The 71,245-nt window shown below is 53.9% G+C and overlaps 1 protein-coding gene across 1 annotated transcript; it reads right to left on the bottom strand.

Annotated features, from left to right (window-relative positions):
• Positions 1 to 4,663: 4,663 nt before the first annotated feature.
• FARSA (phenylalanyl-tRNA synthetase subunit alpha) lies at positions 4,664 to 34,287 on the bottom strand. Its single transcript, XM_075343121.1, has 13 exons — positions 34,114 to 34,287; positions 31,803 to 31,940; positions 31,214 to 31,312; positions 30,083 to 30,201; positions 21,127 to 21,219; positions 20,895 to 21,023; positions 20,703 to 20,818; positions 19,444 to 19,528; positions 19,152 to 19,251; positions 18,858 to 19,026; positions 16,927 to 17,004; positions 5,868 to 5,982; positions 4,664 to 5,545 (listed from the first exon to the last, which is right to left on the bottom strand). Exons 1-13 carry the CDS (start codon positions 34,285 to 34,287, stop codon positions 5,440 to 5,442), a joined length of 1,521 nt encoding a protein of 506 aa, XP_075199236.1. The 3' UTR covers positions 4,664 to 5,439.
• Between the last annotated feature and the right edge of the window lie 36,958 nt (positions 34,288 to 71,245).

The raw sequence follows: 71,245 nt of genomic DNA on the forward strand, positions 1-71,245 counted from the left end.
CGATTGAGGTTGCCGTACATATAATTACAATATGGCGTCTTCTCTTCTACAGATTGCATCCTGGGTCCGCAGACGGACAGCAAGGCTTACCCCGCACACGACCTGCCTCCCATGAAGAAGTGTCTCCTGCCTTTATCTACTGATGAACTGAGTATATACTGCCTTCCGGAGCAGCCGGCCGTGTGTATACCTATAGGCACAAGCCCCGAGGCTCCCACTAGCCTCTCGTACCTGCCATCATCATGCGGGCAGAGGAAGGCTTCCCTGCAGAGCGTATGACTGCAGATGAGCGGAGGCGCCCGCTCTGGTCACATCGGGTGAGGTCCACGTTACCCACCAGCTCTTGTGCCCTGCGGACAGTGTGTGCGGGCACCGGGGCCTACGTCGTAGTCCACACCTGACTCTGAGGTGCAGTGAGTGAATGAGGCCTTATTAGCAGATGACGTCATGATACCGAGCCATATATTTGTCCTAAGGTTCCTAGTGACAAAGTAACTAGAAGAAAACTTTTGCCCCAACAAGTATACGTCAGACTCTTTCCCATACGAGCAGTTGTCTATGGAGCCATTAGAATGAATGGGGCCTAACTGGAGTGAGGTGCAACTCCCATAATGGTCCCAGTCCTTACTGTGCCTCCCTGCACCAATCACAAGCTGAAGGGGAAGTAATTACTGCTAACACCCTGGACGTCTCCTCTAGGAAATGCTCCCCCCATATATTTTAGAATGGGCATGTACTAAAGATAGCCCTACACAGTATGTATGATATAAGTGGCACCTTCACTAATTGGATAATAGTAAACTGGATTGTTATTTGCACTTCAGCATAGTCTAGATTGTGACACCCTACAGTGGCAGGAGCAGACTCCATGTCACATGGCTCCTCCCTCCTTATCAACACCCACCATGTCACATGGCTCCTCCCTCCTGACCGTCACCCACCATGTCACATGGCTCCTCCCTCCTGACATCTCCCTTCCTGTCACATGGCTCCTCCCTCCTATCTCCCTTCCTGTCACATGGCTCCTCCCTCCTGACATCTCCCTTCTTGTCACATGGCTCCTCCCTCCTGACATCTCCCTTAATGTCACTTGGCTCCTCCCTCCTTAACACACACCATGTCACATGGCTCCACCCTCCTGACCATCTCCCTCGCTGTCACATGGCTCCTCCCTCCTGACCATCTCCCTTCTTGTCACATGGCTCCTCCCTCCTGACATCTCCCTTCCTGTCACATGGCTCCTCCCTCCTGACATCTCCCTTCCTGTCACATGGCTCCTCCCTCCTGACATCTCCCTTCGTCACATGGCTCCTCCCTCCTGACATCTCCCTTCCTGTCACATGGCTCCTCCCTCCTGACATCTCCCTTCCTGTCACATGGCTCCTCCCTCCTGATCTCCCTGTCACTTGGCTCCTCCCCCTGACATCTCCGTCACATGGCTCCTCCCCCCTGACATCTCCCTGTCACTTGGCTTCTCCCTCCTGACATCTGTCACTTGGCTCCTCCCCCCTGACATCTCCCTGTCACTTGGCTCCTCCCCCGACATCTCCCTGTCACTTGGCTCCTCCCTCCTGACATCTCCCTGTCACATGGCTCCTCCCCCCTGACATCTCCGTCACTTGGCTCCTCCCTCCTGACATTTCCCTTCCTGTCACATGGCTCCTCCCTCCTGACCATCTCCCTTCCTGTCACATGGCTCCTCCCTCCTGACATCTCCCTTCCTGTCACATGGCTCCTCCCTCCTGACATCTCCCTTCCTGTCACATGGCTCCTCCCTCCTGACATCTCCCTTCCTGTCACATGGCTCCTCCCTCCTGACATCTCCCTTCCTGTCACATGGCTCCTCCCTCCTGACATCTCCCTTCCTGTCACTTGGCTCCTCCCTCCTGACATCTCCCTGTCACATGGCTCCTCCCCCCTGACATCTCCCTGTCACATGGCTCCTCCCCCCTGACATCTCCGTCACTTGGCTCCACCCTCCTGACATCTCCCTTCCTGTCACATGGCTCCACCCTCCTGACCATCTCCCTTCCTGTCACATGGCTCCTCCCTCCTGACATCTCCCTTACTGTCACATGGCTCCTCCCTCCTGACATCTCCCTTCCTGTCACATGGCTCCTCCCTCCTGACATCTCCCTTCCTGTCACATGGCTCCTCCCTCCTGACATCTCCCTTCCTGTCACATGGCTCCTCCCTCCTGACATCTCCGTCACATGGCTCCTCCCCCCTGACATCTCCCTGTAACTTGGCTTCTCCCTCCTGACATCTGTCACTTGGCTCCTCCCCCCTGACATCTCCCTTCCTGTCACTTGGCTCCTCCCCCGACATCTCCCTGTCACTTGGCTACTCCCTCCTGACATCTCCCTGACATCTCCGTCACTTGGCTCCTCTCTCCTGACATCTCCCTTCCTGTCACATGGCTCATCCCTCCTGACCATCTCCCTTCCTGTCACATGGCTCCTCCGTTCTGACCATCTCCCTTCCTGTCACTTGGCTCCTCCCCCCTGACATCTCCCTTCATGTCACATAACTCCTCCTTTATGACGGTCACCCTGTGATTAGAGGTGCAGCTGCCTGTTATGTAGCGCCTCCTTTCAGTTGCCATGTAGTGAGAGGGACAGACTCTATGTCACATTTGGTCATGGCCAAAAGTGTTTGCACCTTTGAAATTGTTCCAGATAATGAAGTGTTTCTCCCAGAAAATTAATGCAATGACATATTTTATTTCTTTTGTGTGTATTGGAACAACACAAAAATACAGGGAAAAAAAGGGGCAAATTGGCCATCATTACACACAAAATTTAAAAAATGGTCTGGACAAGTTGTTCCCCCAGCTTACTATTTGGTTGCACCCTTTACTGATTGGAATAAATAACTGCCATAAGTTGCTTCCTATAAGTGTCCACAGCTTCTTACTCCTGTCACCTGGAATCTCGGACTCTTCTTTATAATCTGCTCCAGGTCTCTCATATTTGAAGGCGTCTTCTCACCTCCCAACAGCAAATTTTCTGATCTCTCCACATGAGTCAATGAGATTTAGATCCGGACTCATTGCTGCCAATTTAGAACTCTCCAGCGCTTTGTTTCCATCCATTTCTGGGGCTTCTTGAAGTGTTTGGAGTCATTGTCCTTCTAGAAGACCCCTGACCTAGGACACACACCCAGCTTTCCGACACTGGACACTACATTGCCATCCAAAATTCTTTGGTAATTTTCAGATTTCATGATGTTTTGAACAGTCAAGGCACCCAGTATCAGCGGCAGCAAAACAACTCTAAAACATCTGACCTCCACCATGTGTGACTGTAGGTCCTGTGTTTGTTTCTTTGTAGGCCTCATTCAGTTTTCAGTAAACAGTAGAATGATGTGTTTTTACCCTTAGCGCTATCTTGCTCTCATCGGTACACAAGATGCCTTCTCAGAAGGATTTGGGTTACACATGTACATTTTGGCAAACTGCAGTCTAGATTTGTTTTTTAGGTCTCTGTGTCTGCAGTGGGGTCCTACTGGGTCTCCTCCATAACATTACATTCTGATTTAGATGTAGACTGATAGTTTGCACTGACACTGATGCCCCCTGAGCCTACAGGACAGATTACATTTTTTTGAATCTTGATTGGGGCTTATCCAAAATCCGGACTATCCTGCATTCAACCTTTTATCCATTTTTCTCTATCATCCATGTCCTGCAAACATTCGCTACAGTGCCATGGATAGTAAACTTCTTGATTATGTTGCGCACTGTGGAAAAGGAACATCAAGATCTCTGGAGATGGACTTGTAACCTTGAGATTGTTGATACTTTTCAACAATTTTAATTCTCAAGTCCTCAGACAGTTCTCTTCTCTTTCTGTTCTCCATGCTTAGTGTGGCCCACACAGACAAACAATGCAAAGATTGAGTCAACTTCTCCCCTTTTCATCTGGTTTCAGGTGTGATTTCCATATTGCCCACACCTGTTATTTGCCACAGGAGAGTTAGAATGAACATCACATGCTTGAAACAAATTGTTTATCCACAATTTTGGAAAGGTGCCAACAATTGTATCTGGCACATTTTAGAGGTTTTGTGTAAAATTAAGTCCAATATGCCTTTTATTCTGTGTTAATCCAATACATAAAAGAAAATTAACAAGTGTACAACAAAACATGTGCAATTGCAATGATTATTCTGGGAGAAATACTTCATGTTCTTGAACAATTTCACTGGTGCCAACACTTTCAGCCATGACTGTAGCTCCTCCCTCCTGTCACCCTGTAGTGGGAGGGGCAGACTCCATATCACATAGCTCCTCCCTCCTGTCACCCTGTAGTGGGAGGGGTAGACTCCATATCACATAGCTCCTCCCTCCTGTCACACTAGTGGGAGCGACAGATGCCAAGTCCCATAGCTCCTCCCTCATGACACTAATGGGAGGTACAGAAACCTTGTCACATAGCTCCTCCCTCCTGTCACCCTGTAGTGGGAGGGACAGGCTCCATATCACATAGCCCCTCCCTCCTGTCAGTGTAGTGGGAGAGTCAGACTACATGTTTTATAGCTCCTCCCCCTTGTCACAATGAAGTGGGAGGGGCAGACGCCATTTTCTGTACACGTAGCTGTCTTGTTATAAACCGCACAATGTGATGAATATTAATAAAGAGAACCATTCAGTAAATGTGATAAATGTGATTTATTTCCATTAGAAGCTGATAATCCGCCATCTGTGGTCACATCGTCATCTCTGTAACATTCCCTTCTGTAGTTGCATTGAACCCTGACCCACGGCCCAAATAAAAATAAAAAGGATGAGGTCCTAAGAAACGGCAATAAATATATATCCTGCACCCCTGGGTCCGATATAACCAACCAGTTATAAAACGCATTTTCAGAATCGGCTCTTAAAAAGGAACACTCCTAGTAAAACAGTGGGGCAGATGTATTACTGAGCTGTGCGTCATATTCTCAGTGCACTATCGGTGTGACCAAGGTTAGCTTGATTGACAGCTATTGCTTGCGCAGAGCAAGCGCTGCCTGACTTGAATACCCGGCAGTGCACATGCACTGCATGAGCCCAGCGAGTGCGCACAGTATCAACTCCTCCCTCTCTGTCGGCAGCGCCTGCACCGGATCGCACAGTCGATCACTTCTATGTGACACTGGTGCAAGTACCGCCCCCGAGGATCCTGCACCGGGAAATACCTCAGTTTTCTTGGAGTGTTCCTTGAATATGGAGAAATATAATATATAGGAATTTAACCCATTATATCTTTTATCAAAAGATACCCACAAAAACGATAAATTCTGGACAAATGTACAAGTTCTGGGAAGATGAGAAGAATCCCCATCACCCACAGAGATAGTAATAAATGGGACAGTTCACTGCAGGTACAGAGCCAGTAGATACCCACAGGTCCTCTATAACACATACGGGCAAAAATAGGGGTGGCGGCACTCTCATTACGAGTCCAGACGACATATAGGGCTGTCGTACACCATCTGCAGATTAACCTTATGGCCCACCAGCTCCCTGATGTTATTAATGCCGTACTTGATCATCGTCGGCCTAACAAAAAAAAAAAACAAACATTATTCAAATTGGTTAAAAGGGATGAAATCATTTGCAAACTGGTTTATTTTACACCTGCGACTATACAGAAGGGGATGGCGACATCACAGCCCACATCTACCTCCCCCCCCCTGCAGACGTGGACACATGACGATAAAGACTTGTTTACGTATTCGGAGGTGAAGCATATGGCGGAAGACCGGAAACATTTACACTAAAAGGGATTAGTGACGGCTAAAGACTGACGAGGCAACCAGACTGCGGGTAATCCATCCGGCAGGTCAGGCAATAATACGGCCAGTAGTGACCCCCTGCTCACCTCTCCAGGGACAGACCCCAGGCGATGACCGACACATCCTCAGGTAGACCCATAGGAAGGAGCATCTCTGGACGGAAAACTCCCGAGTTCCCAACTTCAACCCACTTCTTCAAACCTGCAAAAGAAGGGAATTTTGTTACTTACCGTAAATTCCTTTTCTTCTAGCTCTTATTGGGAGACCCAGACGATTGGGGTATAGCTACTGCCTCCGGAGGCCACACAAAGCACTACACTAAAAAGTGCAAGGCCCCTCCCCTTCTGGCTATACCCCCCCCGTGGTATCACGGGTTCTCCAGTTTTAGTGCCAAAGCAAGAAGGAGGAAGGCCAATAACTGGTTTAAACAAATTAACTCCGAGTAACATCGGAGAACTGAAAAACCGTTCAACATGAACAACATGTGTACCCGCAAACAACAAAAACATCCCGAAGGACAACAGGGCGGGTGCTGGGTCTCCCAATAAGAGCTAGAAGAAAAGGAATTTACGGTAAGTAACAAAATTCCCTTCTTCTTCAGCGCTCCATTGGGAGACCCAGACAATTGGGACGTCCAAAAGCTGTCCCTGGGTGGGTAAAGAAATACCTCATGTTAGGGCTGCAAAACAGCCCTCCCCTACGGGGGTGTCACTGCCGCCTGCAGGACTCTTCTACCTAAGCTGGCATCCGCCGAAGCATAGGTATGCACCTGATAATGCTTGGTGAAAGTGTGCAGACTGGACCAGGTAGCTGCCTGGTACACTTGTTGAGCCGAAGCCTGGTGTCGTAATGCCCAGGACGCACCCACGGCTCTGGTTGAGTGGGCTTTTAGCCCTGAAGGAACCGGAAGCCCCGCAGAACGGTAGGCCTCTAGAATTGGTTCTTTGATCCATCGAGCCAGGGTGGCTTTAGAAGCCTGCAACCCCTTGCGCGGACCAGCGACAAGGACAAAAAGTGCATCGGAACGGCGCATGGGCGCCGTGCGGGAAATGTAGAGTCTGAGTGCTCTCACCAGATCTAACAAACGTAAGTCCTTTTCATACCGGTGAACCGGATGAGGACAAAAGGAAGGCAAGGATATATCCTGATTAAGATGAAATGAGGATACGACCTTAGGGAGAAACTCCGGAATGGGGCGCAGCACTACCTTGTCCTGGTGGAACACCAGGAAGGGAGCCTTGGATGACAGAGCTGCCAGCTCAGACACTCGCCGAAGCGATGTGATCGCAACGAGAAACGCCACCTTCTGTGACAGGCGAGAAAGGAAACTTCCTTCAGAGGCTCGAAAGGCGGCTTCTGGAGAGCAACTAATACCCTGTTGAGATCCCATGGATCTAACGGCCGCTTGTACGGGGGTACGATATGACAGACCCCCTGTAGGAACGTGCGCACCTTAGAAAGACGTGCTAGACGCTTCTGAAAAAACACGGATAGTGCCGAGACTTCCCCCTTAAGGAAGCCGAGCGACAAGCCCTTTTCTAACCCCGATTGCAGGAAGGAAAGAAAAGTAGGCAATGCAAATGGCCAGGGAGACACTCCCTGAGCCGAGCACCAGGTTAAGAAAATCTTCCACGTTCTGTGGTAGATCTTAGCAGAGGTGGACTTCCTAGCCTGTTTCATGGTGGCAACGACCCCTTGGGATAATCCTGAAGACGCTAGGATCCAGGACTCAATGGCCACACAGTCAGGTTCAGGGCCGCAGAATTCCGATGGAAAAACGGCCCTTGGGACAGTAAGTCTGGCCAGCCTGGTAGTGACCACGGTCGGCCGACCGTGAGATGCCACAGATCCGGGTACCACGATCTCCTCGGCCAGTCTGGGGCGACGAGTATGACGCGGCTGCAATCGGATCTGATTTTTTGCGCAGTACTCTGGGCAAGAGTGCCAGAGGTGGAAACACATATGTGAGCCGGAACTGCGACCAATCTTGCACTAAGGCGTCTGCCGCCAGAGCTCTGTGATCGCGCGATCGTGCCATAAATGCCGGGACCTTGTTGTTGTGCCGAGACGCCATTAGGTCGACGTCCGGCACCCCCCAGCGGCGACAGATTTCCTGAAACACGTCCGGGTGAAGGGACCATTCCCCTGCGTCCATACCCTGGCGACTGAGGAAGTCTGCTTCCCAGTTTTCTAAGCCCGGGATGTGAACTGCGGATATGGTGGATGCTGTGTCCTCCACCCACATGAGGATTCGCCGGACTTCCTGGAAGGCTTGCCGACTGCGCGTCCCTCCTTGGTGGTTGATGTATGCCACCGTTGTGGAGTTCTCCGACTGGATTCGGATCTGCTCTCTTTCTAGCCACTGCTGGAAAGCTAGTAGGGTAAGATACCCTGCCCCGATTTCCAGAACATTGATCTGAAGGGTGGACTCCTGCTGAGTCCACGTCCCCTGAGCCCTGTGGCGGAGACAAACTGCTCCCCACCCTGACAGACTCGTATCTGTCGTGACCACTGCCCAGGATGGGGGTAGGAAGGATCTTCACTGTGACAATGAGGTGGGAATAAGCCACCATTGCAGAGAGTCCTTGGCCGTCTGGGAAAGGGAGACTTTCCTGTCCAGGGAGGTTGACTGCCCGTCCCATTGGCGGAGAATGTCCCCTTGCAGTTGGCGCAGATGAAACTGCGCAAAGGGAACTGCCTCCATGGCTGCCACCATCTTCCCTAGGAAGTGCATGAGGCGCCTTAAGGGGTGCGACTGGCCTTGAAGGAGAGACTGCACCTCTGTTTGCAGTGAACGCTGCTTGTTCAGCGGAAGCTTCACTATCGCTGATAGAGTGTGAACTCCATGCCGAGATACGTTAGTGATTGAGTCGGTGACCGATTTGACCTTGCCAAATTGATGATCCACCCGAAAGTCTGGAGAGTCTCCAGCGTAACATTCAGGCTGCGTTGTCATGCCTCGAGGGAGGGTGCTTTGACGAGTAGATCGTCCAAGTAAGGGATCACCGGGTGTCCCTGAGAGTGCAAGACTGCTACCACTGCTGCCATGACCTTGGTGAACACCCGTGGGGCTGTCGCCAGACCGAATGGCAGAGCTACGAACTGAAGATGGTCGTCTCCTATCACAAAACGTAGAAAACGTTGGTGCTCCGTAGCAATTGGCACGTGGAGATAGGCATCTTTGATGTCTGTTGAGGCAAGGAAGTCTCCTCGAGACATTGAGGTAATGACGGATCGGAGGGATTCCATCCGGAACCGCCTGGCGTTCGCATGCTTATTGAGCAGTTTTAGGTCCAGAACAGGACGGAAGGAGCCGTCCTTTTTTGGAGCCACAAAGAGATTGGAGTACAAACCCTCGCCCTCGTTCCTGAGGGGGGACAGGGATCACCACTCCTTCTGCTCTTAGAGCGTCCACCGCCTGCAGCAGGGCATCTGCTCGGTGGGGAGGTGGGGCCGTTCTGAAGAATGGAGTCGGAGGACGAGAACAGAACACTGTCCTGTGCACGTGAGCACAATGTCCGTCACCCACCGGTCTGTGACCTGTGGCAGCTAAATGTCGCCAAAGGCGGGGGAGTCTGCCATCAACCGCGGATGCGGAGAGAGAGAGAGAGCTGAGAGTCATGAGGAGACCGCCTTGGTAGCGGTTCCTCCGGCTGCCTTCCTTGGGCGTGATTGAGCCCGGCCGGAATCTGAGCCCGTCTGAGGTTTTGTAGCCCTTTTGCACGAGGACAATTGGGACCTGCCCGAGCTTGGGAAGGACCGAAACCTCGACTGTACTTTTAGGACAGCATTAATAGGGTAAGTCGCAGTGCAGACATTGCGGAGTTACGGACACCTCTGCGGTACAGATGTACATGTGCTCAAGGCCAGCTGCGCAAGAACAGCTGAAAAGGTTAGGTTGCCTATACGGCTGTGAATGCCGGAGCAACCGACACGCCGATAGCCTCCTAGACAGATTTCAACCAGAGTCCATCTGTCTGTGAATGGCATCTTTAAGTGAAGCCCCATCTCCAGTGCAACTATGGCTCTAGACGCAAGCCTGGAGATTGGAGAATCCACCTTTGGACCCTGGGTCCAGCGCTTGACCACGTCAGGGGAAAAGGGATAACGTGTATCTTAAAAACGTTTGGAGAAGACGCTTATCTGGTAAGCGTGGTGTTTCTGGACTGCTTCTCTGAAGTCAGCGTGGCCAGAAAAATACTCAATATCCGTTTGAGATACTGAAAAGGGACTTCTCCTGCTGTGAAGCTGACTCCTCCACTGGGGGAGCTGAGGGAGAAAGATCCAACCTTCCATTGATGGACGCTATAGGATCATTCCGTATGGCGTTACCATCCGGTGTATCCGGATTGATAGCGATGTCAGGATCAAAGTCCTGGAGAGCTGCCTTATCATACAGAGAGTCCTCCTGGGACCCCCCCGTTCCAAATGAGGTTGGTCAGGACGATTGCCCATGGCCTGTCTGGACTGCAAGTCTCTATCTTATGACAATATATCTGTCGAAACTGCAACTCCGTCCCTGTCCTTGGACAGGGATGACAGGTGGTTTCTTTGGCCACGACTAGTAGAGACCCCGGCAGACGAAGTGCTAGAGACCCCGGCAGACGAAGTGCTACAGGGGAGCATGCACACAATGGGACGGTGTCATGAACAGCATCCCATGTAGTAAAAACAGCACTGAAAATCTGTGTTGCTTTTTTTTTTTTTTTTTTTTGCCGCTGCCGACTAGCCATCTAGAAGTATATAGCCAAGATTGGTGACCGTACAGTGCAATGTATAGCATACAAGCATAAAGTACAAATGAACACTGCAGCACAAGCAATACAAGCAGCATAGAAGCCTGTCCCTGGCACCTCTGCTCTTCTGCTGCTGTAGACTAGTCATCTAGGGGAATATAGCCCAGAAGAGTGACCATACAGTGCGATGCATAGCATACAAGCACAAGTACAAATGCACACTGCAGCCCATGCAATACAAGCAGCATAGAAAAAAAACCTGTGCCCCAGCACCCTTGGTTTTCTGCTGCTGTAGTCTAGCCATTCCAGGAGAATATAGCTAAGACTAGCGACTGTACAGTGCAGTGTATAGCATACAAGCATAAACACAAATGAACACTTCAGTACGTGCAATACAAGCAGCCTAGAAAGCCTGTGCCTTAGCACAGCTGCTTTCCTGCTGCTGATGTGTCGCTCTCCAAGCGGGCATATAGCGACCTATGCAGTTAAAATACACATGTACACACTGCAGTATATATTGGGGTCAGCACTATGTGTGCCGCTTACCGCCCGCCTATAAGCGGGTGTATGGTCGCCACCGTCCTGCCTGGTTGCCGAAAGTCCGAGCTCGGACTGCAGTAATGGCTGCCGGCGTCTTCCCCAGCTCGTGTGAGGAGGGGGCGGGCCGTGGGCGTGCCCCAAGTCAGAGCGGGAATCCGGCGTCCGACAGTGTGCAGTGAGAGGGCTGGAGCATGTAAATAAGGCTCCAGCCCTCGGCGCTGCTGATTGCTCAGCGTCTGTCCCCTTCCCTGAGTGACAGGGAGGGGGCGGGAACGAAGCGGCACTAGGCCGCAGAAGCCGGGGACTGGATTTATAAGCGCCGCCGCCGTAAAAGCGCGGTCGGCGCCCAGTCCCCGGCGAACTACAAGTCCCAGCCGCGCCGCCGCTCCCGGAGCGTCCGGCGCGGTAGTTCCCAATACACAAAGTCACTCAGCAAAGCTGCAGTGACTGTAACCCTTTACTGTCCCCGGCGCACTAGCACACCCAGCAAGTCTGGAGTGTGCTGTGCCTGTGTGTACGGGGACACAGAGTACCTGTAATGGTGCAGGGCCATGTCCCTGAACGGTACTCCAGCTCCGTATCCAGCAGGTTCAAATGGGTCTGTGGATGGAGCCCGGCGTCAGAGCTTTGAGGCCGGCAGGATCCCACTTCCTCAGAGCCCCCCAGGGGGATGTGGAAGGAAAGCAGCATGTGGGCTCCAGCCTCCGTACCAGCAATAGGTACCTCAACCTTACAACACCATCAACGGGTGAGAAGGGAGCATGCTGGGGGCCCTATATGGGCCCTCTTTTCTTCCATCCGAAATAGTCAGCAGCTACTGCTGACTAAAATCTGTGGAGCTATGCATGGATGTCTGACCTCCTTCGCACAAAGCTTGAAAACTGGAGAACCCGTGATACCACGGGGGGGTATAGCCAGAAGGGGAGGGGCCTTGCACTTTTTAGTGTAGTGCTTTGTGTGGCCTCCGGAGGCAGTAGCTATACCCCAATCGTCTGGGTCTCCCAATAGAGCGCTGAAGAAAACAAAAACAAAAAAAAACCAAAAAACTAATTTCTATTAAGATGCAAAATGGACGGACACAAATCACCAACAATCCCTACTCATCTTACCCTCTTTACCGAAACTGGACCAAATGGCGAAACTCAAAATATCAAATCTCGTCTGCTGTTGTAATCTGCTGAGGATTTTAGTTGCAGATATGTACAGCTAAAATCTGCAGCAGATAACAGCAGAGTGGATGTGATTAACGAAACTGGACCAAATGGCGAAACTTAGAAAATTGTATCCAAGTCTGCTGTTGTAATCTGCTGCGGATTTTACCTCTACATATCTGCAACTAAAATCTGCAGCAGATCACAACAGCAGACAAGATTCGATTTTCTGAGTTTCACCATTTGGTCCAGTTTCATTAATCAAATCCAGCCTGTTGTGGATTTTAGCTGCAAATATGCACAGGTAAAATCCACAGCAGATTACAACAGCAGACTGGAGTCGATATTCTAAGTTTTGCCATTTGGTCTAGTTTCGTTAATCGAATCCAGTCTCCTGTTGTAATGTGCTACGGTTTTTACCTGTGCGTATCTGCAGCTAAAATCCAGAACAGATTGGATTCCATTTTCTACGTTTTGCCATTTGTTCCAGTTTTGTTAATCGAATTTAGTCTGCTGTTCTAATCTGTGGCGGATTTTAGCTGCAGATATGGACAGGTAAAATCCGCAGCACATTACAACAGCAGACTGGATTTGATTAACGAAACCGGACCAAATGGCAAAATATAGAATATAGAATCCAATCTGCTACGGATTTTACCTGTCCATATCTGCAGCTAAAATCCACCACAGATTAGAACAGCAGACTGGATTCGATTTTCAATCAGAAGATATGGACAGGTAAAATCCACAGCAGATTATAACAGCAGACTGGATACGATTTTCTAAGTTTTGCCATTTGGTCCAGTCTGCTGTTGTAATCTGCTGCGGATTTCACCTGTGCATATCTGCAGCTAAAATCCACAGCAGATTGGATTCGATTTTCTAAGTTTCGTCATTTGGTCCCGTCTCGTTAATCAAATCCAGTCTGCTGTTGTAATCTAATGCGGATTTTAGCTGCAGATATGGACAGGTAAAATCCACAGCAGATTGGATTTGATTTTCTACTTTCCGCTACAGTTCCAAAATCCCTTCCTTTAGAGGCGTATGATAAGATTGGCCATGCCTTATCACAAACCTCAGATCTCTTGCCTCTGGCAGTAAGATAACTGACTCCAGCAGCTCCTTTGCCCACACCCACATCCTCTAAACTGCCTTCAGCCAAAAGTTAAAAAAAAAAAAAAGATGAAAAATACCTGTTTTCGGCAAGACTGTTGGTTTAATGAATTGATAAGACTTTCTCCAAATCGACCTTCTCGTTGGTTTGTTTTCTAATTGTCCTGTTCCTTTAAGATCCTAACCTAACATCAGTTCTGAGACTATTTTCATGACCTCTGCTTGCCTTTAGTGAATGGAAACAGTCAGCAATGCGGATTGCAAACACTAAGTCTATGATACCCATGTGGTGCTCACACACCTGCAGGGCTTGTGACAAGACAGTGCCCAGAAATAGGTAATGACGACCTGCGCTGCATATCTTCCTCGGAATGTAAAGAATGATGACCTGACAGCAAGCGGAGATCTTGAAAAATGTCTATACAGGAAAGGGACATTTGGGGAAAGGCTGAGGATCTCTGCAAATTCCTCTCTGCCAGATGTAATTATGTAGTGTATAAGCCCTGTAATGACTTGTGGTCGGAGCCGCTGTTATTTGCTGCGGGCAGCTGTGTATTATATAACGGGGCCTAATCCCCCAATTACAGATGAGGAGCGCAGCATATTGCCTGGAATCAATCCCACACGTGTGCTGTAATCCCGGGGTCAGATACAGATGCGCTTCATGTAATGTGCAGCCAGGGACATGGAGAACACACGGAGCCATCCAATGCTGCTCAGCTGCTGCAGAAGCTCTTACTAAAGACTATTAATAGAAGTGTATTGTGAAATTGTGCAGCATCAGGAATGTGCATTACAAAGTTCTGCATTGTCAAGCGAGTCACATTGTGAACCAGAAGTACCAAAAGCGAGCGGCGCCAGGTCAGGCAGCGGCGGAGGCGATCGGCGCCAGGTCAGGCAGCGGCAGAGGCGAGCGGGGCCAGGTCAGGCAGCGGCAGAGGCGAGCGGCGCCAGGTCAGGCAGCGGCAGAGGCGAGCGGCGCCAGGTCAGGCAGCGGCAGAGGCGATCGGCGCCAGGTCAGGCAGCGGCAGAGGCGATCGGCGCCAGGTCAGGCAGCGGCAGAGGCGATCGGCGCCAGGTCAGGCAGCGGCAGAGGCGAGCGGCGCCAGGTCAGGCAGCGGCAGAGGCGAGCGGCGCCAGGTCAGGCAGCGGCAGAGGCGAGCGGCGCCAGGTCAGGCAGCGGCAGAGGCGAGCGGCGCCAGGTCAGGCAGCGGCAGAGGCGAGCGGCGCCAGGTCAGGCAGCGGCAGAGGCGAGCGGCGCCAGGTCAGGCAGCGGCAGAGGCGAGCGGCGCCAGGTCAGGCAGCGGCAGAGGCGAGCGGCGCCAGGTCAGGCAGCGGCAGAGGCGAGCGGCGCCAGGTCAGGCAGCGGCAGAGGCGAGCGGCGCCAGGTCAGGCAGCGGCAGAGGCGAGCGGCGCCAGGTCAGGCAGCGGCAGAGGCGAGCGGCGCCAGGTCAGGCAGCGGCAGAGGCGAGCGGCGCCAGGTCAGGCAGCGGCAGAGGCGAGCGGCGCCAGGTCAGGCAGCGGCAGAGGCGAGCGGCGCCAGGTCAGGCAGCGGCAGAGGCGAGCGGCGCCAGGTCAGGCAGCGGCAGAGGCGAGCGGCGCCAGGTCAGGCAGCGGCAGAGGCGAGCGGCGCCAGGTCAGGCAGCGGCAGAGGCGAGCGGCGCCAGGTCAGGCAGCGGCAGAGGCGAGCGGCGCCAGGTCAGGCAGCGGCAGAGGCGAGCGGCGCCAGGTCAGGCAGCGGCAGAGGCGAGCGGCGCCAGGTCAGGCAGCGGCAGAGGCGAGCGGCGCCAGGTCAGGCAGCGGCAGAGGCGAGCGGCGCCAGGTCAGGCAGCGGCAGAGGCGAGCGGCGCCAGGTCAGGCAGCGGCAGAGGCGAGCGGCGCCAGGTCAGGCAGCGGCAGAGGCGAGCGGCGCCAGGTCAGGCAGCGGCAGAGGCGAGCGGCGCCAGGTCAGGCAGCGGCAGAGGCGAGCGGCGCCAGGTCAGGCAGCGGCAGAGGCGAGCGGCGCCAGGTCAGGCAGCGGCAGAGGCGAGCGGCGCCAGGTCAGGCAGCGGCAGAGGCGAGCGGCGCCAGGTCAGGCAGCGGCAGAGGCGAGCGGCGCCAGGTCAGGCAGCGGCAGAGGCGAGCGGCGCCAGGTCAGGCAGCGGCAGAGGCGAGCGGCGCCAGGTCAGGCAGCGGCAGAGGCGAGCGGCGCCAGGTCAGGCAGCGGCAGAGGCGAGCGGCGCCAGGTCAGGCAGCGGCAGAGGCGAGCGGCGCCAGGTCAGGCAGCGGCAGAGGCGAGCGGCGCCAGGTCAGGCAGCGGCAGAGGCGAGCGGCGCCAGGTCAGGCAGCGGCAGAGGCGAGCGGCGCCAGGTCAGGCAGCGGCAGAGGCGAGCGGCGCCAGGTCAGGCAGCGGCAGAGGCGAGCGGCGCCAGGTCAGGCAGCGGCAGAGGCGAGCGGCGCCAGGTCAGGCAGCGGCAGAGGCGAGCGGCGCCAGGTCAGGCAGCGGCAGAGGCGAGCGGCGCCAGGTCAGGCAGCGGCAGAGGCGAGCGGCGCCAGGTCAGGCAGCGGCAGAGGCGAGCGGCGCCAGGTCAGGCAGCGGCAGAGGCGAGCGGCGCCAGGTCAGGCAGCGGCAGAGGCGAGCGGCGCCAGGTCAGGCAGCGGCAGAGGCGAGCGGCGCCAGGTCAGGCAGCGGCAGAGGCGAGCGGCGCCAGGTCAGGCAGCGGCAGAGGCGAGCGGCGCCAGGTCAGGCAGCGGCAGAGGCGAGCGGCGCCAGGTCAGGCAGCGGCAGAGGCGAGCGGCGCCAGGTCAGGCAGCGGCAGAGGCGAGCGGCGCCAGGTCAGGCAGCGGCAGAGGCGAGCGGCGCCAGGTCAGGCAGCGGCAGAGGCGAGCGGCGCCAGGTCAGGCAGCGGCAGAGGCGAGCGGCGCCAGGTCAGGCAGCGGCAGAGGCGAGCGGCGCCAGGTCAGGCAGCGGCAGAGGCGAGCGGCGCCAGGTCAGGCAGCGGCAGAGGCGAGCGGCGCCAGGTCAGGCAGCGGCAGAGGCGAGCGGCGCCAGGTCAGGCAGCGGCAGAGGCGAGCGGCGCCAGGTCAGGCAGCGGCAGAGGCGAGCGGCGCCAGGTCAGGCAGCGGCAGAGGCGAGCGGCGCCAGGTCAGGCAGCGGCAGAGGCGAGCGGCGCCAGGTCAGGCAGCGGCAGAGGCGAGCGGCGCCAGGTCAGGCAGCGGCAGAGGCGAGCGGCGCCAGGTCAGGCAGCGGCAGAGGCGAGCGGCGCCAGGTCAGGCAGCGGCAGAGGCGAGCGGCGCCAGGTCAGGCAGCGGCAGAGGCGAGCGGCGCCAGGTCAGGCAGCGGCAGAGGCGAGCGGCGCCAGGTCAGGCAGCGGCAGAGGCGAGCGGCGCCAGGTCAGGCAGCGGCAGAGGCGAGCGGCGCCAGGTCAGGCAGCGGCAGAGGCGAGCGGCGCCAGGTCAGGCAGCGGCAGAGGCGAGCGGCGCCAGGTCAGGCAGCGGCAGAGGCGAGCGGCGCCAGGTAAGGGAGCGGCATCAGATTGGGGAGTGGCAGAAGTGAGTGTCGTGAGCTCAGGCAACGGGCAGAGGAGAGCGCCGTTAGGTCTGTACGTTATTTTCTGGATCCTGACCTTCATGATAGCTGAAGACCTCCATGCTCGGCTCTGTGTAAGGATTGTACGCAGGCTTGAAACGCAATTTAGTGATTCCTAAAAAGACAAAAACAAAAAAAACAAAAAAAAAAAAAAACAAACACCAATTAGTCTCCAACATGGATACTAGGAGAGAATAAATAATTTCCCTCCAGACTCAAAGGATTTCACTAATACTGTATGGCAATGGTGTGTATAAGTGCCAAAGAGAAAGACTAAAGATCAAATTATGCAAAAATACCTCCACAAACAACTCAGATTACAGGAAATATAAAATACATCCAGTACATAGGGGCAGTATTATAGTAGTTATATTCTTGTACATAGGAGCAGTATTATAGTAGTTATATTCTTGTACATAGGGGCAGTATTATAGTAGTTATATTCTTGTACATAGGGGCAGTATTATAGTAGTTATATTCTTGTACATAGGGGCAGTATTATAGTAGTTATATTCTTGTACATAGGGGCAGTATTATAGTAGTTATATTCTTGTACATAGGGACAGTATTATAGTAGTTATATTCTTGTACATAGGGGCAGTATTATAGTAGTTATATTCTTGTACATAGGGGGCAGTATTATAGTAGTTATATTCTTGTACATAGGGGGCAGTATTATAGTAGTTATATTCTTGTACATAGGGACAGTATTATAGTAGTTATATTCTTGTACATAGGGGCAGTATTATAGTAGTTATATTCTAGTACATAGGGGCAGTATTATAGTAGGTATATTCTTGTACATAGAAGCAGTATTATAGTAGTTATATTCTTGTACATAGGGGGCAGTATTATAGTAGTTATATTCTTGTACATAGGAGGCAGTATTATAGTAGTTATATTCTTGTACATAGGGGCAGTATTATAGTAGTTATATTCTTGTACATAGGGGCAGTATTATAGTAGTTATATTCTTGTACATAGGGGCAGTATTATAGTAGTTATATTCTTGTACATAGGGGCAGTATTATAGTAGTTATATTCTTGTACATAGGGGCAGTATTATAGTAGTTATATTCTTGTACATAGGGGCAGTATTATAGTAGTTATATTCTTGTACATAGGGGGCAGTATTATAGTAGTTATATTCTTGTACATAGGAGCAGTATTATAGTAGTTATATTCTTGTACATAGGGGCAGTATTATAGTAGTTATATTCCTGTACATAGGGGCAGTATTATAGTAGTTATATTCTTGTACATAGGGGGCAGTATTATAGTAGTTATATTCCTGTACATAGGGGGCAGTATTATAGTAGTTATATTCCTGTACATAGGGGGCAGTATTATAGTAGTTATATTCTTGTACATAGGGGGCAGTATTATAGTAGTTATATTCTTGTACATAGGGGGCAGTATTATAGTAGTTATATTCTTGTACATAGAAGCAGTATTATAGTAGTTATATTATTGTACATAGGGGCAGTATTATAGTAGCTATATTCTTGTACATAGAAGCAGTATTATAGTAGTTATATTCTTGTACATAGGGGCAGTATTATAGTAGTTATATTCTTGTACATAGGGGCAGTATTATAGTAGCTATATTTTTGTACATAGAAGCAGTATTATAGTAGTTATATTCTTGTACATAGGGGACAGTATTATAGTAGCTATATTCTTGTACATAGGGGGCAGTATTATAGTATATTCTTGTACATAGGAGCAGTATTATAGTAGGTATATTCTTGTACATATGGGCAGTATTATAGTAGTTATATTCCTGTACATAGGGGGTAGTATTATAGTAGCTATATTCTTGTACATAGGAGCAGTATTATAGTAGTTATATTCTTGTACATAGGGGGCAGTATTATAGTAGTTATATTCTTGTACATAGGAGCAGTATTATAGTAGTGTGATAAACCCCAAAACAAACATATGCTGTGATTGTAGTTTTCTACATACCCAGTTTGGTGAAGAATTCCTTCAGTACACCCATGAGGTCTCCTAGGGTGAGTCCCACATCAGCCACTACACCTTCTATCTGGTGAAATTCGGCTAGGTGGGTGGCATCCAGAGTTTCGTTCCTGAATACTCTGTCAATGGAGAAATATTTCACTGGTGTGAACTCCTTCTACATTAGAGAAAGAAGAACAGATATTATAAACGATACACACATCTGACTTTTGCCAGCGGGAGGTAAAGCAGCTCCACACCGCAGATCACCAGTCACCCACAACACACTGCAGCTGCACGCACCTGCTGAGCAATTTTGTAGAGCATCCGAGCACTGACCGCCGTGGTGTGCGTCCGTAGGAGATTCTTCTTGGCCTCATTTATGCTCCAATCATATTTATACCTGTAAAGGGAAAATTCGTTACATGTGCACATCATACAAAGTCTGCCCCTCCCATCACAGGGTGATAGTCAGGAGGGAGGAGCTATGTGATATGTAGTCAGCTCCTATAATAAAGTGACAGAGGGAGGAGCTGTATGATATGCTGTTTGCTCCTACATCAAAATGACAGAAAAAAACACCGCGATCTCTCACCCTTGTGATCCATATCCTCCCTCAGAATGAACTTTCTTCACTCGCTCTAGATAATCCATTGGAAATTCTGACGCCATCGCTGGATCTGAAGGAAACAAAACGATAAAATCTTTCTAGAAAAACAATACTGATGGGGAATAGTCTAAGGGGTTGTGTGGCTGTGGCGCTCAGCCTCAACCGGAGCCTGGAGTGATGAGGCAGAGTAGCGGCGCTCGTCAGGGAGGGGGATGAGGCAGAGCTGCGGCGCTCGTCAGGGAGGGGGATGAGGCAGAGCTGCGGCGCTCGTCAGAGAGGGGGATGAGGCAGAGCTGCGGCGCTCGTCAGAGAGGGGGATGAGGCAGAGCTGCGGCGCTCGTCAGAGAGGGGGATGAGGCAGAGCTGCGGCGCTCGTCAGAGAGGGGGATGAGGCAGAGCTGCGGCGCTCGTCAGAGAGGGGGATGAGGCAGAGCTGCGGCGCTCGTCAGAGAGGGGGATGAGGCAGAGCTGCGGCGCTCGTCAGAGAGGGGGATGAGGCAGAGCTGCGGCGCTCGTCAGAGAGGGGGATGAGGCAGAGCTGCGGCGCTCGTCAGAGAGGGGGATGAGGCAGAGCTGCGGCGCTCGTCAGAGAGGGGGATGAGGCAGAGCTGCGGCGCTCGTCAGAGAGGGGGATGAGGCAGAGCTGCGGCGCTCGTCAGAGAGGGGGATGAGGCAGAGCTGCGGCGCTCGTCAGAGAGGGGGATGAGGCAGAGCTGCGGCGCTCGTCAGAGAGGGGGATGAGGCAGAGCTGCGGCGCTCGTCAGAGAGGGGGATGAGGCAGAGCTGCGGCACTCGTCAAAGAGGGGGATGAGGCAGAGCTGCGGCGCTCGTCAGACGGGGGGATGAGGCAGAGCTGCGGCGCTCGTCAGAGAGGGGGATGAGGCAGAGCTGCGGCACTCGTCAGAGAGGGGGATGAGGCAGAGCTGCGGCGCTCGTCAGAGAGGGGGATGAGGCAGAGCTGCGGCGCTCGTCAGACGGGGGGATGAGGCAGAGCTGCGGCGCTCGTCAGAGAGGGGGATGAGGCAGAGCTGCGGCGCTCGTCAGACGGGGGGATGAGGCAGAGCTGCGGCGCTCGTCAGAGGGGGGGGGGATGAGGCAGAGCTGCGGCGCTCGTCAGAGGGGGGGGGATGAGGCAGAGCTGCGGCGCTCGTCAGAGGGGGGGGATGAGGCAGAGCTGCGGCGCTCGTCAGAGGGGGATGGAGCTCTGAATATATAGTTATTGGTTACAGCACTTTGGTACGGACCCTGCAGGAAGAAGGTGTCGTGTTGGTCTCGGGCCGGATGCTGCTGAGGCTGGAACAAGGCGTCGAAGTTCCAGAAGGAGCTTTCTATGAAGTTATTTGTCGGCATCTCTGTAAATCTGGTAAAACAAAAAGTATAATGGAGTCTCCGGACACACAGAGCGGCGGTGACGGAGGCTCCAGGAGGCCACTTACCCCATCTCTAAGAAGATCTGTCTGAACTGCGTGCGGACCTTCATCAGCGGGTGCAGGTGCCCACATTCTGGCATCACTCCCAAGGCGTTGAAGTTATAGGCCTTAAATTTCTTTTCTTTCCAAGAACCACTGCAAACAGGAAACAATGAGGAAGGCGAGAGGGGGAGGGGGGAGATGCAGCTGCAGACGTCTATCCACAGACCATGATGCATTGCAGCAGCGCGACACTGACCTGGCGATCATTTCTGGAGTCAGGTCCGTCTCCTGTTTTGTAATACTCGTGCTGAAGCCTTTACCCTTCGTCACCCAGTAGGTTTTAATAGTCCTGGATACAGATGAAAAAGATAATTATCGTCTGCTCACCGCCCTTTTAAGAGAAAAAGCTGATCATTCACAGCTCAGAATTCACAATTCAAAATACACTTTTTTTTTTTTTTTACTTCACCATGCTTTATATTGCAGGACTGCTCATCTAGATCCCAGTATATAAACAGTGCAAAATTTGTACATAAACTACAAGGAATTGGGGGTAAAAGTTGCACATAAACAAAACCTAATGAACCAGAAATAAGTAGGAGGAGCAATGATATCTGCGTTAACCGCCTCCAAGATTTGGACGCAGTAACTTAAGTGTTAATTATTATTATACGTTCAGTAGCGGCAAAGTTTCTGATATCAGCAGAAGGTGCCGGCTTTGAGCGACAACTAAAATTCCCCTAGAAAGGCCAGGATCAGAGTTCTCTCTAATCCGGCCCACTGAACCCCCTTAGATGCTACAGGTGATAATGTCCGCAGCATATAAACAGTTTGACAGAGGAAGAACCCTCCAGCGATTAAACTTTATAGGCGCTGCTGGCTTTCCAAAGTAGTTGATGGCTTTTCTAAGCTATTATCAAAGGGATCTATTCTTTTTAATCTCTTTATTAATGACCTTGTGGATGGGATTGAGAGTACAGTGTCAGTCTGTGATGACGACACCAAACTATGTAGGATATTAAAAACCTCAATAGTACAATATTTTTGGTCTTTTTTTGTTTTATTCTTTCCTTTCTTCCAAGAGCAATAACCTTTTTTATTTTTCCATCATTTTAGCCATGTGAGGGATTGTTTTTTGCTGGATGAGTTGTTTTAAATGAAACCATTAGTTTTACCATATAAATGTACTGGAAAGAAGGGAATTTTGTTTACTTACCGTAAATTCCTTTTCTTCTAGCTCCAATTGGGAGACCCAGACAATTGGGTGTATAGCTTCTGCCTCCGGAGGCCACACAAAGTATTACACTTAAAAGTGTAAAGCCCCTCCCCTCTGCCTATACACCCTCCCGTGCATCACGGGCTCCTCAGTTTTGGTGCAAAAGCAGGAAGGAGGAAACTTATAAATTGGTCTAAAGTAATTTCAATCCGAAGGAAGTTCGGAAAACTGAAAACCATTCAACATGAACAACATGTGTACACAAAGAACAACAGCCCGAAGGGAACAGGGGCGGGTGCTGGGTCTCCCAATTGGAGCTAGAAGAAAAGGAATTTACGGTAAGTAAACAAAATTCCCTTCTTCTTTGTCGCTCCATTGGGAGACCCAGACAATTGGGACGTCCAAAAGCAGTCCCTGGGTGGGTAAAATAATATCTCGTAATAAAGCCGTAAAACGGCCCCTTCCTACAGGTGGGCAACCGCCGCCTGAAGGACTCGCCTACCTAGGCTGGCATCTGCCGAAGCATAGGCATGCACCTGATAGTGTTTCGTGAAAGTGTGCAGACTCGACCAGGTAGCCGCCTGACACACCTGCTGAGCCGTAGCCTGGTGCCGGAAAGCCCAGGACGCACCCACGGCTCTGGTAGAATGGGCCTTCAGCCCTGATGGAACCGGAAGCCCAGAAGAACGGTAGGCTTCGAGAATTGGTTCCTTGATCCACCGAGCCAGGGTTGATTTGGAAGCCTGTGACCCCTTACGCTGGCCAGCGACAAGGACAAAGAGTGCATCCGAGCGGCGCAGGGGCGCCGTACGAGAAATGTAGAATCTGAGTGCTCTCACCAGATCCAACAAGTGCAAATCCTTTTCACATTGGTGAACTGGATGTGGACAAAGAGAAGGTAAGGAGATATCCTGATTGAGATGAAAGGGTGATACCACCTTAGGGAGAAATTCCGGAACGGGCCGCAGAACCACCTTGTCCTGGTGAAACACCAGGAAAGGAGCTTTGCATGACAGCGCTGCTAGCTCAGACACTCTCCGAAGTGATGTGACTGCTACTAGGAAGACCACTTTCTGCGAAAGGCGTGAAAGAGAAATATCCTTCATTGGCTCGAAGGGTGGTTTCTGAAGAGCCATCAGAACCCTGTTCAGATCCCAGGGCTCTAACGGACGCTTGTAAGGAGGGACTATGTGACAAACCCCCTGCAGGAACGTGCGTACCTTTGGAAGTCTGGCCAGGCGCTTCTGAAAAAACACAGAGAGCGCTGAGACTTGTCCCTTAAGGGAGCCGAGAGACAACCCTTTTTCCAATCCGGATTGAAGGAAAGAAAAGTAGGTAAGGCAAATGGCCAGGGAGTAAAACCCTGATCAGAGCACCAGGATAAGAATATTCTCCACGTCCTGTGGTAGATCTTGGTGGACGTTGGTTTCCTGGCCTGTCTCATAGTGGCAATGACCTCTTGAGACAACCCTGAAGACGCTAGGATCCAGGACTCAATGGCCACACAGTCAGGTTGAGGGCCGCAGAATTCAGATGGAAAAACGGCCCTTGAGACAGCAAGTCTGGTCGGTCTGGTAGTGCCCACGGTTGACCCACCGTGAGATGCCACAGATCCGGGTACCACGACCTCCTCGGCCAGTCTGGAGCGACGAGGATGGCGCGGCGGCAGTCGGACCTGATCTTGCGTAACACTCTGGGCAACAGTGCCAGAGGAGGAAACACATAAGGCAGTTGAAACTGCGACCAGTCCTGAACTAATGCGTCTGCCGCCAGAGCTCTGTGATCTTGAGACCGTGCCATGAATGCCGGGACCTTGTTGTTGTGCCGAGATGCCATTAGGTCGACGTCCGGCATCCCCCAGCGGCAACAGATCTCTTGAAACACGTCCGGGTGAAGGGACCATTCCCCTGCGTCCATGCCCTGGCGACTGAGAAAGTCTGCTTCCCAGTTTTCTACGCCCGGGATGTGAACTGCGGATATGGTGGATGCTGTGGCTTCCACCCACAGCAGAATCCGCCGGACCTCCTGGAAGGCTTGCCGACTGCGTTCCGCCTTGGTGGTTGATGTATGCCACCGCTGTGGAGTTGTCCGACTGAATTCGGATCTGTTTGCCCTTCAGCCACGGCTGGAACGCCTTTAGGGCAAGATATACTGCCCTTATCTCCAGAACATTGATCTGCAGGGAGGACTCTGGCTGAGTCCAGGTATCCTGAGCTCTGTGGTGGAGAAAGACTGCTCCCCATCCTGACAGACTCGCGTCCGTCGTGACCACCGCCCAGGATGGAGGTAGGAAGGATTTCCCCTTCGACAATGAAGTGGGAAGAAGCCACCACCGAAGGGAGGCTTTGGCTGCCTGAGAAAGGGAGACGTTCCTGTCGAGGGACGTCGACTTCCTGTCCCACTTACGGAGAATGTCCCATTGAAGTGGACGCAGATGAAACTGCGCAAAAGGAACTGCCTCCATTGCTGCTACCATCTTCCCTAGGAAGTGCATGAGGCGCCTCAAGGGGTGTGACTGGCCTTGAAGGAGAGATTGCACCCCTGTCTGTAGTGAACGCTGTTTGTCCAGCGGAAGCTTCACTATCGCTGGAAGAGTATGAAACTCCATGCCGAGATATGTCAGTGATTGGGCCGGTGTCAGATTTGACTTTGGGAAATTGATGATCCACCCGAATCTCTGGAGAGTCTCCAGAGCAATGTTCAGGCTGCGTTGGCATGCCACTCGAGAGGGTGCCTTGACAAGCAGATCGTCTAAGTACGGGATCACCGAGTGTCCCTGAGAGTGTAGGACTGCTACCACTGTAGCCATGACCTTGGTGAAGACCCGTGGTGCTGTCGCCAGGCCGAAAGGCAGTGCCACGAACTGAAGGTGTTCGTTCCCTATGGCGAAACGCAGGAAGCACTGATGCTCTGGTGCAATCGGTACGTGGAGATAAGCATCCTTGATGTCGATTGATGCTAGGAAGTCTCCTTGGGACATTGAGGCGATGACGGAGCGGAGCGATTCCATCCGGAACCGCCTGGTTTTCACGTGTTTGTTGAGCAGTTTTAGGTCCAGAACAGGACGGAAAGATCCGTCCTTTTTTGGCACCACAAACAAGTTGGAGTAAAAACCGTGACCCTGTTGCTGAAGAGGAACCGGGATCACCACTCCTTCTGCCTTCAGAGTGCACACCGCCTGAAGAAGAGCATCGGCTCGCTCGGGGGGCGGAGATGTTCTGAAAAAACGAGTCGGAGGATGAGAGCTGAACTCTATCCTGTAACCGTGAGACAGAATGTCTCTCACTCAACGGTCTTGTACCTGTGGCAGCCAGGCGTCGCAAAAGCGGGAGAGCCTGCCACCGACCGAGGATGCGGTGTGAAGAGGCCGAAAGTCATGAGGAGGCCGCTTTAGAAGCGGTTCCTCCGGCGGTCTTTTTAGGATGTGACTTAGACCGCCATGAATCGGAGTTCGTCTGACTCTTCTGTGGCCTGTTGGACGATGAGAATTGAGACCTGCCCGCGGGCCGAAAGGACCGAAATCTCGATTGTACCTTCCGTTGTTGAGGTCTCTTCGGTTTGGGCTGGGGTAAGGATGAGTCCTTTCCCTTGGATTGTTTAATGATTTCATCCAATCGCTCACCAAACAAGCGGTCGCCAGACAATGGCAAACCGGTTAAGAACTTTTTGGAAGCAGAGTCTGCCTTCCATTCACGTAGCCACATGGCCCTGCGGACTGCCACCGAATTGGCGGATGCTACCGCCGTACGGCTCGTAGAGTCCAGGACAGCATTAATGGCGTAGGACGCAAACGCCGACGCCTGAGTGGTTAATGACACCACCTGCGGAGCAGAGGCACATGTGACTGCATTAATCTGCGAATGACAAGCTGAGATAGCTTGGAGGGCCCATACGGCTGCGAATGCCGGAGCAAAGGACGCGCCGATAGCCTCATAGATGGATTTCAACCAGAGCTCCATCTGTCTGTCAGTGGCATCTTTGAGTGAAGCCCCATCTTCCACTGCAACTATGGATCTAGCCGCCAGTCTGGAGATTGGAGGATCCACCTTGGGACATTGAGCCCAACCCTTGACAACGTCAGGGGGGGGAAGGGATAACGTGTGTCCTTAAGGCGCTTAGAAAAGCGTTTATCTGGACAAGCTCGGTGTTTCTGGACTGCCTCTCTGAAGTCGGAGTGATCCAGAAACGTACTCATTGTACGCTTAGGAAACCTAAAACGGAATTTCTCCTGCTGAGAAGCTGACTCCTCAATTGGAGGCGCTGGGGGAGAAAGCTCCAACACCTGATTGATGGACGCTATAAGGTCGTTCACTATGGCGTCTCCCTCAGGTGTATCTAGGTTGAGAGCGGCTTCAGGATCAGAATCCTGATCTGCCACCTCCGCTTCATCCTCTAGAGAGTCCTCCTGCTGAGACCCTGAGCAGTGTGATGAAGTCGAGGGAAGCTCCCAGCGAGCCCGCTTAGGCGGTCTGGGACTGCGGTCCGTGTCAGAGACCTCATTTTGGGACCTATGAGTCACCCCAGGAGCATTTTGCTGCTCCAACTGCGGGGGGCCTGGGGTCAATGAAACAACAGTGCCCGGGGCCTGAGTTACCGGCCTGGACTGCAAGGCTTCTAGTATCTTAGCAGACCATTTATCCATACTCTCAGACAGTTTGTCAGCAAATACTGCAAACTCCGTCCCTGTCACCTGGACAGTGGTAGCAGGTGGTTCCACTTGGGCCACCAGTGGCAGCGGCTGCGGCTGAGTAAGTGCCACAGGGGCCGAGCATTGCACACAATGAGGATCGGTGGAACCTGCCGGTAGTATAGCCGCACATGAAGTACAGGTTGCAAAGTAAGCCTGTGCTTTGGCACCCTTGCTTTTTGCGGACGACATGCTGTTGTCTCCTCTGAGTACAATGCAGGAGGGTATATAGCCAAAAATCAACAGTGCGACCGTACAGTGTAAATGTACAGCATATAAGCATATATATATATATGTACACTTCGGCACTCAGTGGGGCCAGCACCCAGGTGCTGCTTACCGACCGCTCAAAGCGGTTGTGTGATCACCAGATTCCCTGCCTGGGCCTCCCAGAGCCGTGTTGTCTCTCCTCTCCAGCGTCAGAAGTGCTGACAGGAATGGCTGTCGGCGTTCTGTGGGGAGGAGGGGGCCGTGGGCGTGCCCCAGAAAGTGCGGGAATCTGATGCCCCACTGTGCTGAATGAGGGGGGAGGAGGATACACAGTATGCTCCAGCCCTCAGCGCTGATGTCCTGTGCAGCGTCCCTCCCTTCCCCTGACTGGCAGGCCCGGGGGCGGGAGTATGCGATACTAGGCCGCAAAAGCCGGGGACTAAAGTTATAAGCGCGGCCGGCAAATAAGCGCGGCCGGCGCGGTAGTCCCCGGCGCACTAACACACCCAGCAGTGCTGCGGTGTGTATGGCACAAGCGCTCCATGCGCGGTCCCCCAGGGGGACACAGAGTACCTCACAGTAGCAGGCCTTGTCCCTGACGATACCCGGCTCCTGTCCAGCAGATTCCCCAGGGGCTGCGGAGGGAGCACGGTCCCAGTGCCTGGAGGCCGATTAGGATCCCACTTCACCCAGAGCCCATTAAGGGATGGGGAAGGAAAACAGCATGTGGCTCCTGCCTGTGTACCCGCAATGGGTACCTCAACCTTAACCGCACCGCCGACCAGAGTGGGGTGAGAAGGGAGCATGCTGGGAGCCCTGTTATGGGCCCTCTTTTCTTCCATCCGACCTAGTCAGCAGCTGCTGCTGACTAAGCTGTGGAGCTATGCGTGCATGTGTGCCTCCTTCGCACAAAGCATAAAAACTGAGGAGCCCGTGATGCACGGGAGGGTGTATAGGCAGAAGGGGAGGGGCTTTACACTTTTAAGTGTAATACTTTGTGTGGCCTCCGGAGGCAGAAGCTATACACCCAATTGTCTGGGTCTCCCAATGGAGCGACAAAGAAAAGGGAGATTAATTCTAAGTGCGGTGAAATTGCAAAAAAAAAGTACGATTTCATGACTGTTTTGGGGGTCATTAATTCAGTGTAATTCAGCTATATAGTAAAACTGATGTGTGGATGTGATGCCTGAGGTCGGTGCGAGTTTATAGACACCAAACATGTATAGGTTTACTGTTATCTAAGGGGTTAAAAAAAAAATGTAGACGCTTATCCAGAAAAAGAATTTTGCTTTTGCCGCCATTTGCTGTGACTCATAGCGTTTTCATTTTTTGGGATCTGGGGCTCAGTGATGGCTTATTTTTTGCATCTTGAGCTGATGTTTTTCATTATACTGTTTCTGTGTAGATGTGACGTTTTGATCGCTTGTTATTGCATTGTAATGCACTGTTACGGCGATCAAAAAAAAATGTAATTTTGGCGTTTAAAAGATTCTTCTCGCCAAGCCACGCACCGATCAGATTAATTGATTTCATATTTTGATAGATCGGGCATTTCTGAACGCAGCGATACCAAATGTGTATATTTTTACGGTTTTATTTTCAATGGGGCAAAACCTTTAGGTTATTTTTTTTTTTAAAAAAATTTTTTTACATTTTATTAATATCACCGCACAGTCTGATCACTTGTGCATTTCTGCCGATTCCAACATTTCTGTTTTTGGCTTTTTTTATTTTCCCCTCCTCTTCCTAGAGCAAAAACGTTTATATTTTTCTAACCACATAAAAACGTGGTCTATATGAGGCCTTGTTTTTCAAGGGACGGGCTGTACTTTTGAGTGCCACCATTCATTCTGCCATAGTGACCTGGAAAATGGCCTGTTTTTTAATGTATATATATGTATATATATTTGTGGAAAAAAAAAAAAGAAATATAGATATATTTATTTTTTTAATATATATTTTATAAAATATATATATATATTTTATAAAATATATATTAAAAAAATAAATATATCTATATTTCTTTTTTTTCACAAATATATATACATTAAAAAACAGGAGTTTGTAAAAAAAATAAAATAAAAAAAAAGTGTGTGTGATTATATATATATATATATATATATATATATATATATATATATATATATATATATAAAAATATAACCAGAAGTTTGTTAAAAAAAAAAAAAAAAAAAATTGAGGGGTGTGGGGGGAATTGCCTCTTTCCAAGACCTATAATGTTGTCCCTCTTCGGGTGATGGAGGCGTGTGACGGCTTATTCTTTGCTAGGTGAGACCACGTTTTTATTGATACCATTTTGGCACAGATATGACATTGTGATCACTTGTTACAACATTTTTAGTGGTATTGCAATGACTCAAAAATGGTAATTTTGGTGGTTTTGATCTTTTTTTCTGTTTATGGTGTTTAACGATCAATTTAACTATTTTTAGATCTGACTTTTCCGAACTTTGAGATACACATGAGAAGGAGTCCCCGTATCCATTAGTCCCCGTATCCATTAGTCCCACACTTCTATGAAAGGTTATTCAGGGACATAGCTGATAATGGAAGGTACAACACTGCCCTCCGGTGGACGAACTGCAGAATGCAGCCACGCTCTGGATACATGAAGATTTCAGGGTCTGTTCACCTTTTACAGTTTAAATATAGAATTAATTTATTTTGTGACTCACTTTATAGTGACATTAATTCCACAGGGCTTAATTACCCCTCTGAGATCCACTCGATGTCGTCACTCACTGACATCAAGCAGGGAATGGAGGCAGATTCCCCTCATTATAAAGCACAGATCTACCTGATGATCCCTCCACACCAGATTTAGTTGCTGCTTGTAGCAAACATAAGCACCACGTACCTGGTGAGCTACTGCTTTTATATCAGAATCATTCTGAAAAGTGATGCTGTAGTGTAAAGCATAGAGGACAAAAAATATAAATATTCTGAAGCTATAGCTGAATGGAGTCACTGATCACCGCTGTGCAGTAATGGAGCAGAGTTGTACGTCCAGCGCTGACGGGGCAATGGTTAGCATTAGAGGCGGTGTGGCAATGATGGGCGCCAGCGCCGGGCACTTACACTTCGTTGAGCAGTTTCCTCTTCTTCAGCTCGCTCTTGTCCTTCTCGTTCACATTGTCAGACTTTCCTTGCAGGATGAGCTGCAGCTTTTCCTTAACCGTGTCCTCTACCGTATCTACCTGGGGAGGGGGGAGAACAGCAGTGACTGGTTCAGTAATGCCGCCATGGTGGGCCGTAGAGATCCAACCGGTCCCCATATGCTGCTCTTAAAGGAAAACTCCAGCAAAAACTGGTGCCCTGCATGACGCCTGGTGTGGACCCCGAGGGGGCAAATTATTGCGTCTTGCTCCACCCCACAGGCCAGGAGTGACCGGGTCAGTCTCCTCAGAGCGGTCCTTAAAGAGCAGACCATCCCAAAAAAACACCAGCCGAGGAGAGGGGAGAGGGGGGCGCAGGCACACCAGCTGAGGGGAGAGGGGGGCGGGGGAACACCAGCCGAGGAGAGGGGAGGGCAGGGCACGGGCACACCAGCCAAGGAGAGGGGAGGGGAGAGGGGGGCGGGGGAACACCAGCCGAGGAGAGGGGAGGGCAAGGCGCGGGCTCACCAGCCGAGGGGAGAGGGGGGCGGGGAAACACCAGCCGAGGAGAGGGGAGGGCAGGGCGCGGGCACACCAGCCGAGGGGAGGGGAGGGCGCGGCATGGCACAACAGCCGAGGGGAGGGAAGGGCAGGGCGTGGGCACACCAGCCGAGGGGAGGGAAGGGCGCGGCATGGCACAACAGCCGAGGAGAGGGAAGGGCGCGGCATGGCACACCAGCCGAGGGGAGGGTGCGGCATGGCACAACAGCCGAGGGGAGGGCAGTGCGCGGCATGGCACAACAGCCGAGGGGAGGGCAGGGCGCGGCATGGCACAACAGCCGAGGGGAGGGCAGGGCGCGGCATGGCACAACAGCCGAGGGGAGGGCAGGGCGCGGCATGGCACAACAGCCGAGGGGAGGGAAGGGCGCGGCATGGCACAACAGCCGAGGGGAGGGAAGGGCACGGCATGGCACAACAGCCGAGGGGAGGGCGGGCAGCGCGGGCACACCAGCTGAGTGGAGGGGGGGCGTGCGGGCACACCAGCCAAGGGGAGGGGGGCCAGACCACCCCTTTAATACCTTTTACCCTATACATAGCTCACAAAGAGACTCACCGTCCTGAACACACGGGGGCCGCCTTCTGCCCCTTTATCCAGACGGATCCAGCGATTGGACATGGCCTTACTGAAGCCCACCTTGGCGATGGGGAGTTTCTGTAGGAGACAAGATGGAGGAGCTCAGGTAATAATCACAGGGACGTCCTCTATAAAACATCTACTGACTTAATGGAAAACTGCGCCCAGTGCGGATTTATGAGGGGAAAGTGAACAGCCTCTACAGCCAGACGAGGGGTGCAATGTGGTCATCTGACAACGAGTCACAGCGGAGACTATGGTGGGGGATCAATGAGCTGGGACCACCGCTAATACACACAGAATTCCCGAGCTCACACATACAAGTCCCGGTCCTGCCACAGGGAGCACCATCTCACGACTGAGGGGAAAGCGGTGCGGCCATAACCATGACACCACAACTCCCAGCATGTCGCTCTTCCTGTGCAGTCTATAGACGAGGACTGGCTGTCAATCATCAGGCAGGGGGCGGTCCGGACACACCCAGAGGACACCTGCCCTTATTTGCATACAGACCCACCCTACTGACAGTTTCCCTCTAGTTCTGTAATTCGGGGGGACCGACACTCACCATCAGCTCGCTCTGCAGAAGGCCCTCTTTGGGTAAGCTCTGGAGCAGCCGGACCTCGTGACTGCCGCTGTCAGCGATATCCTGCCCCTCCGCACTCAGCTCCCACTTCTTGCTGGATCTCTGCTCCGCCTCGATAATCTGAAGAGAACGAGACGACATGACATTGAGAACACACCACCGCGAACCCCCAAAAGAGGACTCCCTGCTGCACCCCATGGAGCTCCATAGGACCGGCTGCCAGCTGGGTCATACAGCCAGCACCGACTCAGCTCAGGAGCGATTCTGGGGGGGAAAGGGGGGGGGGCATCACCAGACCACATGAATCCCCGTGTATAGGACAAGCTAATGAGGGAAAAACAAAAATATAAATAACTTTTTGAAAAATATTTTTAAAAAAAATCTAACAAAAAAAAGTTTCCTTTCTATAAAAGAAGAATAAATTCCGCGTTGTCGCCTTTCTGCTATTTAACCTGTAAAGTAACAGCTGGAAAAAGAATAAAATAAAGATATTAAAAATTACTGGTTTTTGGTCGCCGCAATAAAAAAAAAAATCAAAATGATGAACATAGCCAGTAAGAACCCGAAACCCGAGCGCTGGCACCGCTGCACCGACGGCAGCAGGAGGAAACGAAGACAAAAAATAAACGCAAAAGCAAAAATTGGTTGTGTCCCCACGGGATCAGCGTGGCCACCGCCGCGTCTCTAAGGAGATCAAAGTGGCCGCCGCATCTCTAAGGGGATCAGAGTGGCCGCCGCATCTCTAAGGGGACCAGAGTGGCCGCAGCGTCTCTAAGGGGGGCAGGGTGGACGCCGCATCTCTAAGGGGACCAGAGTGGACGCCGCATCTCTAAGGGGGTCAGAGTGGCCGCCGCATCTCTAAGGGGATCAGAGTGGCCGCCGCATCTCTAAGGGGATCAGAGTGGCCGCCGCATCTCTAAGGGGATCAGAGTGGCCGCCGCATCTCTAAGGGGGTCAGAGTGGCCGCCGCATCTCTAAGGGGATCAGAGTGGTCGCCGCATCTCTAAGGGGGTCAGAGTGGCCGCCGCATCTCTAAGGGGATCAGAGTGGCCGCCGCATCTCTAAGGGGATCAGAGTGGCCGCCGCATCTCTAAGGGGATCAGAGTGGACGCCGCATCTCTAAGGGGGTCAGAGTGGACGCCGCATCTCTAAGGGGGTCAGAGTGGACGCCGCATCTCTAAGGGGGTCAGAGTGGACGCCGCATCTCTAAGGGGGTCAGAGTGGACGCCGCATCTCTAAGGGGATCAGAGTGGACGCCGCATCTCTAAGGGGATCAGAGTGGACGTTGCATCTCTAAGGGGGTCAGAGTGGACGCCGCATCTCTAAGGGGGTCAGAGTGGACGCCGCATCTCTAAGGGGGTCAGAGTGGACGCCGCATCTCTAAGGGGGTCAGAGTGGACGCCGCATCTCTAAGGGGGTCAGAGTGGACGCCGCATCTCTAAGGGGGTCAGAGTGGACGCCGCATCTCTAAGGGGGTCAGAGTGGACGCCGCATCTCTAAGGGGGTCAGAGTGGCCGCCGCATCTCTAAGGGGGGCAGGGTGGACGCCGCATCTCTAAGGGGGTCAGAGTGGACGCCGCATCTCTAAGGGGGGCAGGGTGGACGCTGCATCTCTAAGGGGGTCAGAGTGGCCGCAGCGTCTCTAAGGGGGGCAGCGTGGACGCCGCCACGTCTCTAAGGGGATCAGAGTGGCCGCCGCATCTCTAAGGGGGGCAGGGTGGACGCCGCATCTCTAAGGGGGGCAGGGTGGACGCCGCATCTCTAAGGGGGGCAGGGTGGACGCCGCAGCGTCTCTAAGGGGATCAGAGTGGCCGCCACGTCTCTAAGGGAGGCAGGGTGGACGCCGCAGCGTCTCTAAGGGGGGCAGAGTGGACGCCACGTCTCTAAGGGAGGCAGGGTGGACGCCGCAGCGTCTCTAAGGGGGGCAGGGTGGACGCCGCCGCGTCCTTAAGGGGTCAGAGTGGACATCACCGCGTCCTTAAGGGGTCAGAGTGGACATCGCCACGTCCTTAAGGGGGTCAGAGTGGACACCGCCGCGTCCTTAAGGGGTCAGAGTGGACGCCGCCGCGTCTCTAAGGGGGTCAGAATGGCTGCTGCTCCTTCCCCCATATGGTTTGAGCTACTTCCTCCATTTGCAGGATCTCCGCTTGCTGTCAGTGAACGATATCCCTCTGGTTTCTATGTAGACACTGCACAGACGGGACACTTCTCACCATCTCTCCGCCGTGCATGCTGGGACTTGTAGTCCCCCCCAGCTGCCATACGTTTCGATTGCATCATCCGGGAAGCCTCACCTCTCCCAGGGACTGCAGACTCTTGACTGCGCCCACCACTTGCTGGTGATCCACCCCCAGAGCCCCCGCCAGCTGCAGACTGTCCAGACCCCCGCACTCGCCATCCTGCAGCTTCTGGAGCACCAGCTCCGCTACCGTGTTATCAGCCATGCTGCCGGCTTCCCTACTGCGCATGTGCCGGAAACGTCAATCAACGAGTCCACAATGCTTTGCGAGTGTGCGCCATCTTGGTACTCTACTCTCTAGTACCTCGTGTGAAGCTCAGTGTCCGCCATCTTGCTCCTCTTTTCTTACGTTTCCTAAGAGTGTGGTGTGTGCACAGCTCCCTCTGGCGGTGCCCGTCCGCATAGCACACAGCTCCCTCTGGCGGTGCCCGTCCGCATAGCACACAGCTCCCTCTGGCGGTGCTCGTCCGCATAGCACACAGCTCCCTCTGGCGGTGCCCGTCCGCATAGCACACAGCTCCCTCTGGCGGTGCCCGTCCGCATAGCACACAGCTCCCTCTGGCGGTGCCCGTCCGCATAGCACACAGCTCCCTCTGGCGGTGCCCGTCCGCATAGCACACAGCTCCCTCTGGCGGTGCTTGTCCGCATAGCACACAGCTCCCTCTGGCGGTGCCCGACTGCATAGCACACAGCTCTCTCTGGCGGTGTCCGACCGCATAGCGCACAGCTCCCTCTGGCGGTGTCCGACCGCATAGCACACAGCTCCCTCTGGCGGTGCCCGTCCGCATAGCGCACAGCTCCCTCTGGCGGTATCCGTCCGCATAGCACACAGCTCCCTCTGGCGGTGCCCGTCCGCATAGCGCACAGCTCCCTCTGGCGGTATCCGTCCGCATAGCACACAGCTCCCTCTGGCGGTGCCCGTCCGCATAGCACACAGCTCCCTCTGGCGGTGCCCGTCCGCATAGCACACAGCTCCCTCTGGCGGTGCCCGTCCGCATAGCGCACAGCTCCCTCTGGCGGTGCCCGTCCGCATAGCGCACAGCTCCCTCTGGCGGTATCCGTCCGCATAGCACACAGCTCCCTCTGGCGGTGCCCGTCCGCATAGCGCACAGCTCCCTCTGGCGGTATCCGTCCGCATAGCACACAGCTCCCTCTGGCGGTGCCCGTCCGCATAGCACACAGCTCCCTCTGGCGGTGCCCGTCCGCATAGCACACAGCTCCCTCTGCCGGTGCCCGTCCGCATAGCGCACAGCTCCCTCTGGCGGTGCCCGTCCGCATAGCGCACAGCTCCCTCTGGCGGTGCCCGTCCGCATAGCACACAGCTCCCTCTGGCGGTGCCCGTCTGCATAGCACACAGCTCCCTCTGGCGGTGCCCGTCTGCATAGCGCACAGCTCCCTCTGGCGGTGTCCGTCCGCATAGCGCACAGCTCCCTCTGGCGGTGTCCGTCCGCATAGCGCACAGCTCCCTCTGGCGGTGCCCGTCCGAATAGCGCACAGCTCCCTCTGGCGGTGCCCGTCCGCATAGCACACAGCTCCCTCTGGCGGTGCCCGTCCGCATAGCACACAGCTCTCTCTGGCGGTGCCCGTCTGCATAGCGCACAGCTCCCTCTGGCGGTGCCCGTCCGCATAGCGCACAGCTCCCTCTGGCGGTGCTCGTCCGCATAGCACACAGCTCCCTCTGGCGGTGCCCGTCCGAATAGCGCACAGCTCCCTCTGGCGGTGCCCGTCTGCATAGCGCACAGCTCCCTCTGGCGGTGCCCGTCCGCATAGCGCACAGCTCCCTCTGGCGGTGCCCGTCCGCATAGCACACAGCTCCCTCTGGCGGTGCCCGTCTGCATAGCACACAGCTCCCTCTGGCGGTGCCCGTCTGCATAGCGCACAGCTCCCTCTGGCGGTGTCCGTCCGCATAGCGCACAGCTCCCTCTGGCGGTGTCCGTCCGCATAGCGCACAGCTCCCTCTGGCGGTGTCCGTCCGCATAGCGCACAGCTCCCTCTGGCGGTGTCCGTCCGCATAGCGCACAGCTCCCTCTGGCGGTGTCCGTCCGCATAGCGCACAGCTCCCTCTGGCGGTGTCCGTCCGCATAGCGCACAGCTCCCTCTGGCGGTGTCCGTCCGCATAGCGCACAGCTGGCTGACGCCTAGGGCTGTGCCTGTGAAGAGAATAGGCATACCGTACGTCCTGTCACTGAATGAAAGTATTCATGTGATCTATAGAATAAAAAAAAAATAATGTGAAAGCACAGGATGGATTTCAAGACCCTATAGCAGGGACATACATAGACATCATTACTCCCCATAGCAAAAGTCTGTATACCCCTGTAGCTGCACCAATTTCCCATATCATTCTTCCCTGGCCACGTAAAGAAAATATTGGAAAGTTATGGACAACCCCTTGAAGTCTGTGTTCACACTAGTGCTAAACCCTGCTATTGTCCTGCCCTATTCTAGGAAAACAGCAACAAAAAGAAGCCGACGGAGTCATCATAGCAGAGCCCGGCCGTCCCCACAAACTATAAGCTCTGACAACTTTCAGTCAAGTGTCCTATAATGTTTTGTACCGCCCTTGCAGCAGTCGAACTGCTCGGATCCAGGGATCTGCTGTGGCTCGAGGGTCTCCAGACCCGGGGGCTCGCGGCCACTAGAATGTAAAAGGGAGTATTTACATGGGATAATAGTTCGTGATGCCACCAGTGGTTCGCAATAAGGGGAGTACTGCCGCTGCGGATGGGAGTACCGGGGGAGATGGAGTGGGGGCAGCCAGATGATGTTTCCCTCCACGGGTAGGGTAGGCCCCGGGACTCTGGATGGTGGAATTAGGGAGCGTGGTGCGGATTGGAAGCAGGGGAGGCTCATGTACTCACTCAGGCAGTGTTGGTGATAATGTGGCCGCAAAGCAGATTCTGACAACAAGGTAAACCAAGTCTCTGGGTGCCGCTGCCCTCTTGGGGGAGCTCGTCCGGGTATCCGTCCCCTATAGTACTGCCGGGTGGTCCAGAGCCTGCCTCCGTGCACAAATTTGAAGTGTTCTGGTGGCCCGTTAGCATATAGCTGTCTGGGCCCCTCTCCTTACTTATTGGTAGTGGAGCTTGCTCTCAAGGGCTCACGCTTGGGATTTCTGTGGGCTGCTTGGGTTGGAAAGCCCTATCCCCCTCGTTGTGCTAGTGCCCTTGATCTCTGAGCTTCTTGGGGACAGTCCATAAAGTCACTATCCTCCGCAGGTTAATTGCCGGGTTGCAGCTACTTCCTGACCTAGGGTCCAGTACCCCATTGTGCTTTCGGTCCCGGGCCGGTTATTAGACTCAGATGCCTCCCGTCCTGTGACTAGTCCAGGGGCGTCACAGTTTTATACCCACGTTCTCGTTCCTGTAAAATCATGTCGCGGGCAGAGAGGGGACGCTGCGCTCACCACGCTCGGGTCCGGCACTGCTGCTGCTTCGCTTGCTGCTCGGTCGGTGGCTCGAGTGGTGGGCCGGATCCCGGGGACTCGAGCGGCGCTCCTCGCCCGTGAGTGAAAAGGGGAATGGTTTTGGGGATCTATTGTCCGTGACGCCACCCACGGTTGTGGTGAAGTTGTGACACCACCGCTGCTCTGGACGGGGATCCCGGGAGCGATGACAGGGAGCAGCTTAGATGTTGTTCTTCCCTTCCGTGGGTAGGGGGGTTTGTTGTCCCGGGGCCCGGTGATAGCGGCTGGAGGGTGGATGGCAGGAGTTGGGGAGGTGCAGGGTCACGGGGCAGCGCGGTGCCAGACGGCACGGTGGTACTCACTCAGCCAGTAACATACACGGAGTCTCTGGTAAAACAAACGGCTGGATGGACGGGTCCCACAGGCAGCTGCGGTGTTTTTTCCCCTGACCCCAGTTTGGTAGTGTAAGTCCTTTCCTGCACCTTCTTGTACGCTCCTTCTGTGCTCCGGTTTCCAGCTGGCTCCCCGATTCGGTACCGGTGGGCCACCGCCCAACCCCGGCTACCTACGGTTCCACCAAGACTGTCTTCCCGGCTCCCGCAGACGGCCACTACCGTCTGCCTGACTGGCTACACGAGGGCCCTAGGCTCCAACCTAGGCCCCAGTCTGCGTCTGCCTCTCTGCAGACCTCCTCTCTCTTCCTCTGCCTGGACTTGTCTCTGTTGTTTCCTGCCTCAGACCAGCTAGACTCCTCGGTGGGCGTGTCCATCTGCCTGACTCCGCCCACCTGGTGTGTCTGTCTGAACCCGAGGGAGGAAATCAGGTCTCACTGGAGATGACTGCTGTGACCTGCTGGGGGTGGGGGTGTGTGTGTTGTTACCTGTGGCCCCTGGCTAGTCCAGGGCGCCACAATCACACTCAGACCGTCTTCTCAGCGCTTCTCTCTGCCCTCAGGCCATCTGCTCAGTGCTCCTCTTTGCCCTCAGGCCATCTCCAAAGTGCTCCCCTCTGCCCTCAGGCCATCTCCTCAGCGCTCCTCTCTGCCCTCAGGTCGTATCCTTAGCGAACCTCTCTACCCTCAGGCCATCTCCTCAGTGCTCCTCTCTGCCCTCAGGCCGTCTCCTCAGCACTCCTCTCTGCCCTCAGGCCGTCTCCACAGTGCTTCTCTCTGGTCCCAGGCCGTCTCCTCAGAGCTCCTCTCTGGTCCCAGGCCATCTCCTCAGTGCTCCTCTCTGGTCCCAGGCCATCTCCTCCACACTTCTCTCTTCCCTCAGGCCGTCTCCTCCACACTCATCTCTGCTCTCAGGCCATTTCCTCAGTGCTTCTTTCTGCCCTCAGGCCGTCCCCTCAGCCCTCCTCTCTGTCCTCAGGCCATCTCCTCAACGTTCCTCTCTGCCCTCTGGCTGGCTCCTCAGTGCTCCTTTTTGCCCTCAGGCTGACTCCTCAATGCTCCTCTCTGCTCTTGCTCTCAGCCATCTCCTCAGCACTCCTCTCTGTCCTCAGGCCTTCTCCTCAGTGCTCCTCTCTGCCTCAGGCTGTGTCCTTAATGATCCTCTCTGCCCTCAGGTTGTCTCCTCAGTGTTCCTCTCTGCCCTTAGGCCATCTTCTTAGCACTCCTCTCTGCCCTCAGGCCATCTCCTCAGCGCTCTTCTCTGTCCTCAGGCCGTCTCCTCAATGTTCCTCTCTGCCCTCAGTCCGTCTACTCAGCGTTCCTTTCTGTCCTTAGACCTTTTAAGATGTAGTACTCATCCCGGGTAAGGAGAGGTTAATCGCTAGTAATTCTCACATTCACACACCACAAACAGTTAGGTGCCTTCCCACTGGGGGGAAGGCCTAGGGTAGGCAGGGGGTTGGCCATCATGAAGCATGGGACTTTCCCGGTCACTGAGCCAGCCACCTGGAGGCGGGCACCACTTGGGAAAAAGGGAAGGAGCATCTTCACACATGGTCAGTTAGCCCCGGGCACAGCTTGGGGTTAGATGCACTTGGGGACCTCGGTCCACTCTCTTCTACCTCACACTTTTGGGTGCGCCATAGGACTCGTGACTTGGAGCATCCAGCTCAGCCCGGGTTCTCAACAGCTACATGGGATTCCAGGGTCTGCGGAAAGTGCAGGAAACACCCGTGACCCGTTCCACACTCCACATACACTGGGATTGGAGGGACCCCGACCAGAAAGGACTCACAGTGGGAATTTACCGCCCCGCAGCCTTGGCTGCGGCCGCCGAGCCGCTCGGATCCGTGCTCGCGTTCTACAGGTAGTGGCTTGAGCCTCTCACGGACCCAGGGGTCTCGTCGCTCTGCAAGGGGGGTTGGCGTTACACACAGGGGACGCAGGTATTTGGTTTTGGGACGATTGTTCGTGACGCCACCCACGGGTTGTGTTGATGGTGGACACCACAGCTGCGGTGAAGGTACGGGGTCTCCCGGGAGCGGTGTAGTGGCGCAGCTAGGTGTTGACCCCTCCGTGGGTAAGGGATGTTGGTCCCGGGGCCCGGTTGTGCGAGGGTCGGGGTGCAGGGCGCAGGGCTGCGATGCGGCGCGGTGCCGGATGGCACTGGTGTACTCACGATTAAACCACACAGAGTCACTGGTGAACCAAACAAAGGTATGAACGGGGCCCGCAGCCGGCTGCTGCTTCCTAGTTGGGTTGGCAATGTCCGCCTTTCTCCTGCACCTGTGTTTGTAGTGTGACCACTGTGCCTGGGCACTGGTAGTCTGCTCCCGGGCATGTATGTGTCGTAGGAGGCCCTTTTGCCCGCAGGCGCTGGCCCTTGGATCTCTGGCCTCTGGCGTTGGCTACTATCCAGACGGGTTGGGCTGTTGCCTTCAACCGGGACTTTGGTGGGAATGAACCCCTGAGGTCCAGACCGCAATCAGTTAATTCGACTATGGTGGTACCATATAGACTAGTTCGGGGTCTGAGTACCCTGCCTGGTGCTCCGGTATCCAGTTAGCTCTCCGGTTCGGTTCCGGCGGGCCACTACCTTGTCCCGGTCCCTTACGGTTCCGCTGGTCGTGTTCCCGGTCTCCTGCAGGCGGCCACTGCCGTCTGCCTGCCTGACTGTTTGAACCGTCTGTCTGCACAGAACCCTGTACTGAACTGGACTGCTCTCTTTGCTGACCTCTACCCAACTCCCTTGTCTTTTCCTGCCTCAGGCCAGCAGACTGCTCGGGGGGCGTGTCTTTCCACCAGACTCCACCCACCTGGTGTGCCTGTCTAACACTGAGGTAGGCAATCAGGTCTTTGTGGTTGACTGGTGGTACCTTTCTAGTGTGGGGGTGTATGTGGTGATTGTTGTGACCTGTGACCCCTGGGGTCCAGGGCGTCACAGGAACACCGGCTGTGACCTCGAATTGCTCGGGATCGGCTGTGGCCCATCACAGCGGTGCACAGTGCTTCGGGAGCGGCAACTGGGTTACTTAAAGAACTGTGAGTAAAACACCTGGAACCTGTGGAGACTGTGTCCGCCTGTCATTCCCGGCCCGCCACTACACGCCTCGGCACCCGCCATCACTAATACCTATATCATCCTCCCCGGGGCCCACTCCACCTGGGGGGAGCAGAAAAACCTTGGCTGCTACAACTATCTGCCCCGGAGGACAGTGTGGCGCCCCTGAGGCTTCCGTCGCCACAGGTCATTGCACCCCATCCAGCGGTGTGATGCCCCATTCTGGGAGAGGAAGAGAGTGAACTCCGGTCCCCTGGTAAATCCACACTACACCCATTGCTAGGAACACACTGGGACCAGGGAAAGTGGCAGGCAACCCTCCCATGCTGCATGCTGGAAGGGGTCGTAAGACCCATCCCTGCTCCTATAGGGTAGAACAGGGCAATTGGGGAGGTGGGAGGAGCCATCTGAGAGCAGACACAGAGAGGAAGGTCAGAGTTTCAGTTTACCTCAGAGAGTGAGAGAGTGAGGAGCCAGCATGTAGCTGTGAAAGAGAAAGGAGCTCTGTGAGCTCAGAGTGTCCGCACAGAGAAAGCAACAGAAGTCTGAGAGAGAGTGCGGAAGGAGGAAGAGGTCTGCAGGAGGCAGGCAAGGAGGAGAAGTAGAAAAAGAGCTCCAAGTCAGTCAGGAGCTGAGAAAAAGAAAGAGACGCTTCCTGGTGAAGATCCTGGGACTCAGAGGGTCCAGGTGACACCAAGCAGAGAACAGAAGGGATCCCAGGGCCACGGGTAGTCTGTAGAGCTGTCCAGGGCAGTTTAGAGCTGCGGTGGCCTGTTCCACAAGAACATCGGTGGAGGGATCAAGCTGCAACAGGGGATGGTCCCTAGAGACTGGAGGAGTGCAAAGATCATCTCCAAACAGTAAAAACCGAGGCCCAGGGAATGTTGTAAACTCCCCGGGCCAGAACCCATAGCAGAACTTCCAGAAAAGGGGTAATCAGCCGACAGGTGACCCCCCAGCCTGGAGGCTGTAGTGGAGGCCAAGCCAGGTTTATCCTATCAAAGGCAAGGCTAAGGAAGACAGCAGAAGAAAGAGACACTTAAGAGAAGGGTACCGGCTTTTACTCTCTGAATCACCCAGAAACGGCGGAGGTCCCTGACAGTGGTCCCAGCAGTCCAAGGGTCCCTACAGTACTGTGACAAGAAGTGTGAGTAAAGAACTTGAACTGCACCCTTGGAGTGGTCTCTGTTATTTCAGCTGCATAGACATTCACAAGCACCAACTGTGCCCCGGGCATTGCTCCACCTGTGGGGAGCAGTACCACCATAGCTGCCATAACATCACCCCGGAGGCCTCACACAGCAGCGGCGGCTTAATAGCCGCATACCACAGGTGGCGTCACGAACACAAACTTTATTCATCAAGCCACATATTTTACTGACACCCACCAGGGCCACGGAGCCGGGCCCAGCCACCACTGATTACCACCGGACTAGTCCGGCCCGGCACCGGGTGTCCCATAGTCCTGGGGTGGGCGAGTCAACAGCGTCAGCAGCGGCGGCTAATTCCCTGGCTGCATACCGCAGGTGGCGTCACGATATCAACCTCCACCATCATCCTTATTCCCCCTCTCCCTCTGTGCACACCTCGGGGTCACGAAACTGGGCAGGGCCACCAGTGACATCCCCTGACCCTCACTGGTCCGGTGACTAGTATTTTCCCCCGACCCCCTGGGATGCTACATTTGGCGTCACAAACAGGATAAGGTGCTCAGGCCAAACGGGTACTGTGCACCTCAAAGAACTGTGTTAAACTGTATTTCTGATAAAGGACAATCGCCATTACTGGCGCAGAGCGGGAAACAAGGGGGCGTTCCTTCGTGGGCGGAGCTTGAAAAGCGCGCAAAAGGAGAGCCCCGCTGCCGTAAACCAGCAGGAAACCCTGTGCCTGCAGAGACATGTCCAGGGAGGAAAGAGACCAAACTGTCCCCGGTGCTGCAGCAGTGAGCCCAGCTCCGGTGCTGCTGTTCACCATGCCATCTCTCCCAGGAGCAACGTGGCTACCCCAGTATTCCGGGGAGGCATATACTCTGGCTGAATTCAAAGAAAGACTTTACAGTTTATTCCAGGTGTACCCCATGACGGAGGACCAGAAAGCCAGTGTCCTTATCGGTCAACTGACAGGGGCAGCCCGTCGAAAACTCAAGTCCTGACCGGAGACTGATAAAAGAGTATCAAAGGACATTTTGACTAAACTCAAGAAAACCTTTGATACCCGTACAGCAGCCGAGATAAAGATGCGATTTTATGGATGCAAGCAAAAGGTGCAGGATAGTATTCGGGACTATGCTTTTGTCGCGGGCGGAGGAGGGGACGCTGCGCTCTTCCACTGCTCGGGTCCGGCCGCTGCTGCTGCTGCTCGGTGGTGGCTCGAGCGATGGGCCGGATCCCAGGGACTCGAGCGGCGTTCCTCGCCCGTGAGTGAAAAGGGTGGGGATTGATTGTGGGGATTTGAGATTGTCCGTGACGCCACCCACGGTTGTGGTGAGGTTGTGACACCACCGCTGCTCTGGACGGGGATCCCGGGAGCGATGACAGGGAGCAGCCTGGGTGTTAGTTCTCCCCTCCGTGGGTAGGGGGTTGGTTGTCCCAGGGCCCGGTGATGGGGTAGAGATGGATTGCAGGCGGGTTGGGTTACAAGGCCTGGTGAGGTGCAGGGTCGCGGGGGCAGCGCTGTGCCGCACGGCACGGTGGTACTCACTCAGCCAATGATGTACACAGAGTCTGCGGTAAAACAAACAGCTGGATGGACGGGTCCCATAGACGGCTGCAGTGTTTCTCCTCCCGGCAGGTTGATGGTGACTGCCTTTCCCTGCACCTGTGTAATGTAACGGTTCCAATGGGTTCCCGCCGGTAACCCGCTCCCCAGCATGGATGGGTGCTGAAGGAGCCCCTTTTTGCCCGCAGGCTCTGGCCCTGGGAACTTTAGCCTTGGCGGTGACTGTGTTTCCCTCTCTCGGTTGGACTGTTGCCTTCTGTCGGGACTTGACTGCTGGGAAACCCAGGAGGTTCCCTTCGCTAACGGATTTGGCAAATTCACGGCGACTCCTAGCCTTGCCGGGGTCCGTAAGCCCCTGCCGGATGGTGCTGGCTTCTCTTTGTGTACCGGTCCGGTACCGCCGGGCCACCGCCCGTCCACGGTCCTTACGGCTAGCTCCAATAGGCCACTCCTGCAGACGGTCACCACCGTCTGCCAACCTTGCTGATCCGTCCGGGCCACACACCCGGACCACTCTCTGTCTGCTCCTTTACCATTTCACTCTCAAACTGAAACTGACTCTTTTTCCCGCCTCCAGGACTGTGAACTCCTCGGTGGGCGGGACCAACCGCCTAACCCACCCCCTGGTGTGAACATCAGCCCCTGGAGGAAGGCAACAAGGGTTTTTGTCTGACTTCGGTGTGCCTGACCGGGAGTGTGGGGTGTGTTGGTGTTGTTCTGTGACAACCTGGCTTGTCCAGGGCGCCACATTCCCCCTTAGTAAAATGCAGACCGTCCGCGGGCTGCCCGTCCATCACCGGTTTTATTTTCACAACTGAAAAGATAAACGGTAAACAGGTTACAATTATATTAACTTCTTCCCACATCGGGAGTTATATTCTTAAATGTTACTAACGGTTTCGGCTTCCACTCTCTCCCACCCAAGCAACCTGGCCCTGATGCTGCCCCTAAGCAAACGGGCAGCACCCCTTGACCCCAGTTCAGCACAAATTACCCGAGCGGGTTCTGTCCTTTTCAGGGGACCCACGTCCATGGAGACCCCTGAAACCCCCGGAGGATCACCACCGGTTGCGGTAGTGGCGGGCCTGGGCCATCACTTCCCTCCAGGCCCATCCTCCAAATCAGCCTCCCCGGAGGCGGTTACGGTTCAGCCATAAAACATTTTTATTTACAAACCACAAGTTCGTGGTTGCCCTGCCAGTTCTCGGGCTTGTCCGTAGCAGTTTCTACGCATACATGTAAACAGTCCCCACGGGGACAACAGCTGCCGGCAACGACCGGTTCAATCAGGTTTCAATCAGGTAACTTCTCAGTAATCATTCACTTATCATTCTCAAAACTTGTAAACGGTACTTTCAACATACACAAATCTCCCCCCCCTAAAGAGTAGTTTCCCTGTACCTAAGTGGGGGTCTACCTAGGTTGGGACGAGTGGACCTCCGGGGCCCGGTGTCAGTGGTGACAGGCAGTGTGGCAGAGGGAACCATCAGTTCCTCCTCCCTGCTATCGTGTGGGGCAGGCGGAGGCATTGGGGAGCTGGGTACAGGTTCATCCCTGGGCACTGGCTCATGGTTGACTACTTCCATCACTTCCTCATCCACGGGTTGTGGGAACAAAATCACTGGAAGAATCACCGCGCCGTTCTGTGTAGGCCAGTCTGCTGGAAAATCACCCATCATGGTGTGGATTACCTCTTTTGCCTTTTCCGCCGGCCTGGGAACCGGAGCTTCAGCTGCCACCCTCAATGCTGGTGGGCACCTCTTTAGATGGTCCCGGGAAACCGTGGACAGAGTTCCCCCCTGGTCACAACTGATCTGGTAAGCCTTCCCATTCTCCCATCCTGTAGGCTGTATGACATATGGGGTTTGCTCCCACTGATCATCCAGCTTGTGGGTCCTCCTTTTTCGCTTCAGCACTACATCTCCAGGCTGGAAAGGACCAGCAGACGCCTTCTGATTGAAGCGCTGCTCCTGCTGTTCCCGACTCCGACTCAAGTTCTTTTCAACGTACTCCTGGATTTGTCGGTACTGCGCCCTCCGCTGAGTGTCTCATTCAGCTGTCGAAGGGAGTGCTTCCGGGGCTTCCAACCCCATGTCCAGATCCACCGGTAGCCGGCCGGGGCGAGCCCTCATCAGGTATGCTGGGGTGCATTTCGTTGAGCTGGAAGGTATATTGTTGTACATATCAACCAGGTCAGGTAGCTTTTCCGGCCACAGGTTCCGCTCTTCTAGCGGCAACGTCTTAAGGAGGCCCAGGACCAGGTGGTTCATCTTTTCACACATGCCGTTGGTTTGGGCATGGTAAGGCGTGGTCCGGATTTTCTTGCAGACGTACAACTGACAAAATTCTTGGAATACCTCCGCTTCAAAGGCCGGGCCTTGGTCAGTAAGCACCTTCTCAGGGTATCCATGTGGTCGGCAGAAATAAGCCTGGAACGCTCTAGCGGCGGTACGGCCGGTTAGGTCCTTGACTGGGACAACCACCATGAACCTCGAATAGTGGTCCACAATGGTTAGAGCGTAGGTGTACCCACTTCGGCTGGGGGTGAGCTTTACATGGTCCAGGGCAACCAGCTCCAGCGGTTGATGTGTAACAATCGGGTGTAGGGGCGCCTTCTGGCTGGCCTCGTCTTTCCTTCTCAGCGTGCAAGGGCCACATTCTCGACACCAGGCCTCTATAGATTCCCGCATTCCACTCCAATAGAACCGCTCCCTCAACAGCATCTCTAGTTTCTTCCATCCGAAGTGTCCAGCACCATCATGGTATGCTTGCAGGACGGTGGGCACATTAGCTTGGGGAATCACCAACTGGCGAATCTTCTCATGGGTCTTTGGGTTAATCAGCTCACGCTACAACTTCCCTTGGTGTAGATACATCCGGGTCCGTTCTCGCCACAGGCGTTGGGCTTCGGCTGGGGCGGCAGGGTCTATCCCAGCAGCGCCTTGCTCCACCAGGATCTTGACTAGGCGGACAGCGGGTGCCTGGTCCTGAGCTTCTTGCCACTCCTGGCTGGGCAGCGGGTCCAGGTTTACCCGTTGTTGATGGACACGCACCTTCTCAGTTGGCGGCCGATGAAATGCGGGCAACTCAATCTCTTCGAGGTCGTCATCCTTGGGCCCTTCTTCCGACCGGTGGGGCATCCGAGAGAGTGCATCGGCATTAACGTTGGCACGACCAGCCCTGTACTTGATGGTGAAATCGTAGTTGGCTAGCCTGGCCACCCACCGCTGTTCCAACGCGCCCAGCTTGGCTATGTCCAGGTGGGTCAGCGGGTTATTATCCGTGAAAGCGGTGAACTTAGCTGCTGCCAGGTAATGGCGGAACCGCTCGGTGATAGCCCACACCAGTGCCAGGAGCTCAAGCTTGAAAGAGCTGTAGTTCTCAGGGTTCCTCTCAGTCGGTCGGAGCTTTCGGCTAGCATAAGCAATCACTTTTTCCTTTCCGTCTTGGACCTGGGATAGGACTGCCCCCAAGCCTACAATGCTGGCATCAGTGTAGAGGATGAAGGGGTGGCTGTAATCAGGGTACGCTAGGATTTCTTCTCCGGTCAGGGCCGCTCTCAGCTGGCGGAAGGATTCCTCATGCCTTTCTTCCCACACCAGCGGGGCTCCTAGGGGTCTACCACCTTTGGTCTGTCTCACGAGGAGATCTTGCATGGGGGCAGCCATCTTCGTGTACCCCTTGATGAAGCGGCGGTAATACCCCACCAGGCCCAAGAACTGCCTCACCTCCCTCACCGTGGTCGGCCTCGGCCAGTCCTGGATGGCGGTGATTTTCTCGGGGTCAGGGGCGACACCTTCTGCACCAAACACATGCCCTAGGTACTGCACTCTGGGTTTCAGCAGATGACACTTTGAGGGCTTCAACTTCATCCCATATTTAGCAAGGGACGCAAACACCTCGGCTAGGTGCTCCAGGTGGGCTTCATACGTCTGGGAGTACACAATCACATCATCCAGGTACAGCAAGACAGTCTCGAAATTTAGATGCCCCAGACAGCATTCCATCAGCCGTTGGAAGGTTGCACAGCCCGAACGGCATGCTATTAAACTCGCAGAGTCCCATAGGGGTGGCAAATGCAGTCTTCTCTCGGTCTTCAGGCGCCACAGCCACCTGCCAGTACCCACTGGTGAAATCAAGGGTGGAAAAGTAGTTAGCGGTTCTCAGCGCAGCCAGGGAGTCCTCAATGCGGGGCAGAGGGTAGGCGTCCTTATGCGTTATCTGGTTAATTTTTCGGTAATCCACACACATCCGCATGGTGCCATCCTTCTTCTTAACCAGTACCAATGGGGCGGCCCAGGGACTACAGCTGTCCCTAATAACCCCTGCCTCCTTCATGTTCCTCAACATGTCCTTGGCACATTGGTAGTGTGCAGGGGGAATAGGCCTGTACCTCTCTTTGATAGGGGGGTGCTCACCGGAGGGGATATGGTGTTGGACCCCTTTAATCTGCCCAAAGTCTAGGGGATGTTTGCTAAAAACTCGCTCATACTCCCGTACCACCCGGTATACCCCTTCTTTGTTATGTGTAGGGGTATCGTCAGTGCCTACGTGTAGCTGTCGGCACCACTCGTCTAACTCCCCTTGGGATGGGTGAGTGCTGGCAGTAGGTGGTGAGGTTGGGGGAACGGCCTCGCGGATGGTGTGGGGATCCAGAGTGAGCAACTTGGCAAGGGTAGCGTACCGGGGAAGCCTGACTTCTTCCTCCCCGCAGTTCAGCACCCTCACAGGCACTCTCCCCTTCTTTACGTCTACCACCCCTCGGGCAGCCATTACTGTGGGCCAGTGTTCAGAGGGCATGGGCTCTATCATGGCGGGGTAGTCACGCCCCTGGGGCCCTACCGCTGCCTTACACCAAATCATCATCTCGCTCCTAGGAGGTACAATCAAAGGGGCAACATCCATCACTCTCACCCCACCAATTTCTCCTCCTGTCAAGTTCACATGTTGGCAGTACATCAGGGCTCGGATCTCACGCTGCACCACTCTCTGTCGGCTCCCCGCCGCCGTGGCGGCCAACTGCTGCAGTAGGGTCAGCACGTCACTCATACAGTGCTCCATCACGTTAGTCCCTAGCACTACCTTCGGGTTATGATCACTGGGTTCATTCATTATCACAATCATACCCTGGTGTTGCAGTTCAGCTCGTCCCACCGTCATGGCCACTTGTTTGTACCCCACTTGGGTCAATGGGAGTCCATCAGCAGCAATCAGTGTCATACTGGCGTCTGGGGGAGCCAGTTCGTCTTTTCCCCAATACCGTTGATACAGTGTGTATGGTATAGTGGTTACCTGTGATCCAGTGTCCAGGAGAGCCATCACCGGTATACCATCCACGGCCACGGGGATGATGGGCCGGGCTCCGATGTACCGGTCCCGCCAGTCTGGGGGGCCAAGGGGTTCTACTCCTGAGGATTGGCCCGTGGCCCCAGGGGTTGCTCGTTTAACGGACACCGTCGGGAGTAGTGGCCGGGTTTGCTGCACCTGTAACAGATTGGGGGTCCATACCGTGAGTCATTGGCCCTCCTCCGCTGCATCCAGGGGACGTCCTCAGGGCTGTCGGCGAGCTGCATCTTCACCGGGGCCTGGGATCTGGTCGGAGGCTGGAGTGCGGCGAGGATCTTAGCGAGGTCGCCATCCATGCGGCGAACCCGTGCAGCGAGTTCTTCCATCGTTCCACTTGGGGCTGCAGGTGCTGGAGGTGCTGGTGAGGTAGGGGCCACCACGACGGGAGCAGTCTCAACCGGCCATGGGGCTAGCTCAGGGGCTTCAGATGCGGGGGGTTGCAGAGCTTTGATGGCCCGTTCCTTTAACACGGCAAAGTCCCCATCAGGGTGTTCTAGGGACCACAGCCGAAGTTGTTTGCGGTCCTCTGAGGACCTCATCCCCTGCACAAACTGCTCACTTAACATTTTGTTACTATCCGCACTGTTGATGGTGTCCACCCGCTTCAGTGTGCGGAGTGCGGTTTGCAGGCGCAAGGCATAGTCCCGAATGCTATCTGCGGGCCGTTGCCGGCATTGATAGAACTGCATCCGCAACTCTGCCTCGGTACGGGTCTCAAAGGCAGTCTGCAGCTTCTCAAAGATGGTGGCTACAGAGGACTGGTCCCACTCGGCCCAGGTCTCCGCTTCCTGCTCAGCCGCGCCGGTTAGCTGCCCTAGCACTAGCGCTGCACGTTGCTTATCAGTCAGGGGGTACAGTTCCAGCAGCGGACTAAGCTTCTTCCGGAAAACCTGCAAGGCATCAGGTTTCCCATCGTACTGCGGCAGCCAGGCAGCTCCGGGCACATAGGACAAGGAGAACGGCATCACCTGATCGAGAGCTGGGGCCGCGGCGCCCCCCGCCAGCGCGGCCGGGACCTGGGCGGGCCCATTCCCATCTACGGGTGCCCCCGCGGCTGCGACCGCCGCTCCTCCAGCGGCTTCGTTGGGCGCAGATGTCGCGGGTGGAGGAAGGGATGCTGCGCTCTCCCACTGCTCGGGTCCGGCCGCTGCTGCTGCGGCTGCCGCTACTGCTCGGTGGTGGCTCGAGCGGTGGGCCGGATCCCGGGGACTCGAGCGGCGTTCCTCGCCCGTGAGTGAAAAGGGAGATTGATTGGATAGTTGGGGATTTGGTGATTGTCCGTGACGCCACCCACGGTTGTGGTGATATTGGTGACACCACCGCTGCTCTGCACGGGGATCCCGGGAGCGATGACAGGGAGCAGCCTGGTTGTTAGTTCTCCCCTCCGTGGGTAGGGGGTTGGTTGTCCCGGGGCCCGGTGATGGGGTAGGGATGGATGACAGGCAGGTTACAGGGCCTGGTGAGGTGCAGGGTCGCGGGGGCAGCGCTGTGCCGCACGGCACGGTGGTACTCACTCAGCCAATGATGAGGACACAGTTCTCGGTAAAACACATGGCTGGATGGACGGGTCCCACAGACGGCTGCGGTGTTGTTTCTCCCGGCAGGTTGATGGTGACTGCCTTTCCCTGCACCTATGTACGGTAGATGGTTCCAATGGGTTCCCACCGGTAACCCGCTCCCCAGCTTGGATATGGGCTGGAGGAGCCCCTTTTGCCCGCAGGCTCTGGCCCTGGGAACGGTAGCCTTGGCAGTGGCTGTGTTTCCCTCTCTCGGTTGGACTGTTGCCTTCTGTCGGGTCTTGGCTGCTGGGAAACCCAGGAGGTCCCCTTCGCTAACGAATTTGGCAAATTCACGGCGACTCCTAGCCTTGCCGGGGTCCGTAAGCCCCTGCCAGATGGTGCTGACTTCTCTTTGCGTACCGGTCTGGTACCGCCGGGTCACCGCCCGTCCACGGTCCTTACGGTAGACTCCGATAGGCCACTCCTGCAGACGGTCACCACCGTCTGCCAACCTTGCTGTACCGCCCGGGCCACACACCCGGACAGTGTCAGTTAGTTGCTCCACTACCACTTTCCTTCCTCTCACTTTCACCTCCAAAGCTAAACTGTTTACTTTTCCCGCCTCCAGGACTGTGAACTCCTCGGTGGGCGGGGCCAACCGCCTGGCCCACCCCCTGGTGTGAACATCAGCCCCTGGAGGAAGGCAACAAGGGTTTTGTGTCTGACTTCGGTGTGCCTGACCGGGAGTGTGGGGTGTGTGGGTGTTGTTCTCTGTGGCCCCTGGCTTGTCCAGGGCGCCACACAGACATCTTGTTTCCGTCCCCCTTAGTCTCTTTCTGGCTCCTCCTCTACAGGGGCGGGGTTTTGGCCTTCGCGCCTCCACTGCTCGAGGAGACGCTCGAGCGGGAATTTCTCGCGCCCAAGATGGCGGCTTCTCAAATTTTTCGTCCAGACACCTCCGGCGGTCACAAGGCGCACCTCTACCAGACGGCAGAGCGGTAAGATCCTGTTCGTGACGCCAAGTTGTCGCGGGCGGAGGAGGGGACGCTGCGCTCTCCCACTGCTCGGGTCCGGCCGCTGCTGCTGCGGCTGCTGCTCGGTGGTGGCTCAAGCGATGAGCCGGATCCCGGGGACTCGAGCGGCGTTCCTCGCCCGTGAGTGAAAAGGGTGGGGATTGATTGTGGGGATTTGAGATTGTCCGTGACACCACCCACGGTCTGTGGTGAAGGTGGGCACCACCGCTGCTGGTGACGGGGATCCCGGGAGCGATGAAAGGGAGCAGCCTGGGTGTTAGTTCTCTCCTCCGTGGGTAGGGGGTTTCCCTAACCAAACTACCCCCTTTCACTCACGGGCGAGGAGCGCCGCTCGAGTCCCCGGATCCGGCCCACCGCTCGAGCCACCGAGCAGCAGCAGCAGCAGCGCCGGACCCGAGCGCCAGCGAGAGCGCAGCAGCGACAGCTCCCTCCCCGCCCGCGACAGATCCTTGCATGAAATACTGTATTTGAGCAGCTGGGGATGGTGCCAGCTAAACCAGTGCGGGTGGGAGAAAAAGAACAGACCATGGGTGAGGACCCCATCAGTGGACTGTGGCTCCACATACTGGAATTAACGGTATGGCTACTCTGACCAAAGTGCAATCCAAGCAAGGGACTCAGCAACCTGCAACCATTGAACTGGCTTTTAGTGCTGAGGACCTTCCCTGGCGGCAACGCGGGAGTATCCCGCTGCCCCAGGTTCCTGATCATTATAAAGCTGATGGGCAGCCGATATGCCAGTGCTGCGACAAGGTTGGACACTTTGCCCGCGGATGTCCTTTGAGTGTCCAGAGCCATGGGGCTGGGACCAGCCCTCTGGCACCACCATCACCTCAAGCAGCCAAGCAAGAATAATTGTTTTCATATGTAAATGCTGATGTTTTTTGCTTTGATGATACTGTTGACCGGTGACTGAATGTTTGCAAGTTTGGAAATGTTTGATGCTGCCTCCCATAAAGGAAAAATTGTTAACCTGTTATTGCATACAAAAATTGCGGTGTTACTAACTTTGTTTGTTTGCAGCCCGAGAGTGCTGCTTTTTTTCTGTGGGGTAATGTGGCGCCCTTGAGGCTTCAGTCACCACTGGGTACTGCATCTCTTTTAAGATGTAGTACTCATTGCGGGTAAGGAGAGGTTAATCGCTGGTGATTCTCACTTTCACATGTGGCGCCCTGGACAAGTCAGGACGTCACAGGTACTACAACAACACACCCCACACCCAGGCTAGGCACATCTAGGTCAAACACAAATCCTTGTTGCCTCCCTCCAGGGGCTGATGTCCCGCCCACCGAGGAGTTCACAGTCCTGGAGGCAGGAAAAGGAGTGAGAGGAGTTGAAGTTTGGAGTTTGAGGAAGTGAGAAGTGAAGTGGTAGTAGAGGAGACTGAAGGCGTCCGGGTGTGTGGCCCGGACGGAACAGCAAGGTTGGCAGACGGTGGTGACCGTCTGCAGGAGAGGCTGATTGAAGTGAACCGTAAGGACCGGGGACGGGCGGTGGCCCGCCGGTACCGGATCGGGGAGCAAAGAGAAGCCAGCACCATTCGGCAGGGCTTATGGACCCCGACCAGGCTAGGAGTCGCCGTAAAACCGGTCAAATCCGTTAGCAAAGGGAACCTCCGGGGTTTCCCAGCAGTCAAGACCCGATTGAAGGCAACAGCTCACACCGTGAAGGGGAAACACAGTCACCGCCAAGGCTACAGTTCCCAGGGCCAAAGCCTGCGGGCAAAAGGGGCTCCCTCAGCATCCATCCAAGCTGGGGAGCGGGTTACCGGTGGGAAGCCATTGGAACCGTGAACACAACACAGGTGCAGGGAAAGGCAGTCACCACCAACCTACCGGGAGAGCTACCGCAGCCATCTGTGGGACCCGTCCATCCAGCCATTTGTTTTACCGGAGACTTTGCATTCATCATTGGCTGAGTGAGTACCACCATGCCGCGCGGCACAGCGCTGCCCCCGCGACTCTGCACCTCACCAGGCCCCGTAACCCGCCTGCCATCCCTAACCCTCACCGGGCCCCGGGACAACCAACCCCCCTACCCACGGAGGGGGAGAAACAACATCCAAGCTGCTCCCTGTCATCGCTCCCGGGATCCCCGTCCAGAGCAGCGGTGGTGTCACAACCTCACCACCACCGTGGGTGGTGTCACGGACAATATCCCTAAACCAAACCACCCCCCTTTCACTCACGGGCGAGGAGCGCCGCTCGAGTCCCCGGGATCCGGCCCACCGCTCGAGCCACCGACCGAGCGAGCAGCAGCAGCAGCCGGACCCGAGCAGTGGGTGAGCGCAGCATCCCCTCCTCCGCCCGCGACAACTTGGCGTCACGAACAGGATCTTACCGCTCTGCCGGCTGGTAGAGGTGCGCCTTGTGACCGCCGGAGGTGTTCGGCCGAAAATTTGGAGAAGCCGCCATTTTGGGCACGAAAAATCCCTGCTCGAGAGTCTTCCCAAGTAGTGGAGGCGCGAAAACCGAAACCCTGCCCCTGTAGAGGAGGAGCCGGAAAAAGACTAAGGGGGGACGGATGGCGTCTGGCCGCATGTAGCCCTCGGCTATAAAAGCAGGGACGCCGGGACTCTGCGATCTGCTGGTTCCTGGAAAATATGTCTGCCCCACCCAGCTATGCAGAGGCTACAGAGCCGGTGCCCGGAACGGCGGCGTGGCTCAGGGCCTGAACGGCAGGGATCTGCCGACGCTACCGGAGTCAGATATGTATGCTGATGGAGAAGTGGACCGCGGAGGTGGAGGAGGTAGCTGCGGTCGCCCGGGTGTATGGAATGGAGGCCATGATGGAGGAGCTGGTGAGTGACCCACGCCCAACCGGCCGTTGCGGCTGAGGGACCCGGTCTACCCCTGGCCCCCATGCCGCCTCCGTCTTCCCTGCCCGTGCACCACGCTACTGCTGGTCCGTCTGACGTACACCCCCTCGTGACGGTAGCCGAAAGAGTGGTGAGCCCGGAGACTGCGGCAGCTGGCGGCAACCCGCCTGGCGCAGGGACAGATGATAGTGACTCCGGACCTGATACAGAGCCTGTTTCGGAGGAGGACGAGGGAGTCGTCGCCCTGTATGGCATGGAGGCCACTTACATCCCCCGGAGCGGAAATAACGGGTATCGGGCGGCCCTTCCTCGCCGCGCCTGCTATGCGCTGGAGGGGCTGGTGCCCGTGTTCTTCCACCCAGAGCCGGGTGAGGAGGACGAAAGTGCACCGTGAAGTCAGCGGAGCTCTGCTGCAAGTTGTGAATGATAAGAGTGAATCACATGAAGATGTAACCAGATTGGCACTTTGATTAAACCGGCCGTTGCCGGCAACTAGTCCCCGTAGAGACTTCCTGCAAACCGTTACGTAAGGGACTTCCTACGGACAAGTCCGAGAACTGGCAGGGCAACCACAAACTTAGTGGGATGTAAATAAAAATGTTTTGGCTTGATACCGTTACCCGCCTCCGGAGAGGCTGATTTGGGAGGATGAGCCTGGAGGAAACGGATGGCCCAGGCCCGCCACTACCGAAACCGGTGGCGATCCTCCGGGGGTTCAGGGGTCCCCATGGACGCGGGTCCCCTGAAAGGGACCGTACCCGCTCGGGCAGCCTGGTGATGGACTGGGGAAAGGGGTGCTGCCCACTTCTTAGGGGCAGCATCAGGGCCAGGTTGTTTGGGTGGGAGAAGAGCGGAAGCCGTTACCGTTTGCAACGTTTAAGAACCGTGCCTCCCGTTAAGGGAAGTTTATACAGTAATGCTTGTTTTAATGTTTTATATGTTTTACCCCTTTTCTACAGTTAAACAAAAATAAAACCGGTGATGGACGGGCAGCCCGCGGACGGTCTGCATTTTACTAAGGGGGAATGTGGCGCCCTGGACAAGCCAGAACGTCACAGGTACTACAACAACACACCCCACACCCAGGCTAGGCACATCTAGGTCAAACACAAATCCTTGTTGCCTCCCTCCAGGGGCTGATGTCCACACCAGGGGGTGGGTCAGGTGGTTGGCCCCGCCCACCAAGGAGTTCACAGTCCTGGAGGCAGGAAAAGGAGTGAGAGGAGTTGAAGTTTGGAGTTTGAGGAAGTGAGAAGTGAAGTGGTAGTAGAGGAGACTGAAGGCGTCCGGGTGTGTGGCCCGGACGGAACAGCAAGGTTGGCAGACGGTGGTGACCGTCTGCAGGAGAGGCTGATTGAAGTGAACCGTAAGGACCGGGGATGGTCCCCAACCAACCAACCCCCCTACCCACGGAGAGGGAGAAACAACATCCAAGCTGCTCCCTGTCATCGCTCCTGGGATCCCCGTCCAGAGCAGCGGTGGTGTCACAACCTCACCACCACCGTGGGTGGCGTCACGGACAATATCCCTTAGCCAAACCACCCCCCTTTCACTCACGGGCGAGGAGCGCTGCTCGAGTCCCCGGGATCCGGCCCACCGCTCGAGCCACCAACCGAGCGAGCAGCAGCAGCAGCCGGACCCGAGCAGTGTCCCCTCCTCCGCCCGCGACACACACACCACAAACAGTTAGGTGCCTTCCCACTGGGAAGTCCTAGGGTAGGCAGGGGGTTGGCCATCTTGAAGCATGGGACTTTCCCGGTCACTGAGCCAGCCACCTGGGGGGCGGGCACCACTTGGGGAAAAGGAAAGGAGCATCTTCACACACGGTCAGTTAGCCCCGGGCAAAGCTTGGGGTGAGACGCACTTGGGGACCTCGGTCCACTGTCTTCTACCTCACACTTCTGGGAGCGCCTTAGGACTCGTGGCTTGGAGCAGGCAGCTCAGCCCGGGTTCTCATCAGCTACAGGGGATTCCAGGATCTGTGGTGATTGCAGGAAACACCTGTGACCCGTTCCACACTCCACATACACTGGTATTGGAGGGACTCCGACCAGAAAGGACTCACAATTTTCCTCAGCGCTCCTCTCTGCCCTCGGGCCGTCTCCTCAGCATTCCTCTCTGCCCTCAGGCTGTCTCCTCAGCGCTCCTCTCTGCTCTCACGCCGTCTCCTCAGGGCTCCTCTCTGCCCTCAGGCCATTTCCTCAGCGTTTCTCTCTGCCTTCGGGCCGTCTCCTCAGCGTTCCTCTCTGGCCTCAGGCTGTCTCCTCAGTGTTCCTCTCTGCCCTCAGCCTGTCTTCTCAGCGTTCCTCTCTGCCCTCAGTCCGTCTCCTTAGCGTTCCTCTATGCCCTCAGGCCGTCTCCTCAGCGTTCCTCTCTGCCTTCAGGCCGTCTCCTTATCGTTCCTCTCTGCCCTCAGGCTGTCTCCTCAGCACTCCTTTCTGACCTCAGGCCATCTCCTCAGTGCTTCTCTCTGCCCTCAGGCCGTTTTCTCAAGGCTCTTCTCTGTCGTTCCATTACGTGAAGGGTGCCTGCATCTTTGCCACCACCCACGGTTTTGATAATCACAGATCTTCCCTACATTGACACTTTGGCCCTGGGTGAGGACACATTAACTTACAATTAAGATATTGGGCACTGCCAAATATCCATGACGAAAAAGAGGACCCCCCCCACCTCCATCCTGAATCAGTGTGAACTAACTTCATTATAATGAGGTCTACGAGGATCCGTAATTCGTAACTAGTTAGTGGCAGTGCTGTGGTGACCACTAGATGTCGCCGCACTGACTGTAAATCTATGGAGAATCCTCACTAATCACTACACCAAAGAGTGGGTGCTGGTCTGAAGCTGTGCAGGTTGGACTACTTACACCAAAACTTGGGCAATTCGCACAAGTCGGGCAACACTTGGCCATGAGACAGTTCCAAAAAAATGATGACATGCTTCTGAACAGAGGATCAAGGATAGTCCACCCAAAATGTGACCTGGATACATAAGTCACTATTTAGCATGTTTCTAGGTTATCTTTGATTGGGCAACAGATGCAGGGTGGAAGGCATGACGTATCTATAAGGGATAAGCGGGTCTCCAGTGACAAACTTCCCCTTAATTTAAATATATTAGTAACGACACAGACTCCGACTTTATTGCCGAATGGCCACAGCTTTATTAAACAGTATATATGTACCAAACTTGTGGCTCAACATGCCACCCCATTAACACCTGAACCTGTACATATATACATATTCTCCACAAAATGACACCTGATAGGTCCATCCGAGAGGGCAACCATCATTCCTATCCCCCGGCCGTAACCTCCAACCGGCCCAGGGGACCACCTCGGCCGTGACCAACCGACCCGAGGTGTAGGGTAATTAACGTTCCATCGTTAATTACCCCTCCCCAGAACCTGCAGGACCTCCGCCTACAAGTTCCCATCCAACTCGAAGCCACTCCCCCTGAGTGGCTTCATACCAACAAACCTACTGTCGGTACACCAAACCTCTCTGAACCCCGCCACAGACCGGCCAAGTGACACCTTACTTGGCCCGGGCCCCCCACACCCCCAATGCTCGTTCCAATCCATCCCTCAAACCCAACATCCACAAATCCAAACCGACATCCGTGAGATGGACCCCATCACGCCTCAAATACTGCTCGGTGGACTTCTCCAACTCCTCAAATCGAACCACCAAACCTCCGTTCTACGCTATAAACCTGCCAATCGCCCGGTTCAATTTTTTTTTTTTTTTCCCGGGCCCTGTTAATCCGATCCACCGCCCTCCCAAAACGCCACTGCATCCGGGCTACCATATCGGACCACACAATCACGATGCCATGGAACGCCCTCCACAAATGAAGTAAGTCCAACTTGATATCCCTTTTTAACTCTCTCGCCGTCCACACTCCAAGGTCACTCCCCCCCACATGCAGCATTAAAACATCAGGTTCCCTGTCAATCCGGCTATAATACGCCAATTCAGGGCGAACTCTACTCCAAGTCATGCCCCGAACTCCGAGCCATTTCACACGGGCTTCCTACATCGCCGCTCCGTACAAAGAAACTGCCCACCAAACCATACTCAATAAAGGACCCCCCTGTCACCAAACATCACCTAATCAGATGTGGTCTAATATACAAACGAAACCTGGAGGAATCCCAGCTCCCAATCCACTGGATCCAATCCTCACTCAGCCCCCCACTTAGCCGCTTCAGTCGCTGCCCCAATCCGAAAGGAGTGGGACCCATAATCCCTTGGCTCCTCCCCCGGCCCGTACTAAAGCCGTCTTCAGCACTGCCATACTGGAATTGCGATAAGGCAGATCCATCCACATGTCTAATGAAAACACCAGGGTAGCCACCCCACACCTGCAAGAATTCCGCCACCTGAACCACTGGGCATAGGTGGTGCCCTGGCAATTCAAACAATGTCACCAGACGTCCCCGACCTATTTGATCTGTCTTTGAAAACCGTAGCCGGCACTCGCGCCATCCTTTCCAAGCGTAACAACCTCCAATAACAGCCCGCCTACTGCATGCCTGGTAGGGCTACCCAATTCTCTGATGCAGAAAGCCCCAAAAATGCCAATACGAAGGCAACCGTAAACAGCCTCGTTCCTAATCGGACGAGCATATATCCCCCAAACACCTCACCAAACGAACCAACGACGGAAACAATAGTGGCCGTCTCCTGTCTCGCGACCGCGCGCCCCTTCGAAAACCCTTCATCACCTGCCGCACCAGAAAATCCTTTGTCACGTCCCAAACCCCTTGCATTTTAAACAAGAAGGCCAACACCGCCAACTTGTAATCATCACCGAAACAGACCGGCCTGCTGAAAAATCCCAGTCAATCAATGACAAAACCCCCAGCACTCGGCCTGTCTAACCAAGCTCCATAAAATCCGCCTTCTCCATTCCTCCCAGCCTGGTATCGGCACAAGTAGCCTCAGCCACCGGTCTCCTGATTCCCTCAAATGCTACACCAACGCCAGGTCCCACAGCCATGCCGGGCATAGTTCTCCAACCTTGTCCGCTCCTGGCACCAGTCGCCTGAACCTGTGGAACTGAAACCAAGAGAGCGCATCAGCCACTTCATTTTGCACTCCGGGCACATGCTGTGCCACCACGCACATGTTGAGTTCTAAGCAACCAAACACCAGATGTCTCAAGTACCACACTACCGGGGGCGATTTTGCCGACCATGAATTGATCGAATGCACCACTGCCATGTCATTACAATGCACACAAAGCTTCTTGCCCGCAAATTCTGGGCCCCACAACTCCACCGCCACTATGATGGGGAACATTTCCAGCAGCGCCAAATTCGTCACCAACCCCCTTTTCCACCCAAAGCCGTGGCCATTTTCCCACACACCAATGCGTCCTAAAATTGCCCCAAAACCTGATGCCCCCGCCGCATCAATAAACAGTTCCAGCTGGCTATCTGATACTGCCTTGCTCATCCATAACGTCCGTCCGTTGTATCGTTCGAGGAATGCAGCCCCACACCAGCAAATCTCCTTTCCTCATCATTGTCACTCTGACAAACTGATTTGTAGCAATCACCCCTGCCGTCGCGCTCGCCAGACGCCTGTTAAATATTCGCCCCATCGGCCTAATGCGACAGGCAAAATTCAACTTCCCAAGGACCGACTGAAATCCCGTAACCGCACCTTCTTAGTCCGGTGCAACAACTGCACCGACGCCTTCAACTCACGCAGCTCGTCCTCCGGCAATCGGCATTCCATAGCCACCGTGTCAATTCCAATGCCCAGGAAACATCGGGACGTCACTGGCCCTTCTGTTTTCTCCTGTGCCAACGGAATGCCCAGGCTTCCCGCAATGCGTTCTAATGTAAATAGCAGCAAGGAACAAACCGAGGAGCCCGCTGGGCCCCCGCAAAAGAAATCATCCAAATAGTGTATTACTGAGTGGACACCCGCCACATCCCTGACTACCCATTCCACAAACGAACTAAACGCTTCAAAATAAGCGCACGAAATAGAACAACCCATGGGCAGGCACCGAGATCCACATAGTATTCCCCATCCCACATGCACCCCAAAAGGTGAAAACTCTCCGGGTGCACCGGAAGTAACCGGAAAGCTGCTTCCACGTCCGCCTTGGTCATCAGGGCCCCTTGCCCGCTACCCGCACTAACTCCAAAACCTTGTCAAACGATACATAACAGACCGCCGGCAACTCGGGTGAAATCCCGCCGTTCACCAACAACCCAGCCAGGTAAGAGAGATGATGAAGGAGCCGAAACTCGTTCGGCTCCTTCTTGGGTACCACTCCCAGCGGAGAAAAAACCTCAAGTTGGGGAGTGGCGGGTCCTGGACCAGGACCCGCCATCCACCCCACTCCACCTCCTTCTGCAGCTTTTCCGTCACCACCTCCGGATGTTCTTTTGCGGACCCCGAATTACCCGGGCGAAACACCGGCGCCCCAAATTCAAACGGAATCCGGAAACCTTCCATAAAAACCCGTCGCAAACAGCTCCGCCGCCCGATCATCCGGATATCTATTTAAATAGGGACGCATCGCCTCGACCCTCACTGGCGTCCTCCCGGTTTCCAAAACCTTCCCCCGACTTTTCTTTCCCCCTTTGAAACACCTGGCCAAAGAGTGGGAAACCTCCACAACCGGAACACTCGTGTTTGAACTGACACGCTGCCCCAAACTTACATTGCCCCTCACTAAATTTCCAACACGCCCCTTTCTTTTTTCCAGCCGAAGACCCGCCACTCGCACCCGGGCCCCTGGCACCCCCTCGAAAGGGCTGCACCGGAGCCGTCATCAATCGCATCCACAGAGAAATATCTTTGTGTTCCCACCGGATGCCAGGCCACATAGCCTTCCGTTGCCATTTAGTAAACGTCCTCGGGATCAACCTACACCTCCCCTTTTTTTTTTTTTTTTAATCCTCCCTTTCTTATAGAGTCACTTGGCTTCACTTTATCCAAGTTAAACTTTTCCAAGGGAAGCAGTGAAAAAAATTTCCCCATACTCCCCTTCCCTTATCTACTCCCTCACCTCCTTTTTCAAATGCACCCCTAACGGACTCTCAAAACACCCGTAACTTCGCTCCGTGCCCTATCATCCAAACGCACAAACTCATCATCCTTTTCCACGTCCTCGCTAACCAACGCCACGGCCGCCGCGCCGTCCGCCTGACCCGCAACGACCGCCGGCACAACCTCCTAAGCCTCTACCTCGCGCACCGGTACCACCGGCAGCCACCCCGACCGTGGTACCCACCCACGCCCCCCGCCAGGGACCCAGGCCCGCTTCGACCTGACCGCTCAGCCGCCAACCCCTGCAACACCCCTAGCAGCTGCCCCCAAATCTCCGCCCCAGGTAACCCCGACTGACCGACCGCACTAAACCCCCGGCAAACCACTCCCCGCGGTGGAACCCCCGCCCCCGCTAACACTACCCACAACATTAAACATATTGGTTGTCCTCTCACCGGGCTGCCTCTGAACCGAATCCGGAGCAGCCGTACCGCGAACATCCTGCTGCCGTTCCATCCGTCCTGCCGCCTCCTCCGGTCCTTCTTCCTCGCCCGAATAAGAAGAGCTGCTGGAGTCCGCTGGGGGGACCAGCGAGGGGACAGCCCGCACCTGGCGGCCGTCAACCCCCACCATCACCGCACCCTGCTCCTCCGTGCGCCTCCTGCTTGTCCTCTTTTTCATGCCGCGGCGCGGCGTCCAGCCGCCGTCCTTCTTTACTGCCCCCTCCTGCTACACCGCTGTAAGCTCTGTAGCTCCCGGTGGTCCCCCACCCTGCCGACTGCAGGAAGGCCGTGCCTCTCCGTCCGGATGCCGGGAACACCCCCCAGCCTGATCCCTGCTGGGAGGTACCGTAATAACGGACTGCCGCAAGGGCCCTGCAGACTGCATGACCCTGCCACCAGCCCCCTCCGACTACCGCTCCGATCCGCGCCGCCCCTCCATCCATGCTCTCTCCCCTGCCGACTGCAGGGAGTCTCCCCGTCCGCTCCGTGGTGCCGGGCACCACCCCCAGCCCGCACCTCACTGGGGGCTGCCGGTGCTCTATTCCGTGGCCGTGCAGGCCGCGGACCGGAAGTAGGCCTCACAGAAGCTCCGCCCACCCCCGGCCCGCGGGATCTCCGGCAAGGATTCCTCCCGGCGGCCGGAGACACGTCTGAAGGTGAGGTGCACTCCGCTGCCCCGGAGGGTCCCCGAAGGGGCTCCTAAGTCTGTTTACTCCCCCCCCGCCGGGGGAGTAGCGCTCCGGCGGTCGCGCCCGCCGAGCGCGCAGCGCAGGTCCGGGCGCAGGAGCAGAGATAGCCGCTCCAGCCCTGCAGACCCCTCCAGCTGCTCCCGCAGCGCGTCCTCGCCGATGGCCTCAGATGCCCCCCGCCCCAGCTCCAGCACCGCTGCTAAGTCCGCCATTCTTCAGTCAGGGATGCAGCAGCGCAGGGGGGGACATGCTGTCTGTAGGTCAAAAGGGGCAGTGACCTCTGCACAGCCCCCTTTATACCCACCACACCAACCCTCCCATATCTTGTCCCTCACCCAATCCCTTTTCCCGACTCTCCCACCAATCAGGCAGCCCCTATGTACCTCCAACCTTAACACTTAACTCTTTCCTACCCTAACCCTCCCGATCGTCATGGGCCTGTTCACCCCTATGGGGCTCACTGCCCGTCTTTATAGCCGGCTACTAGAGCTCTCATAAGCAGGTAGGAGGAAGACTGTCTAGACTTTAATTTACTCATTGACTACTCTTTACATCACTCTTTACAAAAAGATCAGGATGAACTCATGAGACGATATATAATGCTATTTTGCGCAAGCGTATATTGCCACCTCATGGAAATGACATAAATGGCAATAAGAACGCACAGCAAAAGAAAATAATAATATGAGAGCAATGCACAAAAAAATACAATAAAGGTATGGTATATTAGAGCAATGATAAATAATGATGTAGCAGAGCCAAAGATAATCAGTATGCAGGCCAGCAACAAAATATATTGCACAAGAAATGAGAATAAATCAGGTGGAAAGATATAAGACATAAGTATAGACATGAAAAATCAGAAAAGGTATGTGAAAATAAATAGAGTGCTAGCAGTAATAAGCTAAAGAATTAGAAATGGATGTCAGGATAAACAGATCCCACGTGTTTCGCTGTGTTTGTCACAGCTTCATCAGGGGCAGCGCAGGAATCAGAGACTTAAATAAGGAAAGATAAACTCTTTTGCCATATTTTGGGTCTGTAACACTCAATATATTCAGCACAAGTGCCAGGAATCTCTCATTTGCTATCATGCTAGGTACAGGGAAGTTCCAATTGAACGACGAAAGGGAAAGGAAACCCTGTGTCAGGGAAAGGGGAGATGGTGACCCTTGACCAAGCCTAGCGATGGGCCCTCGCTTCCCTCACCAACGTAGATAGGTTCAGCACCAAGCCGGATACCTGACTCTGAAGTAGGCCCTAGGTAGGGAGTGGATGGGATGAGCGCTTAGTCAACCCCACTAAAGGCCACTTTCACTGAAGACTTGTTAAGGGTATAAGACCTATCGCCAGCACAGAGTAAGGGGGAATGAGGGTATATAAAGACACAAAGGGAAGTGCTGATGAAAAACAGCTGAAACGGTGAGGAACTCTGCAGGGTCCTAAAGGGAGAGGGATGAAAGCCAAGCAGAGGAGATACATAGGATAAAAAAATACACCAAGCTAGAATAATAGAAGGTGAAGGAGCAGTTTGAGAAGCCAAACTCTGTGACCTTCTACAGCTGGACACCACAGGCCTCTCTGTCATTTATAACACATCCGTGACACCTCCTCTGCATGCCTTGTTCAAATTGGAAAAAGTGGTATATTAGAAAAATGTCCCCTGTAAAATAAAAAAAACCCTGAATAAACATAAGATGGTTCCTAGTTTTATGATAATGTGATTTTTATGTTGACCCAGTATATACAAGTATTTACTCTAGACAAAGGCTGGAAATGTTCTCAATGTAAATAATCCAGAGTTGGCCGGATTTCCCTGTATAAACAACAGTCAGGCTACTGCTTATTGGTTTTTATCCAAATTTTTAATGACAGTACAAATTTTATTTTAATTCCTCGTCAAGTTGCTGCAATCGAAAAGTTAGAGAGGAAAAGGAAATATTTGATCCAGAATTGCAAATTTAGGCTCTAGCGGTCGTTTTTTTTTTTGTTTGGGGGGGAAGGGGGACTCACAGGAGGTCCACTAATTTCTCTGTCCCCAATAATCCCTGATTTATGAAACATAACCCCAGGACCACTAGAGACCGTCATATCCACATATGTGACCAATATCAGCCTGCAATGGTGCTCCAGAACTATTGTGAGCTGGTTTTAAAGGGTTCCGTTTTTTCAATTATTTTAATCCCGCTGCTTCCTTGAATATTCCTTTATTTCTTTATTTTTTTTTAATCTGCCATATACAGTAGTTCCAGAAATATTAGGCCTTTTTATTTAGTGGCAATTTTTATGGTCTTTATGAAAAGGGGTGTGGTTCACAGAGTAATTATGCAGATCAGCCTAAAGACACACCCCAGAGGATCTGGTGAGCCCCGCCCCCGAGGATCATGTGAATGACGCAGTTAAAGAAAAAAAGCCCATATCTCTGGAACCTTTTGGCGGATTTAAAATAAGAAAAAAACTGAATACTCAGGGGACCAGCGGGAATAAAGTACATGCAAATGCTGGCCACGTTCATCCTAGACATCGATCCTCTTTAGCGTTTTTTTTTCACTAGATGTGAAATGTGATATCTTTTCTTTGTTCTTGGGCTGTTCTTATCTTATTCCAGAAAAAATGACAAAAAATCTATATGGAGACCATCAACAAGCAGGTTAGTCATTAGATTTGTGCACATTTTTATTTAACATTGAGAGACTTCTGCACAATCTACTTCTGTACACGGTGGCTCAGTGGTTAGCACTGCAGTCTTGCAGCGCTGGGGTCCTGGGTTCAAATCCCACCAAGGACAACATCTGCAAGGAGTTTGTATGTTCTCCCCATGTTTGCGTGGGTTTCCTCCCACACTCCAAAGACATACAGATAGGGACTCTAGATTGTAAGCCCCAATGGGGACAGAGTTGCCAATGTATGTAAAGCGCTGTGGAATTAATAGCGCTATATAAATGAATAAAATTATTATTATTATTATTTTGGCCAAAATTGTATAATCTGTTCCTCTTTAGATGTGACATCGCTCTGTTATGTCACACGCTGGGGCTCGGTGCGAGGAAAGGTTTATATACACGACTTCCCCTTTACTGACATAATAAGAGAATTACATGAAGGTTATCAACATCTCCAGTTTCCTGGTGGCTTATACCATCTCTTCATCTTTCCCTTTGCAGACCCCCTGGTGATAATTACACAATGGCTGCAGTAACAGTTGTTATTGAGAAATGAGGCTCAGGCTGTAGATTTCGTCAGGACACCCACCGACCGTCTGTACAATTATTGCACCAGTGACCCTTTTTGACCATCTCCCTCCTCTGAGCCATTAACAGTCACAGAAACAAGTCCCATGGTTCACTCACTTATATGGAAATAAAATAATAATAAATGTTAGTAAAATATCAGTATTAAAGGGGTACAGTATGGAAGAGAAAAAAAAGGAGAACGGGCACCACATAAAAATCACGATATCTATACAGGTTTTTTTTTTCTCTAGTATCAAAGGGGTGGTCCAATACTATTAAAGCCTTATCACTGGGTCCACAAAAGTGAAATAAAAATTGATACTGTACTGCCCCCTATCTACAAGAATATAACTACTATAATACTGCCCCCTATGTACAAGAATATAACTACTATAATACTGCCCCCTATGTACAAGAATATAACTACTATAATACTGCCCCCTATGTACAAGAATATAGCTACTATAATACTGCCCCCTATGTACAAGAATATAACTGCTATAATACTGCCTCCTATGTACAAGAATAAAACTACTATAATACTGCTCCTATGTACAAGAATATAACTACTATAATACTGCCCCCTATGTACAAGAATATAACTACTATAATACTGCCCCTATGTACAAGAATAAAACTACTATAATACTGCTCCTATGTACAAGAATATAACTACTATAATACTGCCCCCTATGTACAAGAATATAACTACTATAATACTGCCCCCTTTGAACAAGAATGTAACTAGTATAATACTGCCCCCTATGTACAAGAATATAACTAGTATAATACTGCCTCTATGCACAAGAATATAACCACTATAAGGTCTTGTGCGCACGCTGCGGTTTTGCCGCGTTCTTCCTGCATGAATTGCTGTAGAAAATATTCATAACCTTTCTGCAGTCATTCCTCAGCAAAACCTAAGGTAAAAAAAATGCTGTGCGCACATTGTGGTTTTTTCCCCTTTAGGATTTCTGCACCAAAAAGAATGTGCATGTCACTTCTTTTTTTCAGGTACCTGCGGTTTTTGCCATAGAAAATAGTAAAAAAACGCAGGGAACAACCTACGGAAAATTTGCAGCAATACCGCGGCAAAACTGTAGCAAACTGCGGTAAAACCGCATGCGGTTTTCAGGTGCGGTTTGCTACGTTTTTTTTACCGCATGTGCGGTAATCTTTCAGAGGGTGCGGAATTTTCTAGTGTGCACAGGGCCTAATATTGTCCCCTATGTACAAGAATATAAGTACTATAACACGGCACCCAATGTACAAGAATATAACTACTATAACACTACCCCCCTATGTACAAGAATATAACTACTATAATACTGCTCCTATGTACAAGAATATAATTAGTATAATACTGTCCCCTATATACAAGAATATAAGTACTATAATACTGTTAATTGTTCAAGAATATAACTACTATGATACTGCTCCCTATGTACAAGAATATAACTACTATAATACTGCCCCTATGTACAAGAATATAGCTATAATACTGCCCCCTATGTACAAGAACATGGATTTCTGCACTGAAAGTCCAGCTACCAGTAGAAATTTAACCTTTTTCCTCCAGGAAGCTGCTGGCTTTCAGTCACACAATGATGCTGGTGGCTCCAGGGAGGAATAAAGTTAATTTTCTCCTGGTAGCTGGACTTTTTTTTCTAATGCTATTAAGCTGCAGATTAAACCCATATCTGCAGGTTCATAGCCTTATGGCTACTTTACACACTGCGATATCGGTCCCGATATCGCTAGTGTGGGTACCCGCCCCCATCTGTTGCGCGACACGGGCATATCGCTGCCCGTGCCGCACAACATCGCCCACAGCCGTCACACATACTTACCTGTCCGGCGACGTCGCTGTGACCGGCGAACCGCCTCCTTTCTAAGGGGGCGGTCCGTGCGGCGTCACAGCGACGTCACTGAAACGTCACTGAACCGCCGCCCAATAGCAGCGGAGGGGCGGAGATGAGCGGGACGTAACATCCCGCCCACCTCCTTCCTTCCGCATAGCGGCCGGGAGGCAGGTAAGGGGAGCTTCCTCGTTCCTGCGGCGTCACACGCAGCGATGTGTGCTGCCGCAGGAACGAGGAACAACCTCGTTACTGCTGCAGTAACGAGATTTGAGAATGGACCCCCATGTCGCCGATTAGCGATTTTGCACGTTTTTGCAACGATGCAAAATCGCTTATCGATGTCACACGCAACGGCATCGCTAATGCGGCCGGATGTGCGTCACGAATTCCGTGACCCCAACGACTCCGCATTAGTGATGTCGTAGCGTGTAAAGCCCGCTTTAGTTGACATGACAGGTTCTTTTTAACCTCTTTACCTCATGGCCTTTATCTGTTTTGCTTTTTCCTCACCTTCTTCCAAGAGCCATAACTTTTTTATTTTTCCATCCCAAAGAAAGTATGAATCCGGCTGAGGAGCTGAGCCTCCTCCACACTACCATATGTGCGCACTGATGGGTTCACATATGCAGCCGGGAGTTGGCCACGTGCACACGTTGAGTATTTGATTAATTTTTTACCTCAGTATTTGTAGCCCAAACCAGGAGTGAGTGATAAATCCATAAGTGGAGCCCATGTTTCTAGTCTAGTTTTCCTCTGATTGTTCCACTCCTGGTTTTGGCTTCAAATTCTGAGGTAAAAAACTCACCAAACACTCAACGTGTGCACGTGGCCTAAAAATTGGGAAGTAGGCTTATAAGGCCACGTTCACGCGTTGAGTATTTGGTGAGTTTTTTACCTCAGAATTTGTAGACAAAATAGGAGTTGCACAATCAGAGGAAAAGTATAATAACACCACTGCTGGATTTATCACCTACTCCTGGTTTTGGTCACAAATACTGAGGTAAAAAAGTCACCAAATACTCAACGTGTGCATGAGGCCTAAAAATTTGGAAGTATGCTTGTAAAGTCGCGTGCACACGTTTGAGTATTTGGTGAGTTTTTTACCTCAGTATATGTAAGACAAAACATGAGTGGGTAACAAAGAAAAACATGGTACACATGTTTACATTATACATTCCCTCTGATTTTTCCACTCCTGATTTTGGCTACAAATACTGAGGTAAAAAGCTCACCAAATAATGTGTGCACATGGCCTTACTGCTATGTTAGTGCTGCTGTGAATCTCATCCACAGGCCGTGCCTCGGGGTAGGAATTGTGATTTTGCTATATACTGCAATACTATGGTATTGAAGTATACAGGGAGTTGGAAGCTGAGGTTTTTTTTTGTTTTTTTTTCTAAACTGTGTGGCTGTGCCAAAGTGGGGGGGACCATGGCAGTATGGGGAAACATGACAGCATGGGGGAAACATTGCAGCATGGGGGAAACATGGCAGCATGGGGGGAAAATGGCAGCATGGGGGAAACATGGCAGCATCGGGGAAATATGCAAGGATGGGGGAAACATGGCAGCATGAGGAAAACATGGCAAGGATGTGGAAAACATGGCAGCATGGGGAAACATGGCAGGATGGGGATACATGGCAGGATGGGGAAACATGTCAACATGGGGAAACATGTCAACATGGGGAAACATGGCAGCATGGGAGAAACATGGCAGCATGGAGGAAACATGGCAGCATGGGGGAAACATGGCAGTGTCGCGGGCGGAGGAGGGGACGCTGCGCTCACCCACTGCTCGGGTCCGGCTGCTGCTGCTCGGTGGTGGCTCGAGCGGTGGGCCGGATCCCGGGGACTCGAGCGGCGTTCCTCGCCCGTGAGTGAAAGGGGGATGGTGTGTGGTTTGGGGATATTGTCCGTGACGCCACCCACGGTTGTGGTGAGGTTGTGACACCACCGCTGCTCTGGACGGGGATCCCAGGAGCGATGACAGGGAGCAGCTTGGATGTTGGTTCTCCCCTCCGTGGGTAGGGGGTTGGTTGTCCCGGGGCCCCAGTGAGGGTTTGGGGGATGACAGGCGGGTTACGGGGCCTGGTGAGGTGCAGGGTCGCGGAGGCAGCGCTGTGCCGCAAGGCACGGTGGTACTCACTCAGCCAGTAATTTACACAGAGTCTCTGGTCAAACAAACGGCTGGATGGACGGGTCCCACAGACGGCTGCGGTTGTTCTCCTCCCGGTAGGTTGATGGTGACTGCCTTTCCCTGCACCTGTGTTGTGTTTACGGTTCCAATGGCTTCCCACCGGTAACCCGCTCCCCAGCTTGGATGGAGGCCGAGGGAGCCCCTTTTGCCCGCAGGCTCTGGCCCTGGGAACTGTAGCCTTGGTGGTGACTGTGTTTCCCTTTATGGTGTGAGCTGTTGCCTTCAATCGGGTCTTGACTGCTGGGAAACCCCGGAGGTTCTCTTTGCTAACGGATTTGACCGGTTTTACGGCGACTCCTAGCCTGGTTGGGGTCCGTAGGCCCTGCCGGATGGTGCTGGCTTTTCTTCACTCCCCGATCCGGTACCGGCGGGCCACCGCCCGTCCCCGGTCCGTACGGTTCACTCCAATAAGCCTCACCACCGTCTGCCAACCTTGCTGTATGTGCCCAGGCCACGCACCCGGACACGGTCAGTCTCCTCTACTACCAGTTCACTCTCTAAAATTGATCTGACTCCTTTTCCCGCCTCCAGGACTGTGAACTCCTCGGTGGGCGGGATCAACCGCCTGGCCCTCCCCCTGGTGTGGACATCAGCCCCTGGAGGAAGGCAACAAGGATTTGTGTTTGACCTAGATGTGCCTAGCCGGGGTGTGGGGTGTGTTGGTGTAGTACCTGTGACGACCTGGCTTGTCCAGGGCGCCACAGCAGCATGGGGGAAACATGGCAGCATGGGGGAAACATGGCAGCATGGGGGAAACATGCAAGGATGAGGGAAACATGCAAGGATGAGGGAAACAGAAACATGCAATGATGGGGGAAACATGGTAGGATGGAGAAAGATGGCAGCATGGGGAAACATGGCAGCATGGGTTAACATGGCAGCATGGGGAAACATGGCAACATGGGAGAAACATGGCAGCATGGGGGAAACATGACAGCATGGGGAAACATGGCAGAATGGGGGAAACATGGCAGCATGGGGGGAAACATGGCAGCATGGGGGAGACATGGCAGCATGGGAGAGACATGGCAGGATGTCGTTACATAGACATGCCAGGATGGGGGTACATAACCATAGCAGGATGGGAGACATGCTGCCAGGATGGGGGTACATAAACATAGCAGGATGGGAGACATGCCAGGATGGGGAAACATGCCAGGATGGGGGTAGATGAACATGCTAGGATGGGCGAACATGCCAGGATGGGTAACATGCCATTAAACGGGTACATATATATACCAGGATGGGGAAACATGAACATGCCAGGATGGGGAAACATTAACATGCTAGGATGGGGAAACATGCCAGGATGGGGAAAAAGGCCAGGATGAGGAAACATGCCAGGATGGGGTACATTTACCAAAAAGGGAATCATTTATCAGGATGGGGGAAGCTTTACCATGATGGGGG

The sequence above is a fragment of the Anomaloglossus baeobatrachus genome, chromosome 4, assembly GCF_048569485.1.
Source record: "Anomaloglossus baeobatrachus isolate aAnoBae1 chromosome 4, aAnoBae1.hap1, whole genome shotgun sequence".
Classification (NCBI taxonomy): domain Eukaryota; kingdom Metazoa; phylum Chordata; class Amphibia; order Anura; family Aromobatidae; genus Anomaloglossus; species Anomaloglossus baeobatrachus.

Excerpts from the sequence above, each read along its gene's own strand:
- FARSA (XM_075343121.1), bottom strand. The coding sequence starts at position 34,287 with ATGCGCAGTAGGGAAGCCGGCAGCATGGCTGATAACACGGTAGCGGAG. Across the intron at positions 31,941-34,113 it reads GTCTGCAGTCCCTGGGAGAG|ATTATCGAGGCGGAGCAGAG; the intron begins GTGAGGCTTCCC and ends CGTTCTCTTCAG. Across the intron at positions 30,202-31,213 it reads GCCCCCGTGTGTTCAGGACG|GTAGATACGGTAGAGGACAC; the intron begins GTGAGTCTCTTT and ends CCCCCTCCCCAG.